This window comes from Panthera onca, chromosome E1 (genome assembly GCF_046562875.1).
Source record: "Panthera onca isolate mPanOnc1 chromosome E1, mPanOnc1 haplotype 2, whole genome shotgun sequence".
NCBI lineage: Eukaryota > Metazoa > Chordata > Mammalia > Carnivora > Felidae > Panthera > Panthera onca.
The window spans coordinates 45,692,478-45,751,046 of NC_138352.1; the positions used below are offsets into that span (position 1 = coordinate 45,692,478).

General features: G+C 41.6%; 2 protein-coding genes and 1 long non-coding RNA gene across 4 annotated transcripts; 2 read left to right on the forward strand and 1 right to left on the reverse strand.

Moving 5' to 3' along the window:
• Positions 1 to 14,616: 14,616 nt before the first annotated feature.
• LOC132687906 (uncharacterized) lies at positions 14,617 to 18,196 on the reverse strand. Its single transcript, XR_009614334.3, has 2 exons — positions 18,131 to 18,196; positions 14,617 to 17,567 (listed from the first exon to the last, which is right to left on the reverse strand). It is a non-coding gene; the product is annotated as an uncharacterized LOC132687906 (long non-coding RNA).
• Positions 18,197 to 18,330: 134 nt separating this feature from the next.
• SRSF1 (serine and arginine rich splicing factor 1) lies at positions 18,331 to 20,093 on the forward strand. Its single transcript, XM_078437354.1, is given in 4 exon segments — positions 18,331 to 18,649; positions 19,059 to 19,243; positions 19,617 to 19,795; positions 19,798 to 20,093. Coding segments are annotated over 4 exon segments (606 nt in total). The 5' UTR covers positions 18,331 to 18,455; the 3' UTR covers positions 19,846 to 20,093.
• A 17,694-nt stretch (positions 20,094 to 37,787) lies between these two features.
• VEZF1 (vascular endothelial zinc finger 1) lies at positions 37,788 to 50,948 on the forward strand. 2 transcript variants are annotated; one of them, XM_060646513.3, is made up of 6 exons: positions 37,788 to 37,940; positions 42,662 to 43,356; positions 44,133 to 44,196; positions 45,276 to 45,477; positions 46,747 to 46,890; positions 49,758 to 50,948. In XM_060646513.3, the coding sequence occupies exons 1-6, from the start codon at positions 37,908 to 37,910 to the stop codon at positions 50,183 to 50,185; spliced, it is 1,566 nt and encodes a 521-aa protein (XP_060502496.1). In that variant the 5' UTR covers positions 37,788 to 37,907; the 3' UTR covers positions 50,186 to 50,948. The 2 variants fall into 2 exon arrangements, with proteins under 2 accessions (XP_060502496.1, XP_060502497.1); XM_060646514.3 differs by having other exon boundaries at positions 37,790 to 37,940; positions 45,294 to 45,477.
• The last annotated feature ends 7,621 nt before the right edge of the window (positions 50,949 to 58,569 follow it).

The following is a 58,569-nucleotide window of genomic DNA, read 5'->3' on the forward strand; positions in this document are numbered from 1 at the left end:
ACAGACAGACAGACAGACACATGGGGCTCGATGTGTGGCTCGATCCCACAGCCCTGTGATCATTACTCGAGTCAAAATCAAGAGTCTGGCCGCTTAACCAATTGAGCCATCCAGGCGCCCCAATGTAAACTATGTTTTTAAACGTAGTTTAAAAAGTGAAACAGCGACTTGAGACAACAAAAAACAATTGCTCCTGGTCGATTCCAGCAGTAAACATTTTCCATTCTTTTAGCTCTTCTTGTAATTGCCTCCATGTTTCTGTGATATACTGTTCTTTTGACTCATCAGTTGCAGATGATATTCAGTGACTTCTTATGATGTATGAGAGTGTTTACTTTCTTACATCCCCTATCCAACTTCCAAATATAGTAAAATCACAATTTTTGCTCGGATCCACATTTCACATTTTAGTTACCATGACTATGTAAATATTGTTCAAGGCTGATCCAATAGTATACAATGATTTTACTTCATCTCTTGTAAGTCTGTTTAGTTTTCCTGGAATTAATAATTAACTCAGTTTTAAAATAAACATTTCTATGTTAGAACAGTTTTAGATTTACAGAACTATTGCAAAAATATAACAGAGAGATCCCATAAAGCCCTCACCTCGTTTCCTTTATTATTAACAACTTACATTACTTACACTAGGGTGTAGTTGTCACAATTAATGAATCAGTAATGATGCATTAAACTTAATATTCTATTCAGTGTTCCTCAGTTTTTCCCTAATTTTCTTTTTCTGTTCCAGAATCCTGTATCCTTGGACTTCTCCTGGTCCTAAGAGCTTCACAGACCCTCCTTTTTATGAGTTCGACAATTTTGAGGAACGCTAGCCAGGTATTTTGTAGAAAACCATCAGTTAAGATTTGTCTTATGTTTTTATGATTAGGCCAGGGTAATTTATTTTGGGGAAGAAGACCATTCTCATCACATCATGCCAAGAGTATGTTATCATCAAGCATATCATGTTATTGATATGTTGGCATTAACCTTGATCCCCTGGCTTAAGGGAATATTTACCAGCTTTACCGCTATAACATTAACTCTTCCCCCCGCCCCATTTCTATACTGTACTCTTTGGAAGGAAGTCACTATGTTCAGCCCACACTTAATGAATGAGGAGTTAGCTTTACATAAATTATTTGGAATTCTTCTATATGGGAGATGTATCTATTCTCCCCATTTATTCAATCATTTATTTGTACAGTATGGACTCACAAATATATATTTTAAGTTTATTTATTTGTTTTGAAAGAGCCAAGCAGGCTCCCTGCTGTCAGCACAGGGCCACAAACTGTGGGATCATGACCCGAGCCAATATCAAGTGTCAGATGTGTAACTGACTAAACCACCCAGGGCCCCGTGGATATATATTTTTTATACTTTGGGTTATAATCCATTACAAGTTTTTTTTTTTCATTATTGTTTAAATTGCCCCAGCTTGGCCATTGGGAGTTCTGTTGGGTACCACCTGCATTCCTTTGACATATCTCCATCGTAGCAGGATTTTTTTTTTTTTTTTAAAGCATTCTCTTACTTTCTGGCACTAGAAAATGCTACAGGCTCATATTGTGTTTTTCCTGCTCCAGTTCTGGAATCAGTCGTTTCCCTAATGAGTCCCGGCTCCTTCTACTGGAGAATAGTATTAGAAGCCGAGATCTGGATGCTTGGTGTGCTCACTGCCACTGGGGTGTCTTGCTTCTAGGCCCTCTCAGCTGACAGAGATAGGAGATACACATGGTGTACTAAACCATGTATACATACATATCTATAAATATTTTTATATGTAGCTATATAAACATGAGTTCATACCATCTCCAACTCTACCCTGTTACCACAGGGATCATTCTAGTTCTTCCCTTTGCTTATCTGTAAGCTCCTATTCTGACAAGGACAACATAGCTCTCACTATCAGCCATCCACTTACCTGCTGGTTCAATTCCAACACACACACAGTTTTTTTCAGAATGATTAACCTGGGAAGCAATTAGTTTATGTACAGTTCCTCTTGTCTTTAGTTTTACAGACTGCACTCATTTCCAAAGGTACTTAGGTCAGATCTTCATTCTCCCACCACCTTCAGAGAAGTTGCTTCATATATTTGCAATATATTTAGAATCGTTTGTTAGATTCTGCATTTTGTACTGGGTTCCCTCAATCTCCTAAGTGATATTTAAAATTTGCATGCATTAAACTTTATACTCTTTATGCTATAAAGTTCTATGGGCTTTTGAGAAAGTTCTACAGGTTTTAATGTCTTATATTCACCATTAGAGTATCATACAGAACAGTTTCATCACCCTAATAGCTTCATTCCCCTCCTCCTGAGCCCCTGACAGCCACCAATCTGGTTATCATTTCTGTAGTTCTGTCTTTTCCAGAATGTCATATAAATGGAATCGTACAGTATTTAGTGTTTCCAGACTGGTTTCTTTCCCTTCTCAGTATGCATTAAGACTCACCCATGTCTTTTCATAGCTCATTTCTTTTAATTGTAATTAAATTATCCCACTGTATAGGTACACCCATTGTATAGGTACACAAATCTCATTTTTCATGCACTTAAATTTCTCTGAACTTACCATTAAATCTTGTAATACTCCTCAGTATTGAAATGTTTCTTTTTCTTTTTTTTAAGTTTGTTTATTTATTTTTGAGAGAGAGAGACAGAGAGAGTGAGTGGGGGAGGGGCAGAGAGAGGGAGAGAGAGAATCCCAAGCAGGCTCTGCACTGTCAGCACGGAGCTCGATGTGGGGCTCGAACTCATAACCCTCGAGATCATGACCTGAGCTGAAACCAAGAGTCGGATGCTTAACTGACTGAGCCACCAAGGCACACCTGAAATGTTTCAGTAGAAGTTTAACATGGTCAAGTTTTTTAGATGATCTGTCTGTTACTTTTTTCCTGTTAGAGATGCCACACCAGCAGTTTTCCAGTCCTGCTCCAATCTAAACTAGCTGTCCTCAAAAGAGCTGCAGAATTGTCCTCCTGGGTTTGTCCTCTGACATCATGCTGGAAATTCCTTTGTCTCTTTCTACATAAACTTCTTGTTTTCTGCAACCAATGTCTTCTTTTTTCTTGGTTTACTCCTTTTAGTGAAACATATCCTCCGGCACCTTGCTGAGAAATAATGAATGGAAGGTATATCACTGAAAATTCTGGCTTCACTCATGATCAAGAGTCTGGATGTGTAAAGAATTGAACGTTGAAAACAAATGTTTACTCAGAAACGTCAAGGAATTGTTCCATTGTTGTTGTTTTAGCTTCCAGTGTTGTTAATGAGAAATCTAATAATGTTCCGATTCAGGGCTTGGAGTGGGGGTAGGTGACCTGTTTTTTTGTTAAAAGCTTTTAGAATGTTTTATCTATAGGATTCTAAAATTTCACAATGATATAATTTGGTAAGAGTTTCCTTTTTGTTCATGGTGCTAGGCATTTGGTGGTCTCTATCCATTTGAAGACTCATACCTTTTAGTCTGGAAAATATTTTTGTACTATCTCAATAACATTCTCCCTACCATTTTGCCTTTTTGGGTGGGGGGAGGACACTCAGTAGTACTTTTTAACCTGCTTGAATTCTCTGATTTTCTTACCTTTTCTCTCCTTATTGTCATCTATTTGTTTTTCTAGTTTCTGAGAGGTCTCCTTGATTTTATCTCTCAATTCTTCTGTTTTGTTTCTTTTTCTTCTTCTTTTTTTTAATGTTTGAGAGAGGGAGGGAGAAATTCAGAGTGTAAGTAGGGGAGGGGAAGAGAGAGGGAAACACAGAATCTGAAGCAGGCTCCAGGCTCCGAGCTGTCAGCACAGAGCCTGACGCAGGGCTTGAACTTGTGAACCATGAGATCATGACCTGAGCAGAAGTCAGATACTTAACCGACTGAGCCACCCAGGTGCCCCATGTTTTGTTTCTTTAATTCTTACTATCATACTTTGAAGTTTCAAGAGTGTTCCTTTCTTAGGCGCCTGGGTAGCTCAGTCAGTTAGCTGCCACACTCTTGATCTCAGCTCATGTCTTGATCTCAGGGTCATGAGTTCAAGCCCCATGTTGGGCTCTGTGCTGGGCATGAAGCCTACTTAAAAAAAAAAAAAAAAAGTGTTCCTTTCCATGATTGTTTCATATATACACCATATATACATGCATGATCTCCTTCTTTCCTATTTATTTTCTTTAGTCTCCCTCTTTCTTGTTGGACATTTTCTTTAAACATCTGGCAGTTCTTGAAAGAATATCCAATGGAAAAAAGACAGTCTCTTTAACAAATGGTGCTAGGAGAACTGGACAGCAACATGCAGAAAAATGAAATTAGACTACTTTATTACACCACTCACAAAAATAAATTCAAAATGGATGAAGGACCTGAATGTGAGACAGGAAACCATCAAAACCCTAGAGGAGAAAGCAGGAATAAACCTCTCTGACCTCAGCCGCAGCAATTTCTTACTTGACACATTCCCAAAGGCAAGGGAATTAAAAGCAAAAATGAACTGTTGGGACCTCATCAAGATAAAAAGCTTCTGCACTGCAAAGGAAACAATCAACAAAACTAAAAGGCAACTGACGGAATGGGAAAAGATATTTGCAAATGACACATCGGACAAAGGGCTAGTAACCAAAATCTATAAAGAACTCACCAGCTCCACACCCGAAAAACAAATAATCCAGTGAAGAAATGGGCAGAAGACATGGACAGACACTTTTCTAAAGAAGACATCCAGATGGCCAACAGGCACATGAAAACATGCTCAATGTCGCTCCTCATCAGGGAAATACAAATCAAAACCACACTCAGATACCACCTCACACCAGTCAGAGTGGCTAAAATGAACAAATCAGGAGACTATAGATGCTGGAGAGGATGTGGAGAAAGGGAACCCTCTTGCACTGCTGGTGGGAATGCAAACGGGTGCAGCCGCTCTGGAAAACAGTGTGGAGGTTCCTCAAAAAATTAAAAATAGATCTACCCTATGACCCAGCAATAGCACTGGTAGGAATTTACCCAAGGGACACAGGAATGCTGATGCATAGGGGCACTTGTACCCCAATGTTTATAGCAGCACTTTCAACAATAGCCAAATTAGGGTAAGAGCCTAAATGTCCATCAACTGACGAATGGATAAAGATGATGTGGTTTACATATACAATGGAATACTACTTGGCAATGAGAAAGAATGAAATCTGGCCATTTGTAGCAACATGGATGGAACTGGAGAGTGTTATGCTAAGTGAAATAAGTCAAGCAGAGAAAGACAGATACCATATGTTTTCACTCTTATGTGGATCCTGAGAAACTCAACAGAAGACCAGGGGGGAGGAGAAGGGGGGAAAAAAGTTACAGAGAGGGAAGGAGGCAAACCATAAGAGACTCTTAAATACTGAGAATAAACTGAGGGTTGATGGGGGGGGGGGGTGGAGAGGAGGGGAAAGTGAGTGATGGGCATTGATGAAGGCACCTGTTGGGATGAGCACTGGGTGTTGTATGGAAACCAATTTGACAATAAATTTCATATTAAAAGATAAATAAAAATAAATAAATAAACAAATAAACAAACAAACATCTGGGAGTTCTTGACTGGCCATTCATATTTATAAGTAGGCACCACATAGTTGACTGAAAGCAGCATATATATGGGTAGGACTTGACCGTAGGAAGAACTGGCTACAATTCTTCTGCTTTTGGTCAAATTGAAATTTTCCAGAGATTCTATCATGGTGTCAGCCTCTACCACCTACGAACATGGTACCCTGTTTCTCTTTCATGGGTTGTGTGAGGGAGTTTGGCTTGTGGTTCAGGTGCTTAGGTTTGCCCTTCTGGGACTCTACCAGTCTGCTGAGTCATCTACTGCCCCCTTCCATTTTCTATTTTCTACTTTTCCCACTTTCTACTTCCCTGGATGGCTTAAGGCCTCAGATGTCTTGTACGTTTTATCCAAGACTGATCTTGTATTTGGTCTTTATCCTCATGTTTTTTGAGATGAGAATGGGACCGAAATGTCCATACTGTACCGTCTGAAAATCTGGAGTCTTCTGGAATCCTGCTTGTTTAGAAAGGTTTAATATTTATGATTTTAATCTGAAAAGTTGAAGAGAATTTGGTTAATTTTCTACATGGAATTGTATAATTATTGGGTTGGTAAGGAGTGTTACGTTAGGAAATTTTGTTTTGTATTAGATTTTCATGATGGCCATAAGTGGCATAGATGGGTACCATTCCCATCACACTTCTGCACCCAGGGTTCTGGGTTCAATGAATTATATCAATTAGATGTCCTGAAGCCCTAATACAACAAACCGTAAAACTTTCTGCTACAGACAACCATCTATTATCTAAACATCTATTATCAGCAGCAAAATAGCTACATAGTAATGTCCACACTGAAGGTCTCTGACCAGTTGCCAATGGAAATGATCCAGCTCTTCTCTCCCACTTCAATAATACTTACTGCACATGCTCAGTTGCTTATGGTTGGCATACCAGAAATTAAGCTGAAGGAGATGGAAGATTGGGATAATCAGTCAAAGCCAAGACATCAAAATGACGGTATCAAATGTCAATATACTGAATACCCAAGCATCAGTGTGTATTTACTGGGCAACCTCTTTGTGCCTGTGCTGCAGGCTGAAAAGAAGAAGGCATGACACCTTTCCTTTTGAGGGTTTCAATTTACTAGAAGGATCACGACCGACCCCTGAGTGACAACGACCAAGTAAGACAGAAGATAGAAGTGTGGCAAGGTCCATCTTCCTAATAGACACTTTGCAGTGTGTAGTGCTGGTAAAATCTGAGGTTGCCAGTGTCCAGTCTCTAGCTTCTCGAGTGTTGAGAAGCAGTTGCATCAGTGTCAGTCAGATAGCACAATTCAGTGACAAGGCAATGTGGTGGTGGCTACTATGACTTCCGAATGGCATCCTAGGCAGCATGCTGGATTTTTTGTGTCTCAGTAGTTCAGGTTCTGGCCTCCTCGTCTCCGCTTTCCTCATTGTGGCGGGGGAAGCAACATTCTTGATGGGTTCTGCAATGCTCGGGGAATCACACCAAGAGGTATGCCTTGAACCCACTCCTCCATTGCTCCCAACAATTTTGCAAGTACCTAATTTCCTGTATCTAACCCCTTTCTGCTTAAAACACCCAGAGTGTTTCAGTTTTCTCCACTGAATCCTAACTGATGTAGGAGTAACATTAGGAGTTAGGGTTACTCCTAATGAAGGGTTGGAGAGAATCAGTTAGATTAAATATGTAATTACTTTAATTTCTTTAATGTTTTCTTTATTCTTGAGAGAGAATGTGTGAGCAGGGGAGGGGAAGAGAGAGAGGAAACAGAGAATCCCAAGCAGGGTCCACACTGTCAGCACAGAGCCCGACGTGGGGCTTGAACTCACAAACCATGAGATCATGACCTGAGCCAAAGCTGGACGCTCAACTGACTGAGCCACCCAGGCACCTCGATATATAATTACTTTAAAAGTTGATGAACTACTTATTTAGCATGCAAAATGTTGAGGATTTTATCTTTTAAATATAAATATTAATTGAACGTTAGTCATAGAATAAGTAAAAATAATGGATGTTATCAACCTAAGGTTGATCTTAAAGACTTAAGAAAAGCTAAACTTTGAAACTTAAGAATTTTGGGGGGCGCCTGCATGGCTCAGTCGGGTAAGCGTCCGACTTCGGCTCAGGTCATGATCTTACACTTCATGGGTTTGAGTCCTGCATTGGGCTGTGTGCTGACAGCTCGGAGCCTGGAGCCTGCTTGGGATTCCGTCTCCCTCTGTCTCTACCCCTCCCCTGCTCACGCTCTGTCTCTCTCTCCCTCAAATAAACATTAAAAACATTTAAAAATAAAAAAATAAGGGGCGCCTGGGTGGCTCAGTCGGTCAAGCGTCCGACTTCAGCTCAGGTCATGATCTCATGGTCCGTGAGTTGGAGCCCCACGTCGGGCTCTGTGCTCTCAGTTCAGAGCCTGGAGCTTGCTTCAGAGTCTGTCTCCCTCTCTCTCTGCCCCTCCCCCAGTCACTCTCAGTCTCTATCAAAAAATGAATAAACGGTAAAAAATATATATATATTAAAAATTAAAAAAACTTAAGAATTTTAATATGTTGAATATCAACTGAAACGTAAGTGAGTAACCCCTTCCAACAGAAATCTCCCCTCAGATGTTAAAAACAACATTTAGCACTACCTCTCCGGTCCCTCAGAATCTAATATTGGAGAGTGTTCAATGAAATCTGTTGAGAGAATAAACGAGCAACAATAACATGAGACAGATTTCATCGCCACGATTTTCATGATGAAGAAAGTGAAGTTCAACTATGTCTCTTCCTCTGTGGGCTCAAACCTAGTTTGTGGGGACAGGGCTAAGCGCACCAAGAAGGTCGGAATCACTGGTTAATACGGGCCCTGTTACGGTGTCTCCCTCGCAAGGGAAAATGGTGAAGAAGAATGAAATAGCATAGCTATTGCTATAGCAATAGCTATAGCACAGCATAGCAGAGCATAGCTCCTTCTGCGCCAAAACCAAGGTGAAAAGTTGAGCTGCAGGGACCTGGCATTGTGGTTCCTGTATTAAAATGGTAGCCAGTGGGGCCTGGACCTACCCCGCTACTACTGCCGTCACAGTCAAGTCCCCCATCAGAGGACTGAAGGCACTGACAGGCCAGTAGAAGCTGCACCACTTGAAGCACTTCTAGCCTACAGTAAATGGGTTCGTTTATGTAACAACAACAACAACAAAAAGTGAGGTTCAGAAAAGTTTATCACTAGACCAGTAGCCTTTATATTTGGGTGTATGCACCCAGACAGTATGTGATAAAATACTGTATTTAAAAAAATTTTTTTTTAATGTTTATTCATTTTCGAGAGAGAGAGACAGAGCACGAGTGGGGGAAGGTCAGAGAGAGGGAGGGAGACATGGAATCTGAAGCAGGCTCCAGGCTCCGAGCTGTCAGCACAGAGCCCCACGCGGGGCTCGAACTCACAAACCGTGATATCATGACCTGAGCCGAAATCGGACACTTGACCAACTGAGCCACCCAGGCGGCCCAGTACTGTATGTTTTTTAATCAAATGTCTTATTATGTACACAATAGTGTAAAAGTCGTGCATATAATATATAAAAACATACATACGTGAGAGATTTGTGCTCAAAAATGTTTTAATGATGGTGTGAGTGGTCAGGAAACTTTGTAGCCGTGGTAGACCAAAGGCACACTGTCAGGATAAGTGTCATGTACCCCTGAAGTCCAGCCTCGGGCCTGACAGAGTAAGGGTGTTCCATAAATGTTCAGAATGAGAATGAATCCACGAACAGATGAATAAGTGAACAAAAGGACATTTATTTATTAGTCCAGATAATACAACTAGTAAGTGAAGGTGTCAGGATTCAAATTCAAATCTGCTCACCTCCAAAGTCCGTACTGTTTTAAGAACATGTCACTGCTCAGAAACAGATCAGCAAGGACAAACCGAAGATGTTTTTCCAACTAGTTAGTTTTAAAACACACAGGCATAAACACACACACACACACACACATACAGCCCCGAGCAACAGAGAAAAGCATTACGTTAATCAGGAGGTTTTTATCATCCTGTCAGCTTTTCCACAAGGGAGACATTCTTCAGAAACATAGAAAGGCAAAAGAGCTACATCACATTCCCTCCAGTTATATATTTGGTTAGCACTAGAGGCTACATCCTGCATCTGACTAGAGGCCAGGGACACTTTTGTTTCTCTATGTGATATGTGGAGGGAATTTCAGAACTTTTTTTTTTTTTTTCCCCCACAGCATAGGCCATATCTCCCCCCTGAAAACAAACAGAGAAATTTAATTAAGACAAGAACTTCAACCTACTTTCCACTAAGCTATATACCCACAATATCAAGTTAGTCGCAAAACAGAGTTGAGTTTCACTTATTCCTTCCCCAAAGAATAGTACAGGGGACCACCAACTGAACCACAAATGGTGATAATCCAAGGGCATAGGTCTTCAGAGCCTGAATAAGAACCCCTGTAAAATTAGTGGGAACTTCTGTGTGAAGGGCATTCTACTGCTAGTTGACTTCTACATGCTATCACATTTAATCTCTACATCGACGCTGGGAAGTACTATTATTATCCCCATTTTATAGATGAAGAAACAGAGGCTTACGTTAAGGGACTTGTGCAAAATCACACAGCTAGTAAATAGTACAGGGGATTTCAACAGAAGCCCATCTTTCCACCACACCAGAGTCCTGGATTCCAGAATAGGACACAGAGAGTAATGCCACTGCCTGCCCATGGTTGCCATTACGTAACAAGTGAGACCTTGGTTATTTTGTTAAGCCACTGAAATTTCTGGGACCGTTGTATTACTGCAGCCTTACCAAACAGAAGTTGGTTGAAGCATGTTTATTCACTGTTTGTTTATAGTGGTGTAAACTTTGGAAACTGATTTAATAACTTGGTACTGTGCAAATCATGCTTAGTGAGAGCCTCTGTTACTTTATACTATCCCCAAGTACCTCCTTTGATTTAGGAGAAAGGCTCAAAAATGATCGGCACTCCACAGGGAAGACTGAATCTGTGGCAGTATAGCTTTGGCATTCAAATAGTTGAATATAAATTGCTGCATCAACATCTAGATAAATAAATTGTTTGAAGGGCAATTAGAGTATTTGAAGAATACATTGTCACATGGAATTGTAACTAGAGCCCCAAATATTCCTATGTGTACTTGCAAACTAAGAGTTTATAAGAAACTTTCTGGAACTGTGACTTGAGAAAACAGTATTAGAAGAAATGCCTAGGGGCACCTGGGTGGCTCAGTCAGTAGAGCATAAGACTCTTGATCTCAGGGTTAAAGTTCAAGCTCCATGCTGGGTGTAGAAATTCCTTAGAAATAAACTTTTTTAAAGAAATTTCTACAATTTTTTTAAAACCTGGATTTAGTTGAGGCTTAAAAAACCACGTTAGAGTGATAAGCAGTTATTGTATCCAAAAAGGTGAAAGATCTGAGTAATCTTTTAGACTGTTTCTTTTGTGTTAAGAAGCCTACCTAATGGGGCTTTCTAGTTGCACCAATTTAAAGCAACACCCACTTGCTCATTTTGAGAAAAACTATAAAGAAAGCTTTTTTCTAAATGCAGATATTTTAGACTGAGAAGCTGAAAATACTGCTTGAGCATATAAATTGTTTTCGGTGAATTCGTGCCATGCCTCTATAAAATTATTATACAGGCTTAGGAACGTATGGATAGAAATACTTCTTACCTCATTACTAATGTAGATATGTTTTTGTGGGGATGGCTTGTTTAAGCTGTTGCTTGCACTGTCCAAACTGAGATCCAAAAGGTTACATAAAGGCTATTGAGACCTGTTTTTCAGCTCTTATTAGAGGAACCGGAAAAGGAAAAATGTACTGGACTATGTTGGGCTGGCAAGGTTCGTCCTTGCCTATGTACTGAGAGTGTCCTACATGTGGTTTAAATTGTGAACAATCCAGACTTCAGAAAATACATCAATGTCAGCCCATTATGACCTGATCAAATTTTCTGGTGGAGTTGGAGGGAGAGGTTATATTTCTGCAGAAAAGAGAGGAAGTTCCTCTAAAGGCAAACATTCTCATTCTCAATCATCTTATATAAAGACAGATTCCAAGACAGGAAATGCAGACTCTGAGCCAAGGGAAAGAATTTTTCTCTCCTGGAGTCTGGATTCTATGGAGAGTAGACAGTAACTTGGAAGAAATCGCAGCTGGTGAGGCAGAGTGGCTCCTGGACACATGCAAGCAGGTGTGAGCCAGACAAGGAAGAACCTCATGGGCATGGGTCTAGATTATAGACTACCCAGAAGTCCAGCATGATGGTACCAACACCAGCCTAAAAGCCGGTGGGATCCTAGAACTGCAGAAGACGATCTGCAACTTTTAGAAATTTCATCTGCAAACCCCACAGTGAGTGGACATTAACAGATACTTCCTTAGACCAAAGCCTGTTATGAACTCTTTGCAGGTCACATTACTTCCATGCAAGAATGGTTCCAAAGACCTGCACTCTTGCACTGGCAATCCTGAGTCCACTAGGCTACAAAAGAATGTAGCCCAAAGAAGCAGAGCAACAGCTCCTCTTCAAAGCTGGTCCAAATGGCAGGGCAGTTGGTTGCCAGCAGGTCTTGGTACCCTATCCCTAAACTGCAGTAATGGCTGATGAAGCGTGAGTAAACAATGAGTCACTTGCAAAGCGTACTACTTATGTTTACAAATATTAGCAATGTAAGTAAGATATTACCCATGACAAAAACACTATAGAGAGAGGGAGAGAGAGAGAGAGAGAGAGACCATGACAAAACTGAATTTTTGAATTAGGTTTAAGTATTAAAAAAAATAACAAAAGCAGGTTATTTTTCCTCTCAGTCAGAGGTTGGCAAACTTTTTCTGTAAAGAACCACATGGTAAATATTTTGGGCTTGTGGGCCACGGAGTCTATGTTGCAACTACTCCACTCTGCAAGTCTAGAAAAGTAATTCTAAGAGTTTTCAGCTAACCTGGAATATCTTTTAAAACAATAAAGAAAAAATAGTCATACTCTCAAAACTTCAAATAAAAAATTTTATTGAAATTATTTCAGGGCGCCTCGGTGGCTCCATCTGGTAAGCGTCCAACTTCAGCCCAGGTCATGATCTCATGTTTCATGGGTTTGAGCCCCACGTCAGGTTCTATGCTGACATCTCAGAGCCTGGAGCCCACCTTCAGATTCTATGTCTCCCTCTCTCTCTCTCTCTCTCTCAAAAATAAATAAATACACATTTTTTAAAAAGATACATTTTGGGGCACCTGGGTGGCTCAGTTAAACGTCCAACTTTGGCTCAGGTCATGATCTCAGGGTTTGTGAGTTTGAGCCCCACACTGGGTCTTGTTGACAGCTCAGACCCTGGAGCCTGCTTCGGATTCTGTGTCTCCCTCTCTCTCTGCCCCTCCCCAGCTCCCACTCTGTCTGTCTCTCTCTCTCTCAAAAATAAATATTAAAAAGAAATTTTAAAAAGAAATTATTTCCAATGCTTGGCAGCATTAACATATACTACTACTATTACTACTAATAATCATAGCTAATATTTACATAGGACTCACACTATTTGTCAAAAAAGGGTAGCATTTCTAGCAAATAAAGCATATCTGCTATTTTTTAAAAGATTTTTTTACGTTTATTTATTTTGAGAGTGAGTGAGCAGGGGGAGGGGTAGAGAGAGAGGGAGAGAGAATCCTAATCAGGCTCAACCCCATCCGCACAGATGTGGGGCTTGAACCCATGAACCATGAGATCGTGACCTGAGCTGAAATCAAGAGCTGGACGCTTAACCGATTGAGCCACCCAGGTGCCCCTGAAGATTTTATTTTTAAGTAATCTCTATATCCAACACGGGGCTCAAACTCACAACCCCCAAATCAAGAATTGTGTGCTCTACCAACTGAGCAAGCCAGGTGCCCGTCGCCATATTTTTTTAACAAAATTCCTTAAAGAGCCAATTATCCCAATTAGGGAATGTACAACATGAATAGAGTTTTAATTTTTAAGAGAAAGAACTAAGCAGGAAAAGGGAGTAATAATAGTAACAGGAAGAAGAAGACGTGGTGAAAATATATCTTTGTAACAGACAATTTTAAGAGCTGTTTTCTGGCAAAATCATATTCTATTGTTATTAGTAATGGGACCTTAAAGATGGGAAGAATTAGCCAAAAACAAAACAAGAAGAATCAAAGAATAAGGGAAGCCAGTCCTAAAATAAGATTACCAAGGGGCACCTGGGTGGCTCAATCAGTTAAGCACCAGACTTCGGCTCAGGTCAAGATCTCACGGCTCATGAGTTGAAGCCCCGTGTTGGGCTCTATGCTGACAGCTCAGAGCCTGGAGCCTCCTTCAGATTCTGTTCTCCCTCTCTCTTTGCTCCTCCCCAGCTTGCATTCTGTCTCTCTCTGTCTCTCAAGAATAATAAAAAATAAACAATTTTTTTAAAAAAATAAGATTACCAAGACTGTATTATTAGATGACTTATTTGGGCCTGTAAAGTGGCCATCATTATTATGCTGTGAAATGAAAAATAATGCTTGTACCCATTGGGTCTACCCACTGGTAGCAACATGATGAGGTTTCCATAGAAACCTTCTCATCTAATTCTGCTCATCTAATGCCCCACCTCTTTCAAAAAGCAGTCAGCAAATGGTCAGTAATATTCATTTTAACAGAGATTTTACTGGTAGGAAGTTATAGTAGAAATCTGTCCTCAATATAGTTTATTAAAGAGGAGACAAATATAAATGAAATAAAAAGATATATACTATTTCTTCCTTTTTCAGAGAATATTTTTAATCACTGAAACAAGCGGAACAAGGGAAAAGAGCCATGCAAATGAACTGTTCCTGGAGGGAACTCCTATACACAGCAGAATCAAGTGCTCCTAATCTTTGGGTCTCTTCGCCCAGAAAAATAACAGTTATCCCCAAGGAAGACAGTAGGGATTGACACGTGTGTATGGAAAACAGGATTTCCAGATTTGGAAAGACGTATTTCAGTGCAAATTACTCTAGAACACTCCTAATCCCCAATGCCCTTAGAGAAATGGTACTAAAAAACTAAAAATGGTATTAAAAAAACACAATTTTATTGAGTTATAATTTACATACTATACAATTCATTTGCTTTGTGTACAATTCAATTATTTCTAGTATGTTTACAGAGTTTCATAACTATCACCATAGGTACAGAGATTTAAGTGTTTGGCAAATCACTGAAAACCTGCGTCTTGTAATTTCAACTTTCATGGTAATTAACTCTTTGAATTTTTCTTTTTTTTTTTCAAGTAATTATTTCCAGAATAAAATATAGTGCTGACACTAGTATATACTTACTAAATTGAATCAAAAGGCTTGAAAATTTTTTGAGGAAGTTTTCATAAATAGCAACAGTGCTGAAAATAAGGCAGTTTCTGAGAATTAAGCTAGTAAAATCTATACTTAGTAGATTAGTTGGTTGTGGGAGCAATCCATAAAACTGCCAGTGAATGTGTAAGTGAGGAGTTTACAAACACTCTGAATCCTTAATTAAAATGAAGATGGGGGTGCCTGGGTGGCCCAACTCTTGATCTCAGCTCAGTCCATGATCTCAGGGTCCTGAGTTCAAGCCCCACACTGAGCTCTGCGCTGGGCATGAAGCCTACTTGAAAACAAACAAACAAACAAAAAAGATGAGGATATAATCTCAGGAGGCAAGGTGGAAGTGGCTGTAATTTGGTCCACAGAAATCTAATCAATTGTCTAGTATACTGTTTAGACAAAGTTTATGTGCAGATTAGCCTACAGAAAGAGAATTGCCAATCTTTACCCAGCATTGTCCAGGAAACAGACCCACAAAACCCATGGGGGTATGAGTTTTCCTGTCTTTGAAGAGGCATACTCTGAGATGGGGCAGGGATTTTTTCAGGCCTCGCCATTGTCTGAATGAAATCTCTCAAAACAATTCGTCTCATTTTGCTTTGATTCCTCATTTACTAAGCAACTGTCTGATATGCTTTCCAGACCCGCCAAAACAGTTATCTTTGGTTTGTATAATTTGAGCATCCTGGCTACCAAAAATTAATCTGTCCCCAACAAATGAACAAATGACTTGGTTTATTTTCTTATTTTTTGCTCTTGTGGACTAAAATATGTTAATCAACTCTGGGACATTGATATTACTATCACACCCTGAACTGTAATAATCACCAAACTAATGTCATCCTGGGAAATCTCGATAAACAGCCAGACTTTTCCTGCTACATCCTGAACTCATCATGGACCCCAGAACCTATAATTTGGTTACGTTCAAATACAATAAAAGGAGCCAACAGAGGAACAAGAATGTCTCATTCACTCTATATTAAATTCTACTTGGGGCGCCTGGGTTGGCTCAGTCGGTTAAGCGTCAGGGTCATGTTCGGCTGGGGTCATGTCTCACCGTTTGCGGGTTCGGCCCCGCGTTGGGCTCTGTGCTGACAACTCGGAGCTTGGAGCCTGCTTTGGATTCTGTGTCTCCCTCTCTGTCTGCCCCTCCCCCACTCACACTCCGTGTCTCTCAAAAATAAATAAAATTTTTTAAAATTAAAAAAAAAAATTCTACTTGTATTCCTCTGAACTGAACAAAATCAGAAATAACTGCATTAAATTGGAAAAGAATAAATCAAAGCCAATTCACAATTTTCTTATTTTTCTGGAACAAAAATGTCTTGAAATTAAAAGCAACTATGTTTAAATCACTTCAGTTATCATTAACATTATTCAACAGATGAACTTGAATAACTCTTAAGTGGAGGTATAAAATAACAAAGTGTGCTAACTAAATAACTATTGAACGAACCAATCAATACATGATATGCCTGCAACTTTTTAAAAAACTCTCATCTCTTCTGCTACTAACTGAATAGGACAGGGCTAGAAACTGAATCAATTTGTTGAAATAGTGTCTTTTTTGGTCAGCTTCTCATTTTAAAAACGATCAGGTTCTTTTGTTTTTATTAAAAGCTCACTGTCAAAAAATATCATTGAAGGATACTCAGTGAAGGATGGTCTGAAAGATAATCTGTCCTTCCCTCTAAAATTTTCAGAGGTTTCTTTTTCCCCTGTGAGAATCTAGACACCCCTTTAAGAATCTGATTACAATTTCAAATCCTCTTTGAAGAAAAAGTACATGCACATATACACAGAATTTTGGAAACCATCACAGAGAGTTCAAACACAACCAGAGATCCTCTATGGGTCCGTTGAGGATCAAATTGAATTTGTATTTTGGGATCACTCAGACGTTTGTAAAATGCACTGTCAACTTTTAGAACTAAGAAAACATGCCATTCTCCTAAACAACCTATTTATTTTCTAATTTCAAAGGCATTTAGACTTTTGAATATACTTGTGTTCCCTTCTTTATCATGACTTCCGGAATGAGCGGAGTGAGACTTGCAGTGCATCTTTAGGAACCGATCAGGATATTACTGCTGGCATTTTGTGTAGTAACCTCACCCTGATTTCACCTTAATCCCTCCCTGCTTATTTTCCCATTCGCCCTGAGTTCTTGGTCCAGTTCTAATAATGTGTTATGGTATCTCTGTAAATTGCCTCACACACATCCTTGGGGACTGTTGCAAACAAATACAGAATATGAAGAAAATCATCCTTAAACACAGGGTGCAGATGTTTTAGCATATTTATGACTGCAGAGTTTTCTTAAAAATTGAACTCATTACTAATATTTTAAAATCCCAACACTTCACATAAAAATCCAGACTTCAGAGGTCTCTCTAAAAAAGTTCCTAACTCCCTGGGCCAGCAGGCAAGAGGGCTCAGTCCTGAGCAGCAACAGTGGTCTCCAGTGGTCACAGTTCTCACACATCCATTTTGCTCGTTTATATTACCTGAGAGGCCCGGAAGGAGTTCATAAAAGGGAACAAACTTCAAGATTTTGCATACACACACACGCTTTTCTCGTTCTTTCAAAGGGCTGGATACATAACAGGCACGTCACTCTTCAAGCCTTCACTGGACCTCTCCTCTGCGGTAGGGCTAGGCAATTAAAGAGAAGCTGAGGTCTGAGTCCTGGCTGACTGAATACAGCTCAAACCACCGCCACTACATCAAGGTGTGTTGAATTGAGCCATACAAAGTTAAGTTTTAAACCGACGGTGGAACGGTACTTGGTGCAAAGTATTTACCAAGGAGTCTAAGCTGGGTTGCCCTAAATTAGACGCTTATCTACGCAGCTCACCGCCTGAGCGCAGGAGAAGGGGCGGGAATACAAAGTCAAGCCTCGGCTCCTGATTGAATCACAAGCCTGAATCACAAGCGGCGGAACTCCTGGACTGGCCGCACTCTCCGAGAATGTCCGCGTTTCCGGAGCAACGGCCAGGTCCCTTCCCCTTTAACTCCGCCCCCGGCAGTCTTTCCCGCCAAAGGCCGTTAACGCCGCAGAGCATTGTGGGACACAGCTCAAGGCTAGGTTTCACCAAAGGCTTTCAAGGCGCGGACTTGTTTTTAAAAGGGACTCATTCCTGGGAAGGTTGACTATCCTTTAAGACTCGTCAGGGATTAGTAGCCCGTTTACCGATGGATCTGTGTTTAATTCTTACCAAACGACTGGTCACTTCACTGGCAAGCCACTCCGCAAATCGGGAACGCGGGGAACTTTTTTCTCCCTTCGCGCGGAGGGTGACGTCGCACGTGCGTGAGCGTACCTATCGCAGTACCCGTTACGCTCTTGCGCGTGCGTACTGAGATCGAATAGCTGCTTCCACCCGCTTCTCTTCCTCCCTCCCCCCATATCCGTGCGCCGAGCTGATAAAGGCGCCATTTTGGAGGGGCCGCGGGAGACGTGGTGTCGCTGCGGGCTCGCTCTGCCGTGCGCTAGGCTTGGTGGGAAGGCCTGTTCTCGAGTCCGCGCTTTTCGTCGCCGCCATGTCGGGAGGTGGTGTGATTCGTGGCCCGGCAGGGAACAACGATTGCCGCATCTACGTGGGTAACTTACCTCCAGACATCCGAACCAAGGACATTGAGGACGTGTTCTACAAATACGGTGCTATCCGTGACATCGATCTCAAGAATCGCCGCGGAGGACCGCCCTTCGCCTTCGTTGAGTTCGAGGACCCTCGGTGAGGCGGCCCGGGGCTTGCGGCCTTGAGGCAATAAGTTGGGAGTAGTTGGGAAAGGCCTTGATACAAAGAATGGGGAGGTGGGCTCTTAGGTTGCGGGTAAGACGATGTCGCCCATGCAGGAGTCGAGTAAGGAGCCGAGTCGCTGTGGCTTCTCTGGTGACTGGGCCCATGGACGTCCCCAGAGCGGACTTTCGGTCTCGGAGCGGGAAACTGAGGCGCTGAGGGCTGGTGTAGTGGTCGGGAACCTGGCGTGCTTCTGGGTGGGGGAGGGGCCATTCCTATTATGCAGCGCATGTGGGCTCTTCCATGCTGGGTGCGCATGTGCGGGGGGCCGCTAGTTCCCGACTGAGTTAGCTGCCCCTCCCGGTCCTTTTTCTTACGCCTTTTGCTTTCTATGATCACGCAGAGACGCGGAAGACGCGGTATATGGTCGCGACGGCTATGATTACGATGGATACCGTCTGCGGGTGGAGTTTCCTCGAAGCGGCCGTGGCACCGGCCGAGGCGGCGGCGGGGGTGGAGGTGGCGGGGCTCCCCGAGGCCGCTATGGCCCCCCATCCAGGCGTTCTGAAAACAGAGTGGTTGTCTCTGGTGAGTTTACTGTTCGTGTGGGTTGTTGAGAAGGGACAGAAACCACTTTTAAGTTTTTCCTTGCGTGAGCAGTGTTGACAAATGCAAGTTTTTGTGATAGGTCTTAAATTAGTTGCTCGGGTAAATTTAGTAACAAGGAACACTGTAGTGGAGATATACCTGTTACCACGTAGTTATTTACTATTAGGTTGAGTACCTAGAATATGAAGATCTTTGCTTTGCAAGTAAGTTTGGACTCTGGATTCCAGGATCTTAGCAGCTCTTAACCTAGGATCTTGAGTCTAATTAATTTTAAAGTAGTTTTTGTTCTAGTGTAAATTTCAAGTTTAATGTGAAATATAGAGTGAGTGGTGTTGAAAAAATACCTTTTTAGGACTGCCTCCAAGTGGAAGCTGGCAGGATCTGAAGGATCACATGCGTGAAGCAGGTGATGTATGTTATGCTGATGTTTACCGAGATGGCACTGGTGTCGTGGAGTTTGTACGGAAAGAAGATATGACCTATGCAGTTCGAAAACTGGATAACACTAAGTTTAGATCCCATGAGGTAGGTTTTTTACACTTACTCTTTTCTTTGGCCAGAATTGGAAACAGTGGTCTTAACAGTGGAATTTGAAGGTAAGATTCAGGCAAGGGTGTCCAAGTAAAGTACCAGATTTCTGGTTTTAGTTACATTGTATTCGTTCAGCATGCCTGAAGACAGGTGAAAGCTTAGATCTTTCAATCGAAAGTTCTGTCTATTCAATAGGGAGAAACTGCCTACATCCGGGTTAAAGTTGATGGGCCCAGAAGTCCAAGTTATGGAAGATCACGATCTCGAAGCCGTAGTCGTAGCAGAAGCCGTAGCAGAAGCAACAGCAGGAGTCGCAGTTATTCCCCAAGGAGAAGCAGAGGATCACCACGCTATTCTCCCCGTCATAGCAGATCTCGCTCTCGTACATAAGATGATTGGTGACACTTTTTGTAGAACCCATGTTGTATACAGTTTTCCTTTACTCAGTACAATCTTTTCATTTTTTAATTCAAACTGTTTTGTTCAGAATGGGCTAAAGTGTTGAATTGCATTCTTGTGTAATATCCCCTTGCTCCTAACATCTACATTCCCCTCATGTCTGATAAAATGTATTTTAAGTGATGTCATAGACAGGATTGTTTAAATTTAGTTAACTCTCCATGCTCTTCAGACTGTGATATTGTGTAAATGTCTATTCTGCTCTGGTTTGTGTGAACTGGGGATGTTGGGGGGTGTTTGTGGTTATCTTACCTGGGGAAGTTCTTATGTTTATCTTGCTTTTCATGTGTCTTTCTGTAGACATATCTGAAGAGATGGATTAAGAATGCTTTGGATTAAGGATTGTGGAGCACATTTCAATCATTTTAGGATTGTCAAAAGGAGGATTGAGGAGGATCAGATCAATAATGGAGGCAATGGTATGACTCCAAGTGCTATTGTCACAGATGAAATTGGCAGTATTGACCTTATACTAAAAGGCAAGGGTTTAAAGTGATTATATACATCTACCTTAAAACACTTGCAAACATCTTATGCAGTTATCTTTAGCTACAATTGCTTTGCTCTTTAAACCTTGGCAATTGTGGCAAATGTTACATTGCCCATTTTGTAACAATTTATTTTGCTCCCTTCCCCCTTTTTTTGTTTTAATAGGGACTAATGTGGGAAGAACTGGCTAATTTGTCACAGTGCTTAGTTACAACTGTTAATGTGTGACCTGCTGTTGGTGTACATGTGGGTACAGGGTGTCTTTAATTCCAACCAGATAGAGTATAATATCAATACTGCTAAATCTGCATGTCCTCTGTGTGACTGATATAGCATTGCTATTTCATTTTTTTAAGACAAAATGAAAGCAAAATAGAGAATTCCAATGTATTGGTGTAGATAATCTAGTTGGGAATACTTTTTAAGTCTCACCTTCCCCTTTTAACTAATATTCATAATTGACTCGTTTAAAACACTTTAATTTACAAATTAAATTGCAGATGGGAGCATTAGGTTTAGTTTAGACTTAGGGTGGGTAGCAATACCAGTAAACTTTTCAACTACATAACTTTTTGCAACCACAAAACCTGTAATACGCTGTACAGTAACAAGTGTTGGCATTATCAGTTGAATTGTAAATATAAAATGCTTCTTCCAATTAGTCTCTATGATGATTAAGTTTCTAAAATTTATCTGAACACCATTCAGAAACTTGTTTTGGGGAATTTGATAGTTATTGATGTACATCTGTTAAACTGATGACAGACATAACTCATCATTCCCCAGAAACCTTTTTTGATTACAGTATCTAACATTTTGCCTCCTCTTTTTTGGTTTTGCTGGTTATAAAGGTTTGGATTGGAGAGGGCTCACTGGATCCCAATCCTTGGAGCTGGATCATTGGATTCAAATCATAATGTGGATAGGATAGGGAGGATGAATTACAAGGATTCATGGAGCGGGATCAGATTACCAGGAACATAGGAGTGGATTCCTGCCCCAACCAAACCGCATTCGTGTGGATTTTTTTTTTTTTTTTTTTTTATTCAACTTAATTGGCTATTCCAAAGATTTTTTTTTTTCCTATTTTTGACGATTGGAGCCCTTAAGATGCACGATGGAATTGTGTTTTGCATTTTTTGGTAAAAGGAGCAAAGCGAGGACCTGGAGATAATACGCTGGAGCAATCTCCTTGGAAGGATTCAGCACGAGTAGATGGTAAACATTTAAAGGGGAAAGGGGGGGTTTGTTTAAAATAGTAAATCAGTAAGTCACTTCTAAATTTAAAGAACAAAATTGGAGTTGAAGAATAAGTAGGTTTCCAATTGGCTATTGCCGTTTTTCTTTGAAAAAAAAATAAACATTTTTTAAAAAACTATGCATGGTTGTCCTTTTTCCTCTTCATGTAAAATTTTAAGTGGGTGACTATCCGTTAATACTTTGATAAGATACTGATTCTCGTGTTATGTATTAGTAAATTAAAGCTTCTTGAAAGGTAATTTCTAATAAATGATATTAGCCATCTCTTAATGTTAATTGTGAAAGTCTTCAGGGAGATAAGAAGGAATTTGGTGTATATAATATGGTAAATGGGATGATCTAGTTTCTGAAAGATAAGTTTCCCGTACTTTGACAAAAATGATTAGAAATTTATAGATGTTTATTTTTTGGTGATAATCTAGACAGCATAGGTTTTTGTGCAAAATTTGGGTAGTGACTAGTTAATGTTAACTTGGGGATAGTGTTGGAGATTGTCAAGCTCTTCTCAAAAATTGGTAAGTATTAAATGTTCAATTCACAGATTAAAAACAAATTACTTTGTTTTGAAATGTGAATACTACACTAGAATATTAACTGCTTATATTTGAGTGAATTATTGTTAATAAAAAGCTGGGCTTTAAAATTTTGCCTGTGAACCCTTGTCAACCATAAGATTATTCTGTATCCAAAACCTACCAAAGCAGTGATTTATAGCTTAGTCTGCTATTTCTTGTATCTTTTTACTTGACAGCCCCTTGGTGCTAAATTTTCAGTGAATTGGGGAAGTAGATTTTTAGTTAAAATCCCTAATCTTTTTCTTTTGATTTCCTCATAGCTAGTCAAAAACCATCAAAACACATTTTTTGCACCCAAAAGAAATAACTAAATCTTGACATTTGCCTTGGATGCTAATCAGAGTTGGAAGCTGAATTTAAGACCACTATGCAGGTGACATAATTTCAGACCTAGAAAAAACTAGACCTGATCTTGGTGGTAGAGGAAATGGGCCCCGAGAGAGATTTGCATAAGGGCACCTAACCAAAACAAGTAGATGAGCCTTGTGGAATGTAGGGAGGAAGGGAAGGGATCTTAAGTTCAAAACAGATTCTTTATTTAAGTAAAGAACTTGGTATAGACTAAGAAAATTACTAGTTCTTATGCAAGAATTTAAAATCCAATGTTCAAGAAGTGGAAAGATTTTTACTATTAAAACTGACAAGTTCTGTTTTATGTGTAGAACATAAGTATTTTAAACAACTAATTTTGGGAAGGTTAATGTGAGCTAGGCTTAAGCCTGTGTTCATTGAATGTGTTGGAAATCAGACCAAGATGAAAATGCCTTCACTCAAGATTGAGTGCATTAAACCTGAGTTGAAAGATGTACTCTACTAAAAATCGTAGTAGTTCCAACCTCAGAATTGAAGTGAGATGAGAAATGTGTCATAAATAGGCTGTCTGAAGATGAGAGAACTTGACTGCATATTTATGAAAGATAGAGGGGTGCGGGTCCAGACCGCTGGAAGCTGTGAGGGGAGATGTAGGCTTTGTTGTTTTTGTTTTGTTTTGTTTTTTCCAGTCTTAGGAAATGAGTCCTAAACCTCTCCTGTTTTGGCAGCTACTAGAAGAAAGTCATATTGTGTTAGAACTAAAAAAGCTGCCCTGTAACTAAAAAAGCTGCCCTGTATTGTTCCCCTTTTCTCTCCCTATTTGTGTCTCCTTAGAATAGTGTAGGGAACCTATAATTAGTTTGTTATTTTCTAACCAAGGAAAAACTCCTCTAAGTCTTTCTAAGAAGCAATTATTTTTCATAACGTCAGATTGAATAACCCACCTTGCTGTTCAGCCCACATCCTTCTGGAAACAAAAGGTAAGAAACCCATTTTCTGATTCGTAATTGTTTGGGATCTGAATTTTATTTTAAAATTTTGTTCAATAATTTTTTTCAATTTTGTATAACAGATTTTCCTCATTTAAAATGTTTTTTTCTCCTAAGTTTTATACTTTTATAAATTTTGAGTGTTCCCATGGACACTCATTGTAGTGTTTAAGTTGAATAAGATTGATTTAGAATTTCAGCTTTCTCAGTTTTATCTTTGAAACATCTTGCTCATTAGGGCTGACGTGGGGTTTTTTGTTTTTTTTCAAGTTTTCTGTGTAGATGAACTGCGTCTTTTCACTTTGTACATGAAGCGCTGAAATTACAAATTAAGTTATATGTATGTATTTTTCATAAGTAGTAGTAAAAGCTATTAGGCTGAAGTTCTGTTGTTACATAACCATCCTTTGGTTTCACTTAGTTTTATCCCGGTATAGAGTGCAAAGGCAGAAAACAGGTTCACAATCTCTTATCCAAAAAACTCTGAAAACAAAATTTGTTGTTGAATGTAAAACCTGACCAGAATTGATGGCTTCATTTTGCACTTTCTGGGGCTACGCTGTCTTCTGCAGAAATATTGGTGTTTTGTTACACAGTTGCCATAGGCTTTGCTGAGGGTGTTACATGATACAGGGGCTATATACCATATATTTTAATATTATAAAGTGAAAATGACTCTAAATTTCAAATACATTTGCCTCCACAAGTTTGGGTAAGAGATTGTAGAGCTAATAGAATGAAGAGCTAAACCTGTATAACTTTGGGCTTGTGAGTGAAAAACCTGTTAAGTGTGGATCCTTTATTGAGATGTAAGTTCCCCATCTTTTTAGGCTGAAGCAGCCACGAGAAAAAAGGTATGACCCACATTTCTTTATATTCTGTCGCTGTTGTGGACTCAACAATTGTACTCCACTGAAGGAAATTCTGCCATCCTAGTGTATGTAGTGGTACATTTTATTCTTGGGGGGTAATTTTTTTCAGTACTTTACAGGACTTTATATTGATCAGTCTGATCCTATAGGAGAAGCTGGGATTGGCATGAAGTAATGAGATTATAAAGAAGCATCTGTTCATTGTGTTCATTTTGATTGCATATTGAACAAATAGCAATCCTGGCAAAAACTTTAAAAAGAGGCCCAGGAAGTTAGACTTATTCCCGTGATTGAGGACTTTGGGGATGCTTCTTGATTAACTTCAAAAGCTATACCTGACAGGCTTACATTAAAGGTGGTTGTGATTTTGTAGGAATCGAATTTTTGTTACAAAAAGCACTTGATGCTTCTGAAAAAATAAATTGAATAAATTAGTCTTTGTCATGTAGAAGTTAATTTAGGCAGAAATAACCTTATAATAAACATTCTAATAAGTTCTGCAGCTGGGTTATTGGGGAGAGAAAATTTACACTTAACGCATACCTTTGCATAAGGTGGTTGCAGTTGTAGGTAGGTGTGCAAAACAGATAGATGAAACAATACTTAAGATCTTGAGTTCTGCAGATCCTGGGTGTTTGTCTTTATCTCTTAAGCACAAAGGAGTTAACGGTCAACAAAGTTAAATGTCTTAACTCCTATAATTTAGGACTGTAATCTGTCAACTATTGATAGAACTATCGGTGTGAAGATAGTGGAAATTGAGAGCCTCTATAGAATGCTATATTCATCTTCACCAAATAGGAACAAAACCACTTGTAGGGATGCCAGATGTCTAATTTTCTTTCTTTCTTTTTTTTTTTAAATATTCCACTCCTGTTTGAATAAATGCTAGGGAAAACCGTATGGCCACTAGAGGGGGCTATTACACAAAATCAACCAGGAAATTATCCCTACTGTAAAACATCCCAAAGCAAGGTGGAAAGCAACTGCCTTAATCCTATTAGCTTCAAAGTTAAGTGGGGTTTTTTGAGTAAGTTTCCTTACTATAACTTTACCTTTTGCCTTCCCATCTGTTGAGTAGGAATCCATTTAGGTCTTGAATAGAGATTTACTAGTACTGAACGAACCTATAAAGAAAAATATGTCTAGGTTTGGGGACTTAGGAGAAAACGCTGTAGATGTGAATTTGCTTGTTTTCCCTTGTACACCTACAGGTATAGATCAGTAAGGCCAGAAGTATAAGAATTGGATACAGGAGTAGATGTGCTACACAAAGCAATCTAGGCATAAAATTGGTCCTATACTAGGAAAAACAAATATGTATTCTGGGACCTTTATTGCTTGTTTATATGGCGTGAAACAGGTTTCTGGAATCTTCTTTCTTAGCATTACTGAAAGACTTAATGAGTATTAGTGTGTCTTAAAATCCTGCTTATTCATCAGGTTAACTGTTTACATTTGTCTGTTCTCTAGGCTTTGCTTAACTAGACACAGTATCTTGTGACCATAAAGTCTGTACACATAGTTCTCTTGTCATGTTTACTTAATGCCATTTTATATTAAGAAAGCTTAAATTTCAGCATTTGTCATTCCCATCATTCCCCTCTCTATAACCTTATATTGCAAAAAAACTCAAAGGACACAAACTTAACTCTTGTTTAAATTCACTATAAAAATACTGTTAAAAATTTTTAGGTCCAGTCGATGATACAGTTTACTCAAGAAAATGGGTATGGGAGCACACACCTTAAAACATTGATGTTAGAAACTTGTATGCTTTGAAGAATAAGATTCTAAAAGAGCAAATAAAAGTATTTTTCAAGAGAGAGCAGAATCAAGTTTACACAGAGGTTGCCTGCTTAACTAACATTTTATGTGGCAAGTGTAGCCACAGAAGGTGGTTGCTGACTAGCAGGCTTGGTGCAGGTTGGGTTGAGAGGACTCTAGGTTGATTATGCCTGTGTCTTTAATCTTAGCAGTGTTAGCTATGGGGTCTCCTTAGCCGAACTTGTGAAGAAGCACTCTGAAACCAAAATTGTACAATTGGAACTCCAGAATTGACTTTGTAAAAGAAAAAAGCTGAACTTGGAGATTGTAAATTGCCAGAGGCATGGTAGAATTATGTCCTGAGGTGCTATTAGGGAAGCCTTAACACATAAAGTTTGGGATAAGTTTTCAAGTTGTGGCAACGATTAAGGTGTAAAACTTAGGAATGGACTGCTGTATGGGTCAAAAGACAACCGACAGCCTTTAAATAGGACTTGGAAGTACTGGGCTGAATCTCTCCTGCCCTTAGTGGCTTACTTGGAAATTTGAGTTAACAACATCTACTGTATGGTCAGTGAATTGTAAGTGTGGTTAGAATTTCATTAGTATCCTCACTGCAAGCCCCAACTGTCCACCAGCCACTGTTGGTAGGGTGATTTTTTTTTTTTTTTTTTTTTTTTTTTTTTTTAATGAGAAATTTATCCTGTCACTCCCTACTAGAGTATTTTGAAACCTCATTGCTTGGAGGTTAGTCTTAGAAATAAGGCACCTGAGGCCCTTGGTAACCTAGCCCCCAGCCTACCTTTATAGCTTCATCTCTAGCCCTCCCCTGATAACGCTCCATATCCCAGGACGTGGCGTTCCCTAGCATTTCTTGCATTTGGTCCTAGTGGTTTTTTTCTCCTGCAGTGCCTTCCATCTCTTCATTTAGAGAGATTTAACATTGGATAGTATGTCAAAAATCACCTCCTGGAAACTTAATGCCCGTCATACGGACAGAATCATTCCTTTGTGTGTGGACACAGACTTGTGTGTGTGTGTACCTTGAGTATAGCTAGGTCACCTAGCTTGCTTGCACTATCCAGCCATCTACTTCAACTTCCTTGTTTCATGAATTTTAATTTCCTGAGGAACCAAGGTGGTGTCTGGCACGATAGTCACTAAATAAACTTATTTGAATGAGCACTATTGGTCCTTCCCCTGTTCCCACAGAGTATTTCTACTGTATCTTAACTTTTGCCATTCTGTCTTGATTATCAGTGAGTTGTTTATGTATCTATCTTTTCTAACAGGTCATAACCTTTCTTCCTCCCCCTTCCAGGTATAGCACAAAATAGCTATGCACTGAATAGACACTCAAGATAATCATTCAATTGCTTTGGAAGAGAAACCTAGAAATTTGAATGATTTCCCATTCTGAGTATCTTGAATAAGTAATCAGTAAATATAGGTCTATATTTTTTCTGTGTCTAAGTTGGGAATAAATCTTTGTTATTGATTGTGTAGTAGTAGAAGCTAAATATTTGTATGTAACATTAAAATATCATTTTCCATTCTGTGACCTCCTGGAGTGTTTCTAATTATTTTTGGAGACTTTTTTTTTTTTTTTTTTGAGTTATAAAATAAACCAAAAGTGACATCCACGTTTTAAGGCGTGAAATGTTGGCTGGCACTAAAAGACAACTGAAAATGGTTCCTTTGTCCTCTAAAACTAGGTAGTAGAATTGCATACCACTTTCTGTGTAACCAGTTTTTAGCCCAGTACCATTGTATCTACAACTTGAACTAGAGCTTATTTGCCAGATAAGTTCAAAATGCTGTTCAGTTTTGTGTTCCATCTCCATTTGCCATACCAGCATCCTTATCTATACACCCAAATTCATTACTGAAGTGTTTTAGATGATTTCATGTCAACTCCCTTAATACGAATCAACAATAGGTCTACCTTTCCAATTTATCACTATTCTCAGTCACATCTTCCCTTGCTCTGGTTGATTTGGTAAATAACGGACCATGCTTGTTTTTACTTTTGTGTGTTTGTAGACCTTTCTCCTTCCCTCCCCATTAGTCACCCTGAAGCTTCCAAGTCCTGATCATCCTCTGTTAAACTTCATTCCTGAAACTATAAACTTCACATTTCTTCTCTGTGATGCATTTAATCTCACAAATTTATTTTATTACTATTGGAAGTTTTGTGGTTTTTTAGTACCCAGTGAGGTTTCTGTAGAAGTATTTGTATCTCCCATTCAGCCAAATGCAGTGCTGAAAGAACTTTTATTCCTTAGAAGCAACACACTATAGAAGTCTATTTCACAAGCTTGGGTTAACTGGTTGGATTGAGAAAACTATTGTGTTCTTAACACTGCATCAAATAATGGCTCCTCAGATGTGAAACTAGGAAATTCAAATTTAACTTCTAACCTAATCCAAGTAACTTTTCCCATTATAATGTTGCCCCAAGATCAGTCTTATAAAGTCCAGAAGAAAGTTGTTTTTGTTTTTGTTTTTTTGGTAAGCTGTGCACACTCTGAGAATAGACCATCAAGAATTGATGCTGTTGTCTCCCTAAGGGTAGAATGGTTCCCTCCTGGTGCTTCTTCCTGTGTCTCCTTTTTACATCATTCTTAGTCATGATTCTTAACAGAAGAAGCTTTAAATTACTTCCAGACTTTGTGGTCATACCTCAATGAGAATTCCTGCAGATTTCCCTTTGGGGTTGGATTCTTTTGGTGGTTATTTATCCAAAAAGGCATTCATATGTGAAGATTTATATAGAATTTAGGAAATGGGTAATATATTTCCTTGGTTTGGGAGAATCTTAACATGACTTCGGGACCCTGCCCTGGTTAATTGTCTCAAAGCCAAGAGACTCAACAAACCTCTCCTTCACTACCAGCATCCCCGTTCCTTTTGCCTCTAATTGAACCACCCCTTCGTGATCAGCTAAAGACTTAAGCATTCTTGGACTAATTGCACTATAATTCTGCTTTGCTTTTCTTCACATTTATATATTGTTGCATATGATGTATGCGCTTGCATGTTGCTTTTAATCTGTTGTATAATTGTTTTGTGTACATATATTTCCCCTGGCTACATAGTAAACTGAGCAAGCACTGTTAGCTTTTTGACACTTCCAAGATGCTCATATTGCTAATGCCTTAATGTTTATGAATAAATCTGTTCATAAAATCCTATACAGGTGCACTGCATGGCTTAAGTGGTATGGTCCTCTAATCAGATTGGGCTTATTTCCAAAGTAGTGACTTCAAGGGTTCATGCCCTTGCTACCTTTTTTAAAGGAAAAATGCAAAGGCATTAAATACCTTATTCTCAATGAAAGTAGTAGTTAACTATTCCATTAAATACTTTGATTCATTTTAATCTTGGAGTGGTATTAGCCTCATTTTGCAGTTGAGATAATAGGCTGAAAGATACTAAAAGTGACAGGCCCAGAACTTGAATCTTGTGAAAATTTGTTCATTTTACTACCACATTGCTTTTTTTTTTTTTTTTTTTTTTTAAAAGCTAGCCTGCCTTTTTCTGTGGTGGTTTCTAGGGGCTTAAGTGAAAATCACCTGTAATATCCACCTGACGCCACCAGGGTGTCCCATGGTGCTGTCTTTGATCCATGTTTTAGTCTTCCGTGGCTGTGGCCCAGAGCTCAGCAGCAGGAAGGTCAGGTGATCCCTGACTTTCTAGTATGCAGTGCAAAGCCAGCATCAGAAATGCCCTTGCCCTCTTTTAACTCCTACTAGTCAGGCTGGCCTCAGGGCACAACCAGGGCTTGGCTAGCCACTCCTAACTGGGGGCAGGCCACAAAGGACAGTAAGATAGAAAAGACCCTGTGAATGGGTAAATGTCCACAAACATGCATTTGTTCTAGTAGCTGAATATACACTTAACACAAATTTGTATTAGTGAAAAAGATCCACTATAGAAAGATTGAATTGCTTTACTACTCGGGGTAGATGAATTTTAAAAGCCAATGTATGGCGACTTCAGTAATAGTCTGCATTACACTTAGCCCTGAGTATGTATACAACTTCTTAGGCATCCGTGTTGATATTTAACAATCCTTTATGATGATCTTTGGTGTTAAAGCTATAATTTATGTGAGAACTAATGAGGTGAAGTCTAGTAGTAAAGAAATCAAATGCTTAAAAATTTTTTTTTCCTTCCAATCCTTTTTAAGCACTTCATACAAATGTCTGTGATTCTTTTCAAGTTTTAATTTTCTCTACTGGGAGGAGCTCCATAAAAGTATGTGCCCAGTGACTAGTACAGTTCCAGACATTTAATAGGTGCTCAATTAATACTTATATATTGAAATAGCAAAACTTCCATAATAGCTATGGGATGGTTATACATGAGCCATTTCTGTAAGGAGAGAGTTAGTGAGCACTTTGATTTGTCTTTAAGCTGATTACAACCCTTTATGAAGTGGGAAAGTAGTCCCTGAGAGGTCCTGGACTGCCTTGCAAAATATGAATGAAATAAGTCATTCTGGGTAGAAATTAGCACAGCCTGAATTTGACCTTAACCATGCAATATCTCTAAGATTAGGTGTTCACAAGGGCTCTTAGAGCTACCGGGATAGGCTTACTAAGTTAAACATTACTGATGGCAGATGTTGGGTTGGTAGTGCCCTTTTCCCTTACTGCTGCCTGTCTTCCCAGTGTGTCCCCATCCCCAAATTCTTGTGGTTTTAAGGAAATCACTGGAATAAATCCTAAACCTATCTGTAGTAGTCCAGCACCCTTTTCAGTTTTCTCATGTCTTTGGTGAGAGGCTAATCACAGATTACTGTACCAATTTGGACCCTTCTGTCTGCTTTGCCTAAGTGATCAGAATAACTGAGCTAAATTAACATATCAAACATATGGGGGCTTCCTCAAGCTTCATGAGTTTTTCTGAGTGTACTGTGTAGGGGACTGGATGAATAATTGGGAATAAAAGTTACTAGTTCCAGTGTTCCTGAGAAGCATCACTAAAGGATTTTTTTCATCCCTTAATTATAATTCTATAAATGCATTAATAGATTGTTCTGAAGATGCACTTCCATATATGAAGAGTAAGTATATTGCCTTTCCTATCTAAAGTGCAAACTACTAAAAGGCAGAAATGTGTATCCTAACCCCCAGAATGCCTGTTTCTGGGATTACTTTATACCTACCTGATGCTCCCAGAAACTTTTTCACCGGCTTAGATTGACTATTTGTGATTAAGTGTTGAATGAAAGGTGAGAGAAAGTGAAAGGAGAGGTGGGGCAGGCAGAGTAAGCTGGAAAAACGAGGAAATAGCTGGGAGCTGAAGGGGGGTGGGGGGTACTTATGTAAGGTCAGTAAAACAAAAAGAAGAGGACAGGGTCAGGCCTTGGGGCTAGAGAGCTAATTCTGTCAACTAGTAGAGATTTGTATGCTTTGTTGAAAAGATAACTTCAGGAGAAAAATCTAGATTCTCCCATCTTCCCTGTTTACCAGAGTAAATTGTTCATCAAGTCAACCTACACTGTCTTCTAGGGATTCTGGTCCTCTTCAATTCTAGCAAAGAGCTTGTTGTCTCTGCTCAGGCAATCAAGGATACAATGTTTCGAGTAGTATTTGTGGATAGCTGTAAGCTTGATGTTTTATTCACAGCTTAAGGAGCAACTGTGGAGTACAGCTGTTGTCCCTATGTTGAGCTTTAACAGCTTGCCAGGTTCCTGCACCTGCTTGTAGGCCTGGACCCAATGACTGAGCTTTAGGCAGTGTCTAGTTCAGGGACTGCTCAGGGTCAAGAAACATCTTTAAAGGAGTGAATTCCCTCCTTAGCCAGATGTTACGCTGTCGTGGCCTTGTGTTGCCATCTCTTGGCTTACTTTCTAGAGTGGAGCAGCCTTCCTAAAGCTTAGTCTAGCTAGTCTTGTGATGCCGCTTCAGTGTCTCAGGTCACCACTGCTCACTTCCCTCATGCAGGGAACATAATACATCAGTTCCTCAACACCTGTTTCATTATTCCCTGTTCCCTTTTTTACCAGGAATGGAGGGATCTACAGCAGAACATCAGATTGACCCGATGAGGCTTTTTCTTAATTCTAGGTCCATGAAAGGGAGAGGAAGGACTACGGACTCAGAAAGAGGGAACCATAAGATCCGCCTGTATTAATTAATATGCTAACTCTTTGGAGATTTCTGAGAAACAATCCTTCCTGAATTCTGGACTACTAAATCTGGTGTGAAGAAATTATCAATGAGGTGTGTCTATCAGGGTTCGGGTTAAAGAATATTCATTTGATTTATCTGTTTTTGCTCCGCCCCTACTCTTCACGACATTTGGACAGGCATTAATAAGTAGTGATCTCTTGTTGCAAATGAATAGTGTTTTTCTGGTAATGCAGATGAAACATCACAATGCTGTTCAGTTTCATTACATCCATCTTTTAACTAGTGGAATGTGTGTGGGGTGGAGGCTAAAGCCACTGAAAAGAGTTTTACCTCTGTACCAGAATAGCTTCATGTAAGGATTTAATTTATGTTTTTGACTATTAGCATGATGATGTAACTGAGCTAAGCTTTTAGTTGGGTTTAGGCCCACCAAGTTTGTGTGACTTGTTAGGTATCAACTTTTTTCCAAGCTGAGCCATTACCCGGGGCTTGGGGCATCTGAGGGCAGGGAGGAACAGGTGGCCAAAGGAGAAATGTTTGGTGCCTGAGAGTATGTTTTCCAGTTGTATTGAATTTCTTACTTGGTGTATTTTTGACCTGTCTTACTTTCTTTCCTTCTTATGTGCTATGCTATTTTGCTGGCTATTTGTTAGATGTTCTCTGTCATTTAGGAGTTGTGAAACGGAAGTTAGCTTTTCTACTTAAATGCTTTGTGGATGGAACTGATAGGTTTAACATTGATTTCTGGTAGCTTCTTTCTAGAAGAGTTAAACTGATAAATGTGTTTCTATGGCTTTGGACTTGTTTTTGGCATCTTGGGGATGAATGAGACCCTTCTTAGAAACAAGTGTTTTAGAACCCTCAACTACTAGCTGAACTAAATGTCTACCAGGAAAATGAGTGGATTTATTTCCTTTACCTTTGTTCTCTGTGATTGTCTAGCTGTCAAGGAACTTAAATAGGTATTCAGAGAAAAAAATTCTCCCTTGTTTCCCCTTCCTCACCTTACCAGTTAAAGCAGAAATAACTAGTGATGACACTTTAGGTGGTAGAATTGAAACACAAACCCAGCTTCTGACCACACGGGCCACAGGCAATTGGCTTAAGCCCTTAGTGTGGTTATGAAGTTGGGGTGGACTGGAAGGGGGTGGGGAGATTACTTCTGCTTTCCTCCTGAGAAGCTTGGCTGGGTGTTGTTGTTTTGGTTTGGTTTGGAGGAGGGGGGCGGGGTGCTTCCTTTGGTAAAATGTTCTTCCTTTCCTCCTTGATTGCATTGAGGCTGGTAATGAAAGGTAAACACTTCTCTCTGGCCAATGTTTTTTTGGTATTTGCAAATATTCCATTCTTGGCTTTTCCTAGATTTGTTGTCAGTTCTAGCTTTTTTGCATGAAGAATAAGTCCATTAACTTGACAGATTTGAAGCCTCTTCTAACTTCTTTGGAGTAGATATTCCCTACTGAAAGTTTTGGATTTGATTTGTTTTCAATTTGCTGAGAAGTCTTACTTGGGGACAGGTAATTGACAACAGCAGAGATGTTTCCTATTCCTGGGATTCTAAATCTAATTATAACCCCAATGTACTCACAGGATTTTAAAATTCTCTCCGAAATAGGAAGGAAATATCCTGTTACTTTCTAATGTTTGCTAAAAGTTGTCTTTAGAAAAGCTGATCTAAGTTTTCAAGTAATCTCTACCCCCAATGTGGGGCTCAAACCTATGGCCCCCACATCAAGAGTCACATGCTCCTCCAACTGAACCAGCCAGGCACCCCCTAGAAAAGCTGATCTTAATAGGTATATTCCTTTGTCATGTGTCATTAGCCTTTTGTCAACTTACATTAGAGCTCTTAAAAAGAGAGAGGGATGAGGCATGGTGAAAAACCTGTTACTTTGAAAGAAAGTGAGAGGAATAATTAACTGTTTTTGCGGAGTTCACAGCCCCAAAATTAATCTAGAACCAACTAATAGCACCAATAAAAATATTTACTTAGGACTTCTTATATTATATACAGGAAATGTTCTAAGCATTTTACATACATTTCTCATTTAATTCATGAGTCATCACTGTGAGATAACGCATTTATTTTGTCCTCATTTTCCAGATGAGGAAATAAATCCCTGGAAGGTTAAATGACGGGTTATATAAGCTGGGGCAGAGGAAGTGGGAAAGAAGAACCTGAATAAGATGAGGAGGAGGGGATCTTGAGTTTTATTTGGGTGGATGTAGGCACACTTTTTTTTCTTTTTTTGCTTAGACACCAAACATTTCAGTTATCATATTCGAAGGTAACACCACTGATTCACCCACTGAAAGTTGTTCACAGTGATCAGGATGAATTTACTGTCTTTAGACATCCTTAGTCTTTTCACTTTCTCCAGTACTGTCTGTGGAAGCTGGTTTGAGGAGAGGCTCATTTGTTTGTGGTTAAGGATATTGTCTGTCCTAAGGGTAGAAATGCCCCTTCTAGGGATGGAGTCTTTAATCTTATTGGTTAACCTCCTTATATTCCTCAAAACATTTGGACCTGATTGTTTTTGAGTAATTGTTCCAAACTTTTGGATATTTTCCCTCTGGAAAATATCCTAAGGTTTAAAATTTCATCTGAATTTAAAAAGTTGTTAAATTTTCTTTTTAAGGGAGGGTTTGGGGAGCAATCAGGAATTTGGGTTTCCTCTCATGGATAGAGATAAAATTAGCCATTTTCCTCAAGAAAAGTGATACATCTGAATCCCAGCTCTTCATTAATGAGAACTGGACTGTTTTCACTTGACCTCTACTTCCTGTTGGTGGGAAACAGAGGTGCTGTGAGAAAGATTGCTGGAGAAGGGTTTCTAGATCTCAGAATAAGTTCAAGAGTCTGGCAATATTGTCATTAGAATAATGGTCTTCAGGGGCGCCTGGGTGGCGCAGTCGGTTAAGCGTCCGACTTCAGCCAGGTCACGATCTCGCGGTCCGTGAGTTCGAGCCCCGCGTCAGGCTCTGGGCCGATGGCTCGGAGCCTGGAGCCTGTTTCCGATTCTGTGTCTCCCTCTCTCTCTGCCCCTCCCCCGTTCATGCTCTGTCTCTCTCTGTCCCAAAAATAAATAAAAAACGTTGAAAAAAAAATTTAAAAAAAAAAAAAAAAAAAAAAAAGAATAATGGTCTTCATAAGCACTAGTTTTCATGATCCTAAAGCTTCATTTTTAACACCCTTTGAAAGGCTGTAAAGTAGGAAAGGCTAAACTGGGGAGGAGGAAAACTTAGTAGATAAATTACATAGACCTTGAGGTGAATCTGTGCTCAAGAAGCAGAGACGTGGAGTCACTGAATGAAAATGAAAGAACAGGCAGTGTCTACGGTCAGAACTGAAAGGTTTTAGTTTACCTAGTTAATTCCTTAGATTTACATCTTAGTTTCCTCCTTATCTTGCATGTGCATATAAACTTAGGCTTACTGAGCCGTTTTCTTTTTCTCCCCAAATAAGACTAATTTTATAGGAGACATAGGGGCCACTGCAGCAGCTTAGCTGAGGAACGTATGAGAAACTGTTCATTTTCTGTCCCCTCCTGTCTTAGGCTGATCTGTCCCTTGATGTGCTACCTGCTTCTGCTACCGACCCATACTGCAGACTTCTCATTCATCCCCAAGGCCTCCAAGCAATGTCCAATAGGGAATCGACTCTAAAAGGAACCAGACCAGACCAGACCAAAAAGGTGTGCAGCCCTTTCATTGTGGTGACTGAGGGAAGGAAAGAATGGGAGGGGGTATACGTGTGTAGTGGATGGAAGGGAAACACAGACTGTGAAATTACTATCTCTCTTCAGTTTCTTTTAGAATAGAATTCTGCAACCATACTATCACTATTGTGTCAATATAGGGGAAGTTCAAGATGGTGACCTTGATTAGAATATGTCTGGAGAGGAATAAATGGAGTGTGTGAGATAAGAGACCGTTGGTTATGAAGGATGTTGAAGTCCTGAAATAATGTGACCATCTGAGGAATTTTTTTAAGCCAGAGTTTATAAAAATATCACCAATACAGCCTGCCCCCTCACTGCCCGCCACAGGAGACTTCTCGGACTGGAGACATTTGTTTAATAATAGCTTGTCTCTGATATTCCCAGAGCTACCTCTCTGAGGAGGGGATAGCAAACGTTCAGGACACCATCCTACAAAGTTCCAGCAGCAGTGACGCCTACACGGAAGACTTGGAACTGCAAACAGAGGCTGGGGTCACCTCAGTGACATCTGACGCCGTCCAACCACAAGTTCGGTTTTTGTTCTGTGGGGCGAGAAAGACTGTACTAAAAGACAAAAATAATTTCTTATCTATACTTCCTCACTTGTTTTTGTTTATTTTTTTGGCGGGAGAGGGGGATGTTCGGGCAAAATTTCCTATCCTCTCTGGCGTTAAGGGGAGGATGGGAAAGCTCAGCCCTTCGCCCAAGAATAAGCCAGTAATGACATCTCTACGCGTGGGAAGTGTTTCCCTCAGCTGGGAGGATCTGAGGCTGCACCCCAGTGGGATTCCTTGCTAGAGCTGGAGGGCCGCTCCGAGGTAGATGCACATCGTAAGCAGGAGTGCGGAGGGGTTAGCGCGCTGGGGATGAAATACCAGACGGGAGAGACACTCCAAGTCCTGGGGGCTTCCCCCAATTTGGAGGCACGGTAGTGCGGCGCATACGGGACTGAAGAGCCAGGTGACCGCCGTGGCCTGCGCCTGCCGCCGAGGGTCTGACAGGGACGCGACGCTGCTGGGCACCGCGTTGGAGTCCCGGGAGACGGCTCCGCAGTGCCCAGCGAGTCCGCGCCAGACCCTGGCGTCCTCCATCTTCTCTCCTGCGCTCCCCCTGCTCCGGCTGCCTGAGCCGCGGACCGCAGCACCACACACCCCCGCGGGGGGGGACGCCGCGCCCCATCCCCGCCCCCGGCCCCACCCCAGCCCCCCCGCGGAGGCCCTGACCCCACCGCCGGCGGGCGCTGGCTGAGCTCCGAGGCGGCGAGTCTGCGGCGGGGACGCCCAGAAGGGGTCCGGGCGGCTGGGGGCGGCGGCGGCCGGGTCGGGGCTCCCCCCCCGCCCGCGCTCGCCGCGGCGGTGGTGCGTCCCGGAGGTTACCGGAAGTGGCCGCGCTCGGCGCTGCCATGTTGAGGAGCCGCCGCTGCCGCTGCCGCCGCCGCCGCCGCCGCCGCTTTGTTGTCGCCTCCTCCGGCTGAGGAGGCTCCCCGAGCGGGGGGAGTGGGGAGGAGGGGGGTCGGCCGCCGCAGCCATGGAGGCCAACTGGACCGCGTTCCTGTTCCAGGTACTGGGGGCCCCCCCGGGGGGGGCACGGGGGGGACAGGGGGGCCGGGCCCCGGGCTGGCGGGCGGGCGGGCGGGCGCTCCTCCTCCCCTCCCTCCCGGCTCCGCTCTCCGGCCCGGCCTTAATCCCCCTTTGTTTTTCCGCCCGCCCGCCCCGGCGGAGCGGGGCTGCTGAGGTGAAAGGAGGCGGCCTCACGGGGTGCGGGGGAGAGAGCAGGCCTCGGGGTGAACCCCGGGCCCCCCCTAACACACTCACGCACACGCACACACCCTTCCCTCCCGCCCTGAAGGGGAAGGGAGGAGGCCGGTCGCTGTCACCACCCGCGGCCCAGAGAAAGGAGGGCGCCGGGCCGCTGGATAGCGCGGGCCGCTTGGCCACCGCGCGCTCGGCCCGGGCCCGCACCGTGGGGTGAGGGGGGGGTCCCCAGGTCCTACTCTGAGACACCCCCCCCACACACACACACTTCATCCATCTTTCGCTGTCCTGCCGTTTAACCTCCCTCTCCTCTTTTTGTGTGTGTGTTGACTTTCTGACCCCCCCCCCCCATCCCCGCGAATAGCGGGTATCCCTGGGTTCCCCGCCACTCCCCCTTCCCGCCCCCCCCCCCCGTGTTTACCCTGTTGGGGGGTGTTCTGAGTGAGTCTCCCCTCCCCAAACTTTTTCACTGGATTACATTTTTTCTCTCGCAAGCCTTTGCCGAACCTTGGCAGCTGACACCCTCTCCCTCTGTCCAGCTCTCCCGCCGTCCCATTCAGCCCGGGGAATCCCCCAGCCGGGCCGGGGCGGGGGGAGCGGTGGGGGCCGGGACTCCAGGAGGCCCGACCTTCTCTCCCGGAGCGCTTTTCCCTCTCGTCCCACCTCGAACGTTTCCTCCTACCGAGTGGGGGAGACGGAAAGTGGAGACAGCAAACAAAGTCCGCTTACAAAGCCCCCAGATGAGTCATTCGTTGGGGTGTTGGTCTACACTTTCTGCAAGAAACTTAAAAGTGACTGTAGCCGATACGTTGGCACTCCTCTTGCCCGCCTGTTTTAGGTGGGGGACCCCTGTTGGGAAGACCTAGGCTGGAACTTATTTTTTCCCTGCCTCATTTCTATTTGCAAACGAATCACTTAGTGGGCAGTAGTGATGAGCTCACGGGAAAACTTCGGAACCGGAGGAGGTTAAGAAGCTTGTCACTTTAAATGCGTTCTTCCCGCCTCTCTGGGTTATTTTCCTTCTTTGAATAACTTTGTGAAATCCCAAACGCCTTGCTTGGGCGCTGGAGACCTTTGAAACTAACCAGGAATGGATGCAGAATTCTCAAAAAATCATCCCAGCCACTGGACCCATCCCAGTGGAGATGATATAGGGAATTGGATAATTCAGACATTACCTATTGTGTAGAGCTGGTATATTGTTTTCAAACATATTTTCTTTCAAATGTGAGTAAATTTGATTTTTAAGTAGTTATTGAAATATATTCGGGCTTCTTAAAATTGAAGATACACAAAATTTGTCAAACTTCTTTTCTCATCCTGATCTAGTATTGTTTTATCATGCTTTAAGTCTACCTAAAAAATGCATTGGGGAAGATATGATGTATAACTACCTGGCATCCAGATTGGTGTAAAGGTGGCAAATGCCCTCTCTAGAAAACGCTTTCAAATGGTCTTTTTAAAACATGGGATTAATGGGCCACCTAAGTGATTTTCATTTGAAGAATGCTTTTGATTTACCATATTAAATCTGCTGTATGTAAACTTAATGGTGATTGAAAAAAAGGAGAGTTCTTTATGTAAAGGAAAAACCTATAACTAATTTTTGGAAAGCTAGTTGAACATTTTTTTGGAATACTTTTATTCTTTTCCTGGATAAGACAAATGCCAATCATTTATTGATCAACTTGTTAATTAGACTTTATATTATTGAATTTTTTTTTTCAGCAATTAAAATCTTTTTCTCCACCTGATGGAGAAGTGTGAAAGCTAATATTTGATCCTGGGCTTGGCAATGTGTGCAGTGAAAATTGTTGGAAAAATAATTTAGAGCCAAAGACAGTGGAATGGGTTAAGAGAATATTTCAGTCTTTTCTATAGAAAGGTATGAATAGACTTATTCAGTTTCAGTTTTAAGTAATTTTCCCTGGGGAAATGGGAGAGTTAAACTCTCTCGTTTGTTTCCTAGAGCATACTGTGGAATTTATATTTTAAAACAGTTTAATACCTGCTTGCTTTCCAGATAACCTGGTGGAAAGTGAAAGCCATAGCTGTTAAGATGTTTGATGGATGATTCTCCTAACAGGGCATTCAAGATATGACTCACTGATGCTAATTTGTTTCAGTACAAAATTTTTTGCCCTCTGGCACTGGAGATTTCATGGTGCTATATCCTACCACCCTGGGTGATGAAATAACATTTCTGTTTTGTTTTTTGCCAACCCCAGAAAAAGGAAAGCTTGGGCAGGGTTAAAAAAGCCTTCAAGTTGAAAGAGATGGGAGATAAAATGAAAGCTTTGGTTTGATGATACTAGTCAAATAAAAGTCTACCCAGAATTTTTTTTTTTGTTTTTTTTTGTTTAATCACTTAACTGAAGGCAGGCCATGGTGGTTATTTTACTCTGTCTCTCCCTCAGTGAACAAGTTGGGGGAATCCAGTTCCCCTCTTAGAAGGCTTCATGTAGAAGTGTGGGGACCCTAGGAATCCTCAGAGAGTGATTCCCATAGTGGTCGAGGCATTCTACAGCATTTCACCCAAGAAGCAGGGACCTGGTGTGACCTCGTGTGAGAGTGAGCTTCAGCAATGCTGTAAAAATACTTTATGTTGCCACAGACATCTGAATTGGTAAAATGGCAGTAAGTGCTTTTAGTACTCCATCGAACTAATGGTTGTTCAGAATTGAAAAATGCCTCTAAACACTATAAGTCTGAACTTTGGCCAGAAGATTTGCATTCTCTATTATCTGATCTGTTAGCCTTTGAAATTGTATATCGTGAGCTATCTTCAGCTATTAACTGTTTGTATACTGTATGGAAACTTGGGTATACAGGTTGGAAAGGGGGTAAGATTTGCATCCAAATTCTGTAAAGTTTCTACTAATGTCTCCTGGGCAGACCCTGACATTTACAGTAGCTCCATAAATTAAATTAAAAGTGGACTGTAATTCAGTATGATCCCTGAGTCCAGAAAGATACTCATAAGTAAGCACACAATTTCTGTATTTCCAGGACTGAAAGGGTGATTCAACCAAAATTATTAAATTGAAACTGGTAGCTGTGGATACCACACTTCCTAATGATTTGGGGAGACTGGTTCCAGGCTTAGCTGCTGTGCTGCCATCACATAAATATTACAGCTATGTGCGATAGACACTCTTATCCATCAGGGGAGAAGCGCTGAGCATGTGTGTCTGTCTCCTTGTTATTTTCTTCTTAATCAAGTTAACTGTAGGATTTGTGATTATAGAGTGAGAAGGGTAAATAAGTGGCTAGGGTGTCTAAGATGATGGGATGGGCCCTCCTAGGATGTTGTATGCTTAAGATATTTGGAACTCCTGCCTTCGAATGCATGTATCCTTTTAGGATTACAAAACTCAAGCATAGGGGCTTGAGCCCACTATCAAAAGTTGCAAAAATAATGGTGGTAAAAAGTACAACGTATCAGGAAGAACTATTTCAGGAATTTTCCCCATCATTTCCTAATTGTTTATCAGTATGGAGAATTTTAAAAGAAGCAAAACCAAGAGAGTAACTACTCATAAATACCAAGAACATGATCCACGACGAAATTTTGGTTTCAGTGCAGCTAAAGAAAATTTCTAGACAGCGTCCAGTTCTGGAGTGGAGAAGCACATTATAACAGCAAATGTCTAATACTTTAACGAAACATCCAAGTGCTGGAAGAAGATGAAAATGAAAGGAATTTTAATTATTTACGGTTTGTGTTCTCTTGCTAGTCTGTCTTTGAGAGTTTCAGGTTTGAACAACTAGTGTTGTTAAAGGATGCAGATTTCTAGCGTAAGAGTAAATGAACTGGGAAACAACTGACAGGTGTTTTGCTGTGGGCTACCTTCACACATGCCTTCCAGGCTGATTAATAGCAGGTTTAATTTCAGTCAATCTTTTAGTAATAAAGTAAAGTAAAAACTTTAAAAGGAAACTTACCAAACCGCGTATGTATTCAGAGAGCTAGATTCCTGTTATCACTTAGCAACAGCCTCCTTCCTCCAGCACTAAGTTTTCTGATGGAAAGGGAGAGACAGTGCCTTTCTTTTCCTAGGTAAAATAGACAAATAGATGATTATGTGTATACATGTGTATGTATATGAATGTGTTGTGTGTGTGTTACTGCAGTAAGGTACTCGTAGATACTTAGTCTGGAGTGTGACTTTTTTTTTTTTTTTTTGGACAAGTTATTTAAACTTGGTTTCAGCACTGACAGACTAATGCAAACTGATTCCATCCGCTGGTATGTCCCTTATGAACCAGGGTGGTGTGTAGTCAGCTGTTTGAAAGCAAGATCACTGTCAGCAACTTAGTCGTACAAGTTTTGTGTCTGCACAGTGATTTTAATGCTTTGTACTGGAAGCTCTAAAGGTCACTAGGTGGTTGCTGGCTCACTGCTGCAGGGAGTAGCTTACAGGCTCTTTGATTGTTTCTTCTGGTCTCTGTTGTCTGTGGGACATGTTGAATTTTGAAGGCCATTGTGAGAGGCTGAGTTTCTGAAGTGTAAATGTTTGGTTTTAGGCCCATGAAGCCTCCCATCACCAACAGCAGGCAGCACAGAACAGCTTGCTGCCCCTCCTGAGCTCTGCTGTGGAACCCCCTGATCAGAAACCATTGCTTCCAATACCAATAACTCAGAAACCTCAAGCGGCACCAGAAACATTAAAGGATGCCATTGGGATTAAAAAAGAAAAACCCAAAACTTCATTTGTGTGCACTTACTGCAGTAAAGCTTTCAGGGACAGCTATCACCTGAGGCGCCACGAGTCCTGCCACACAGGGATCAAGTTGGTGTCCCGGTCAAAGAAAACTCCCACTACGGTGGTTCCCCTCATCTCCACCATCGCTGGGGACAGCAGCAGAACTTCGTTGGTCTCAACCATTGCTGGCATCTTATCAACAGTCACTACATCTTCCTCGGGCACCAACCCCAGCAGCAGTGCCAGCACCACAGCTATGCCCGTGACCCAGTCTGTCAAGAAACCCAGTAAGCCTGTCAAGAAGAACCATGCCTGCGAGATGTGTGGGAAGGCCTTCCGAGACGTGTACCACCTCAACCGGCACAAGCTCTCCCATTCGGACGAAAAGCCCTTCGAGTGTCCTGTTTGTAATCAGCGCTTCAAGAGGAAGGACCGGATGACTTACCATGTGAGGTCTCACGAAGGAGGCATCACCAAACCCTATACTTGCAGTGTTTGTGGGAAAGGCTTCTCGAGGTACTGCATTTTGCTTTGCTTTGCTTTGCTTTCATTATGGTATCAGTGAACTTCAGTTTTGTCTCTTTGCCATCTAGAAGGTTTATGTGAGAATAGCTGTGGGCAGGCCTGTGTTATTAGAGGAGATTGGTGATAGATAAAGTATTACACCTCCAGGTCTCATTTCAGTGTGGTGTGGTTGGCAAGCGATGACACAGTGATTAGCTTAATATTTCAGCTGAGAAGTGCCTTGGTGGACTGGGGTCTTCATTTGGCACATCAGTAATTCTTGTCACTGCAAAACCACCAGTTTCCAATTCAGTCGGGTGACTAGATATGAGGTTCACTGTGCAAATCAAAGAAACTTATTTCCTGGAAGTTGGGATGACCTTGGATACTCTTAGTAAAAGTTGTAGGAGGACGTTTTTCCGTGTATCTGTGGTTACTAACATTTCACTAATTTTCATTTTCAAGGCTTTTAAAGTTAATAGAGTAGTAGCTGTCTCTGGCAAGTGTTAGGACTAAAACTTTGGGTATTTTATAATTTAAAGAACCAAGACCTAACATGATTTGATGTTGACTAGGAGAGAAAAATTAACAGGTAAAGGACTAAGACTTTTGTTTGTGGTAAGAGAGGTAAGGAGGCTTGCACTGGGGGGGAGGGGGAGTTGGTAATTCGGCTAGCTTTCTTTAAAATGCCCCCCACCCAAAGCTGCCAAGCATGTAAACATCACAGTGAGTAGCATTTCTCAATGTGTGTTCCATTACATCTTCTGTTGAAACTCTCTCTTTCACAGGCCTGACCACTTAAGCTGTCACGTAAAACATGTCCATTCAACAGAAAGACCCTTCAAATGCCAAGTAAGAGTTAAAATGACTTATCCTTAGTGTAGCACTTAATGCACATTATCCAAAAGGTCTGAGCCAATCAAATCTCACCGTTCTTGAATAGTCTTAAAATCACTGACTTGAGTAAATGTGGTCCATTTGAATTCTGGTTTTATACGAGATAAATGACAGCTTCTATTTCTGTGAGGCAAGAGCATTTAAAAATGTAAATGTGTTGTTTTTGTTAAGCTACATTTCCCTTTCCTTAGGCAACAGTATTTATTGTTATAAGAAAAAAATTTATAGTCTGGCAAAGGTCATTATGTGTTTGGAATGAATGAAATAAATGAATGAAATGCTTTAAATTATTTGCCGGGTTGATGATTGAGGTTGTTTTAACTGTAATAGAAGAAAACTAGGAATTTTCTCCCAAATGTTATCACTTACCGGATGTTTGTCTGCCAAATTGGGGTATTTTCTAGTTGTTTGAAAATCTGTTGATTTTATTTCACATAAGTTGTGATAATGAAAAGGTTAGGAATCTTGCTAAATCAAATGACTTTTTTAGACCTCAGTAATTTTAGTTTGTTGTTGGAAGTCTTTTTGTGCTCCTTTCAGTTAAATGTGTTAATGACTGACTTTATTAAGTAAATGATTTGAACTGTAAGAAAAATCCAATTCGAGGAAGGAAGCTAGTGTCATTTGAATGAGTGCCTGCTATGTGCGAGGCCTCGGGCCAGTCTCTTAATCCCACCAATAAATTTGTGAGGTAGGTATTATTTACCTTCATTTTACAGATGAAGAAACACATTCAGATAGGTTAACTAATTTGCTCAGTGTTACCTTGTCGTGAATCAAGGAGCTGGATTTAAATCCAGGTTTAACTGACTCTACGGCTCACATCTTTTCAGTACTTACTCTGTGTTGATATTTTTTCTTCCCTCAAAATGTAAGGGTCTAAAATTCATCGAGTGTTTTGTCATGATGGCGATTCTAGGTAACACATGCAGTTCAGATTCAACTCAGTCTGCTTGCGGACATGGATAGGGTAATGCCTAGAATATAACGTACTTTAAAATGAGTAGAACAGGATAGTCTATATTTAAAAAAAGTTTTCCTCCCTCATGCAGACGTGCACTGCTGCCTTTGCCACCAAAGACAGACTGCGGACACACATGGTGCGCCACGAAGGCAAGGTATCGTGTAACATCTGTGGGAAGCTTCTGAGTGCAGCGTACATCACCAGCCACTTAAAGACACACGGGCAGAGCCAAAGTATCAACTGTAATACATGTAAACAAGGCATCAGTAAAAGTAGGTGACACTTCAAATTATATTTCTGTCGCATTTGAGATTGGTGAAATCTGAGTGTTTTGATAATGTATTGAAGGTATTTTCACTGTGCTGTCAGTACATTCACGTTCATCTTACATGTTCCCTCCCATCACCAAAGCGCGTAAACACACGTCAATGGAGAGTAGATACTGATGTTAGAAACAGACCTCACCTGCATATATACAATACAGACAGCACTGACAAGCCCTCCGCTAATTTTGCTTTCAGTCCTGTGCTTGTCTACTAACGACACCCAAGTTAGAAAAGCATAATTTTCCCGTAGCTGTTTTTCAATGCGTCCCTTCTTCTATGGAGTTTGACTAAAAGGCTCTAGTGTTTTAGAATTGCGGCAGCAGAAGCCACACTAGGAAGTTGCATCTTATGCTGGGCAATTTTGATTGTTTTTATTCAGTGTTAGGAAGATTCTCAAGCATCAATGTCTCCTAACTACTGATTGAGTTAATAACATGCCCTTAATAACCTTAAAGATGAAAGGAGTGTTATTAAGTTTGCTTTTCAGACCCAGATCTGTAGAGATAGGACATCCTACCCATTTGAAGGTGTAAGTGCTTTGCCCACCTTAAATTCAGAATTGAAAAGAGACTCTTTCAGGGACTTGTGGATAAAACTTGGTACTTGTATCTACCCAGGCTTTTTCTTTGAGATTGCCCTAACCACCAGGAGAAAGTATATTTCTCATTCCGTATCCCATTATATATGTACTTTGTGCGGCAGAAACATTAAGTTCTCAAAATAGGTGGCCAAAAGTGAGTGGGAAAGAACGTTTATTGTGTTTTAATCTCATCCATTTTCCTTCTTTGTAAGTAAGTTGGGTTTATTATCTAGCATGTCACACTTTGTTAACTTTACAAAAACTTACTTCTAGTGCATGTTGTTGTGGTCAAGTAACCAACTATATTAGATATTTTGGTGAGTGTGAATTTGTCCATTCTAATGTTAACGAAGTTCCCTTCCAAAAGACACTTGCTTTTCAATATAGCAAAGAATTCTTTTTTTCTTTTATATTGATTTTCCCTAGTTTTCTAGATTCCTTTCTTAATTTATCTACTTTGACCAATATAGACAGAAGCAGCAAAAGAAGATGCTCTGTAGTAAAAACTATCAAGTCCAATGATAAAGGTCAGAGAAGCATGAGGAGTCTCTAAGTATCCAAGTTTGGGGTTTTGAAAAAAAATGGCTGCACTTTTTCAAGGTAAATGTAGCGTTTCTGGTTTGTCTTTGGAGTAGCATGCATGAGTGAAGAGACCAGCAACCAGAAGCAGCAGCAGCAGCAGCAACAGCAGCAGCAGCAGCAACATGTGACGAGCTGGCCAGGGAAGCAGGTGGAGACACTGAGACTGTGGGAAGAAGCTGTCAAAGCAAGAAAGAAAGGTAAGATGAGGCAGTCAGTGCTCCAAGTGTGGCTAAAGAAGTGTTTTCGTTCTGTAGTTTATTTTCTTAAAGCTTTGCTATTTTCTGCTTTGTAGTGTTCTTTCTGTATTGTATTATTCATTACATGTTTCCGACTTTATAGTGCTGATAATCTTTTCTCTTGGTCTTATCCTTAATCTCATTCAGTCTGTCACTGGGGCTGGCATTAGCTTAACATATATGTACCAAGTTGTCAGGAACTTTAGTTGTTACTAAAATTGAGAATGGTTCCCTTTCCTTTCATGTATCTTCTAAAGAATCAGAGCATCACTTTTCAACATAGCTTTTTAACTTCATACCTATAGCTTTTGGCTTCTAGACTGTTGTGCAGCCATTTCAAATCAATCTTTTTGTCTATGTACCATCAGCCACGGGAGAGATTCCCGAAATTCCTTCTTTCCTTCCTGACCCCTACCATGTCTTATTCCTGTTTTATTTTAAATTCATAAGGAATCCCCTGGATGTAGGCTTCTTGTAATCCTTTGCTGTGTGGTTTTTTCCCTCTTTCGCTTTCATGTAGTACGGCTGTTGCCTTGCACAGATCCCTTCTAAACACCCTGTACTTGGATAAAGATAAAAGGAATAGCCTCCTTTCTCATACATGTACTGGCATCGCAGCCAGATAGGCTTTCCACCCTTCCTCAGCTGCCACTTGCTCCTCTCTTGAAAATGAAAATTTGTCATTGTTCTAATAAAATGCTATATGGTTAGGAGAAGGGGTTGGGGGGTGGGGGGAATGTATACGTGCCATGACAATTGCCCAGTGAGTGAAAGAAAGCATGTTACGGAGGATGTTTTACTTAAAGGAGTTGAGAGTAAAATTGTTGAAGTCCTGGAAAAGGATGATGTCAGACTGAAAGGAAAATGTGCAGGGTTGGGAAAGTGGCGCATGTCAGGGTGAAAGCTCCCTCTTTGGTATAAACAAGAATATCCTTAGCAGTGCTACCATCACCTCAACAGTGAGTTGGTTTTCTCTTTCTTTCTGTACTCTTCCATTTGGTGTTGTATTTCAGTTTGCTTGCACAATAAGACTTGATTGTTTAGCTCATCTTCTGACCTCCATGAAACAAAATGCTATTGTAGTCCCATTTGTAGCATGAATATCTCTGGAAACCACCACTGATGTTAGAAACTTCTATATTCATGTTAGTAAAATGCCACATTTGGGGGCAGAGGAGACTCCTGCCCTGAAAATGTAAACTTGAATCAACGTGTCTCTTTTTTAAATAAGATAATGTTAAGTTCCCAAACCTGAGTGACAATCAGATCACCATCTTGGGAACTTTTTAAAAATACAGATTTCCGGGTCGCCTGGGTGGCTCAGTGGGTTAAGCGTCCGGACTCTTGATTTCGGCTCAGGTCACGATCTTGAGGTTAGTGGAACTGAGCCCCATGTCGGGCTCTGTGCTGACATTGCAGAGCCTGCTTGGGATACTCTCTCTCCATCTCTCTCTGCCCCTCCCCTGCACACACACTTGTGTGTGTGTGTGCGCTCTCCCTCAAATAAACATTAAAAAAAAAAAAAAAAAAAACCCAGATTTCCAAGATTCATGTAAATCTCACTATTGAATTTCCTGGGAGGCCTTTTTTTTCTTTGTTTCCTTCAAGCTCCCTAGATAAATGATTTTGATCATCAGCCAGGTTTGGGAATTCCTGACAGAGAGTATGGAGTTCCATCATACTGATCAAGGAAGGGCTGCATATTGACCCCAGGTTCCGTGTGAGGTGCTTTGACCCATATGTGTGGGAGTATGCAGACCTCCATCTTTAGTCTCAAATGTATTTCTCCATTTTGACAGCCAGGTTACACACAGCTAGCCCACCCACCTGTCTTCTTACTGCTGTTTTCTGACACACCAGCAGGTGGTGCTGAATTTTGTTGAGGGGTGGGGTGGGGGGGTCACCTCTGAGGCAAATTTTAAGAAATGACCAGGCATTGCTGGATAACAAGGACCAGGGTCCCCCAAATCACTGCAAGGGCTCCTTGCTTAATTATTCCTCCTTGATATGGTTGATTTATATATATGTGTGTGTGTGTGTGTGTATAGGCAATTAAATGACACTAGGCATAAAATTGTGTCAGCATCAGAAACACAAGAAATGGGAGTTTGGGAAGGAGAATATAAACCCATTGAGAGATATTTTGTCTTAACATAGTTAGGAAACCTAACCGGAAACAGGATTATTTAACTAAACAATTTTTCTAAGACTGAAATAAACATGATATTTAAATAGCCTTTTTACCAGTCCTACTTACAGATTTTTAAAACCTTAACAGAATGTAGCTTCACCTCTGAATCTTTAGAGTTCATAGCAGTGAGGACGCACAACTCTCTCCGCTAGTTACAGTGTGCCTTACCAGAAGATTTTTCTGATTACCTGTTCTTGTGTGACCATTGGCCCAGCGCTGTGTAAAACAGGCTCTTTCTCCTGGCCTGCCGATGGTTGGCTCTGCCTGCATGAAGCTGTAGTGAGAATACTAAGCCCTGCTTGCTATCTCTGCCCCCCAGAGTGCCTTGCAGAAATTAACTGATCTTCCCAGCATCACTGTGAGGTAGGTACATAAATCTAAACTTGAAACCAAAAGCACCAGGCTGAACAGGTTGCCCAAGTCCTTGTGGGAGGTACAGAATCAGAAAAGAGATTCAGGCACCCCGCCCCCCCAGTTTTGTGTTCAGAGAGCCTCCCTTCCTGATGACCACTTGGTAGAAAACTGTATTTTCATTCATAAAATGTGTGTCCTTTTAATTAAAAAAAGTTGATTCAGAAACTGTGAATTTTGTTCATTGCTTTGGGAGTCTAAAGGCCATTTTGTCTTCTTATTTTAGAAGCTGCTAACCTGTGCCAAACCTCCACGGCTGCTACGACACCTGTGACTCTCACTACTCCATTCAATATAACGTCCTCTGTGTCGTCTGGGACGATGTCAAACCCAGTCACAGTGGCAGCTGCAATGAGCATGAGAAGTCCAGTAAATGTTTCAAGTGCAGTTAACATAACCAGCCCAATGAACATAGGGCACCCTGTAACTATAACCAGTCCGTTATCCATGACCTCTCCTTTAACACTCACTACCCCAGTCAACCTTCCCACCCCTGTCACTGCTCCAGTGAATATAGCACACCCTGTCACGATCACATCTCCAATGAACCTGCCCACACCTATGACGTTAGCTGCCCCTCTCAATATAGCAATGAGGCCTGTAGAGAGCATGCCTTTCTTACCCCAAGCTTTGCCTACATCACCACCTTGGTAAACAGTATTATAAAATCAAAATATGGGTTAAAGTAAATATTTACCAGCAACTTACTTTTAGTTTATTAAAGCAAAAAGTAAACCATGAAATCGGGAGATTTTATTACATTAGTTAATAATAGTGTAGTAGCATTTTTCTCCAATTTGGCTGGGATTATTCAAAGTAGGGTGTGTATGTAACTTATCACTGGACCACTTTAGTCTAATCAGAAATTCCTTTTAGCTGACAGCATTGCTTAAACAGGATAGTAGTTGGCAAGATAAAATGCCAGAATTAAAACCAATCATAAAAAAGCAAAACCCATTTCAAAATAAAAAAACAGCATTATTGTTTCTAATCCCAAGAAATCATTTTATTCTAAACACTAGCAAAACTCTTCTCCCCATATAAAGTGGATGGGTGGATGGCTGATTTTAACCTGAAGTCCTAAATCCACAGATAGAGAGCTAGTGTAGAATTGTCTGTGTTTATTGTTTTTATGAGTAAATACATGCATTGTCATAATAAAATGCATTTCAGAGAATATGCATTTTACCTTTGGGAATATGTTAATTTCAGGCAGCATTCCCTATGGGAAAGGTGATACCAGCTCTGATATGCAAAGCATATGATAATTTATCATTCTAACTTCAACATATAATAGGGATTGTGACCTGATATTTGGAGATGTAAATATTGCTCAGCATATTAATCCTGATGGAATATAGCATTGTAGTTGACTTTTTAAAAAAAAAAAAAATTAAAAAAACAACAACAACAACAACCAAAATATACAAATTGTGTTTTGGTAAGAAAAGGCCTCAACTGACAGCGGAGAAGTCAAGTGTGTGGACAGGCAGACTCCTAACAAACAGAGGCCAGTGGGACTCCTTTCAGGAGCCAAGGAGTACTTTGGAACAGTTAAAATATATTGCTTTAAATTGGAAGATGCTGGAGGCACTGGGATGTGATATGCCCCTCTCTCTCCCAATCAGAGCCTGTTGATGTTACAACAGGGAAAGATGTGTTAGTTGCTCACTAGAGTTTATGTCTTATATTAAATTGTATACAGTTTTTATTCTAACCACTAACTAGGTAGTATGCCCCTTCAGAACAGCAGAGTGTATCTTTTTTTTTTTTTTTAATTTCTCCTTCCGTTTCTTAATCAAGTATTGTGCAGATTTGTTCAACTTTGTAAATATGGACATCACTTTTTTTTTTTTCTTTGAAAAAACACTTGTATCAGCTTTGTGGTGTTTTCAGGGAGACAGCTATCTGTACTCCCTGTAGAAACCCAGCAATGATTGTGCACGTTAAGACATGTGCTTTTTATTTCTTAGCAGGATGTTTTATCTCTGTACATAAAGTAGAAACCAAAAGTTAGGGAAACAGATACTCTTTACACCATCATGCCACACATGTTTTGAAAGCATTGTGTTTAAAAAAAAAAAAAGTTACTAAAACCAAGACGCTGTGATTTTTTTTAAGTTGCAATATGTTTTGGGTTGTTTTTTTTTTTCTTTTTTAATCTTGCAGTTAAGAGAAGTGGAATTTAGTTGTATTAATCTTGCAGAATGTTTGCAGGACTGACTATCAAACTGGATGACTTCCGTTTATACCCCACTGTGTCAGTTCAAGCATCAAACACCTTACATCTGAGGCAGACTTCCTACATCAGGGACAGGTATCTGTGTGTCATTATACAAAACAGTTCGAGGGGGTTGAACTACGTAGTAAAAAATAAAATAGTACTTAGTGTAAAATAATTTTATAAATGATCTTTTGTACTTTAGGACATTAAATTGTACAACTTTTGTATATATAAAAGCTTAGGAACTTTCTGTTTAGCAGGAAGGCAACACATTCCTACACTTTTAATGTATATGTTTGTTATAATGTCCATGTAAACATGCCCTATGTTTGTGCCTTTTAATTAGTTTGTCTCAATAAACAAAATGTAGAGAAAAATATGTAGCTATGACTTTGTTACAACTGTTCTATCCACAGTACAAAGATGGTTTGTTTTTAATCTGTAGAGCATTATGTGTGGACTACTGGAAGGACTTGTGTAGGGAAGGCCCATACGTGGCCCTGCTGAGGCCTGGATTGGGCAGGTAGTGGCCATACTTGGAGGAAGCCCAATTTCCTGGCATGCAGCCCCAGGACTGGGTTCTGGCTCTGCCTGCTGGGACCTGTCATCTCTTTGGCTGGGCTGGCAATCACCGTCCACCGTGATTCAGACAGCCCAGGCTTTCTCCACAGTGGCCCAAGGAGCAGTCCTCAGTGGGGGCAGGTGTGGACCCTACCCCCAGGCTAGAGTGTGGTCGTCAGAACCCTGAAAGTATTAGTTCTTAAAAAAAAAAAAAAAAAAAAAAAAAAAAAATATATATATATACTAGAAATGATTGTTTTATCAATTCATTGTATAATAAACAGGAGTGAGACTTCATTGTATGAGTTCAGTTAAAATGCTATTTTGTATGCATTCTTTATTCACTTAAGAAGCTTGTCTGCAATAATAAAGCCACGTCGTGTCTTCTTTTGGGAGGGAGAGAGTTGGCAGGAAGGGGGTGGCGGCGGGCCACTGAAGGGGGGGTGGCGATAGGTTGTGTGGTAAGATTCTCCTGTGTCTTGGAACTGGAATTGAGTTTTGATGCTGATGAACTGATTCAACCAAGTGTTGAAGGCACGACGGCCACCGCGCTACGAGAAAAACAGAGTTTATTTTTCCCTTCTGGTTGTAACCTGGTTGAGAGCTTCCCTTTATCAGATTGGCAGCTAAACAGTTGTATTAGATAATCCTCAAATCTGACATCAGCCTGTTATGCTCTAGGGCTCGCTGCTTGGCCTGCATTTGCCTTTTATTGTATACCCATTTCCCTCCTAAGGTGTGCTCCTAAACGAAGGTTTCTATGTAAGCAGATGATGATTTTTCCTGTCAATACCAGCACTGTATTACTAACATGCAAAATACTGCAGATTTATTTTGACAAATTAAAGTTAACCGGTCACAAATGTTATGGATTGCTTAATATCTCAGAAGCTTCACCGGTTCACCGTGATGGTAGAGCAATGTTGAAAGCACTTGCTTCTCCAGGTAGTACGCATCAGCACGGGGCTGGAGGAACGGGGAGGGACTGATGTCCAGCTGGTTGGTACCGAGCTCCTGCAGAGAAGGGAGGGTGGAAATGCACCAGACTGACCCCACAAGTACTGCCATTCCGCCTGAGGAGAGTCTAGGCAGCCAGGCCTTGGGGCAGTGGCCCAGGCTTAGGCCCCTGTTCTACCCAAAAGAGAAAATGGATTTAGAACATTTCTCATGCTCTAGAAGCCAATTTCTTTACTTGTAAAGGGTCTTAGGCCCGTTTGTGTTCAACCAGATCCATCAGATGTCCGTTAGGTGCCAACAATGTGCCAGACACCATCCGGCACTAAAGGACAGTAAAGGTGGTTCCCATGTGGTTGCCACCTCGAAGGAGGCTGTTAAGAGACATGACAAGTACTCCAGTGACAGTATCACCAGATAGCAAATCAAGATGAACCTGACACTTCATTTAATGAAAAAGTTTTGGGTACCTACACCCAAATTCTGTTTTATATAGAATTGAGGCTTTTCAAACTTTTTCTGACGATTGCTTTAGTCTCTGTGGACTCCGTGAAAACAGCTGGAGGAAAAGTGTTCCTGGTGTTTTTGTCCGGAAACAAGAAGTGTTATTTCACTGAGTTGCTAGTTAATCTTTACAGTCCTGGGTGTACAAGTCTCTCTGCTCTTCTTGAGGGACTCTGCAGTTTAGTCCTCTCCAAAGAGACCTGGGTGCAGGATGGAGAGGGGATAGTGAAGATTTTCCCTGAAGTGTCCTCGAGGATCACTGGACTAAAAGTCCAGTGTGCTCATGGGATGTAATCACTTTCCCCTCCCTGCTCTAATAAATCTCGCCCTCAGTCCTGCAGTCTTTGCATTTCCTCCTTAAGGAGTCTCGTAGCCTGAACAAATGCCATTTGTCCCCATTTGGGCCTATAAATCTCCCCCACAGCTGGTCTGACCTTGACAGATTACTGGATAATCTCCCCCTGGTCTTGTAAAAATGGCGGGGGGCGGGGGGGGTGGGGGGCGGCAGGTCAGTGTAATGGTTCAGGGCTCAGTACTGACTGACTGGCTGACTGTGCATTGATCTGGACACCAGCTTCTCTTGGTTGCCCACTTTTGGGCAATCAGACCCATGTGGTTCCCAAGGAAGGAATGGAGAGAGGGTCAAGGGCTTTGCTTTGTTGGATTTTTCTGTAATCTAGCCCTCTCCTTGAGGCAACCCATCAGGGGTTGGCTCGTTAGATTTTCCCTTCCCAAAACAGGCACTTGACCCAGATCTTGGCCCTGGACCATGAGGGTCAAGTATACTTCACTTTACAAAAACTGCCATGTCATGGGAAGAGAAGGGATTTTCACACTTAAGAGTCTGTATCACCCCTGACTTGCATCATAATTTCAGAAATTTTCTTCATCCTTGATTATCTTAAATTGCCATCCCATCTCCTTCCCAATCCTAAATATCTCTTTGAAGAGGACGTAAAATAAGAATTTAAAATCACTCTTCTTATGGGAATGAATCCTTTCTGAGTGTGTACCTGCCAACCATGCAGGAGGAATTCTCTGGAGTATTTTGTAAATTTATATTCTTTATGGGTTTTTCTCAGAAGTGAGGTTCATATGCATTTGGCTGCATCAGCCTTGTTACCTGTATGTCACTTTTCCCTAAACACATCTAGAAAGGGCCTGGAGCAAGAACTACCAGGCTAAAGAGGGACATTTGAGGACAACATTGTGTTCTGCCAGTGAACTATTCCTTTGGCACGGGGGTGGGGGTGGGGGGGCGGTGCAGAAGCAAATGGAGAGGACAAGGAGACCAAGGGGGAATGGAAGGGACGTGCTGCCCATCATGCCCATCAGCTCTGTCTGAAAGTCAGTGCCAGGTCCAAGACTGGGAGCAGATGTACCAATTCTAGAGGCTGCTCATGGAGAGAGGAGCCAGCCTCAGAGACTGGGATGCAAATTTAAATCTCTGTCAATCTTAGGGGCAGTCAGGGGCCACCAAAGGCACAGTCTTTACAGAGTCCGCTTAATCCACTCAGAGATCTGACTTGGAGCCTGGATCCCCAAGGCCCTTGCTCAGGAGCCAAGGAATCCTCGCTTTGTTAGCGGGGAAAAGAGCCAGAGAGACATCAACTTTGCTTAGTGGGGGGAAGGGGAGAGGGAGGAAGGAAATGGGAGACTTGGAGGTTAGGAAGAGGACCAGGGCGGGGAGAGAGATTTTGGAGAAAATGTCCTTGTGCTTCCTGTGGTGTAACCCTCACCCCGGTCCCCTCCCCTTTCCACTCATCTGCCCTGGGTTGGACATGATGACTCCGAGGCCTCAGAGACAAGCTGCTAGTCCAAGCCAGCTGTGATCATTTCAGCTTCAGTCAAGGGGCAGGAAAGATGTGTCTTCAGCCATAAAAAGGATGAAATCAGTAGCTGAAGAAACAGGCAAGATTCAAGTGATTAGTATGGAATCCCCCTACGGTGGGGGTCCATGAGCCACTTCTAGCTGAAGAGGTGGGCATCCTTCCCGGAATGCCACAGCGTCATCCCAGGAGAGCAGGCCCTGACTCACGGTGGCCTGTCCAACACAAGAGAAGTTCTGCCACTTTGTCAACACCAGGAGCTCCGTGGCCATCAAGGATCGCTGAGGGAGAATGGGGCAAGGGTGGAGGTGGGGAAAGAGAGTCAAAGGAGGTGGAACCTTTCTATGTGCTGTTCCCTAGGCCTAGAATGGCCTCCCCACAAGCAACTTTCCCATTTCCTCCATTATGAACCCCTAGAGGTCTTGCAAAACCAATGTAAATGTGGCTCCCTCTGAAACCTCCCCTGTAACTTTAGGTGGTTGGCTCATTCCTCCTCAGTGTGACAGGAGAAGTTGGCAGATACCCAAATAAAGTAGAGGTAGGCGAGCACCCTCTGGTTTCTAAGTCCGACTGTGGGTTCCACATCCCCTAAATCTCTGGTTCCAAATTAGTGGGGCTGTGACAGCCTGTGGTTTTACTGACTTTGCCCTGTATCGATGAGTCCCAGTGTCCGGGAAGCCTGAAACACAGCAAAGAACCAAGTGCCAAGACCAGAAACAACAGCAACAGGTAAGTGTGGCCCCCAGAGGATCCAGTGGAGGGTGAGACCTGGCAGACCGTCCCTGAAATACAGGGTTGCAATCAAAAGCAGAGTTGGAATCTGACAGGCCTGGGTGTAAATCCAGGCTGTGCCACCTGGAGCTGTGTGATCTTGAGCAAGATACATAACCTCTCTGGCCTCCCTTTCCTCAGCTGTAGAATGACAGTAAGAATGGACCCCCCCCCCCCCCCCTCCACCTGGTCCTCCTATTTTCCTATCCCAGGAACAGCAACATCACTTTGCTCAGAGACACTAACTGCATTCTCCCTAAGACCTACAAAGGAGCCGGGTGCTTTCCTGCATGGCTTCCCCACCTCAGACTCTCAGATTCTGAGGACTGGCATCCAGCATAGGAACCAGAGCCTCATGCAAGAATGAGACAGTTAGATGGAAGACGCATCTTCGGAAAAGCAGCTAACTGATGGCTGGCCGGAGATGTGGCAGACAGGGCTCAGGTTAGACCCAGGGAAGAACCTCCGGGCTGGGAGACCTGGAAAAGTGGTCATGACATGTGCCCAGCTGGGGACGGTGCATCCTGCTTCAGAGAAGTCTTTCCATCTCGCTTCCTGCCCCCACACGCACTACATCCACACAAGATCCGCGGTCCCACCTCCTGACCAGAGAGTGAGTTCTTCTTACAGTGGACTGCAAGTCTGGCTCGGGCCTGCCCTCCTGCCTTCTCAAGAAGAAAGGAAGCACCGCCTCCTGCCCAGGCAGGATGGGGGAGAGAAGCCTGACAGCTTCCTCACACCTGCTCGCTCCCGAGTCAGTCCCAGTCGGCTCCACCTGCTCTCTCGAAGGAAGGCGTCCCGGGGCTCACGCGCTCGGAGAGGGGGGCCCCCCCGCAGAGAGCGAGGCAAACGTGGGTTTTGCCAGGGCCGCATCGGTCAAGCTCCCGTGGTCCCCAAACTGCCATGCCTAGCGTCCGGTGCCCTCCACCGTTTGGCCCGATCTACTTTGCCGGCCTCCCCTCCGCGATCCCGCCCCCGGGCCGACCAGAGTTACCGCGGGGCTGCGGGGGAGCAGCTGCAAGCCACCAACCCGGGGCGTGACGGCCCGCCCCCACCGGAGCACCGCCGAGCCGGGATTGGTTGAAATCTCCTGCGTTCTGATTGGTCGAGTCAGGGTGTTCATTCACGCCGAGCCGTCCTCCTGCAGAAGTTTCTCCAGTGCTGCTTCACTTTCTTCTCCCCGCACGGTAGTTGTACAGTGCAGCTCTATGCTTCCGCAGGTGAAGTGCCGCCGAATAGCGTTGGCCCCTGAAGGATGGCCGGAGCTGTCACTTTATTGTAGCCAGCACCCAAATCACACAGGTGCGGCGAATCGGGAGAGGCTTGTGGGAAGCTGGGGGGACTGCGTTTTGCAGCCCTTGGGAAGGCCGCCGTTCATCCTGGGATGCCCTTTGCTGGGTGGCCTTTCAGAAGACTCGCTATTGCTAGAAACCAGTCCGTTCTTTCGCCTACGCTTACATTTCACATTTCATTGCCTTCTGTCATGCTGTTCCATATGCTAGGAATGCTTTTCTCACTCACTTTTTTTTTTTTTTTTTCCAAATGTGGTTAAATATTCCTGCTCACCAGCATCCTCCGGAGAAAACCCTGATTGCAGGGCTTGGACACAGAAAACGTAAAGTGAGCTTGAAATATTTTTCAAACACTTTTTATTTGGAAATAATTTCAAAATTACAAAAAGTTGCAAAAATGAAAATAGTACAAGAAACACCTGTATACCCTTTACCCAGATTCACCTATTGCTAACATTTTATTCTGTGTTTAATTACATATAGGCTCTCTCTCTCTAATTTTTTAAAAACTATTGCAGGGTTTCATACATCACGGCCCTTATCCCTAAATACTTCTGTATGCATTTCCTAAACATGGATAATGCTCTTACACTCTTATACTCTTATTAACTTTATACACTTACATCTATATAATACTTTCATTTAATCTACCATCCATATTACAATTTCGTCAGATGGTCTAATTATATCCTTGACGGCACCCAGTATAAGGTCTAGTCTAGGGTCAGGTATTGTGTTTAGTTGTTGTGTTTCTTTAGGCTCCTTAAAACTGGAACATTTATATGACTACCTTTATTCTTATTATTTTTTAAATTACAGACCCCTGCTTTTTTTTTTTTTTTTTTTTTTTTAATAGAACGTTCCTCTGGGTGCCTGGGTGACTCAGTCGTTTAAGCGTCCAAC

Coding starts and splice junctions, on each gene's coding strand:
- VEZF1 (XM_060646513.3), top strand. CDS start 37,908: ATGGAGGCCAACTGGACCGCGTTCCTGTTCCAG. Junction 43,357..44,132: donor TGTGGGAAAGGCTTCTCGAG/GTACTGCATTTT, acceptor TCTCTTTCACAG/GCCTGACCACTTAAGCTGTC. Junction 45,478..46,746: donor TAAACAAGGCATCAGTAAAA/GTAGGTGACACT, acceptor TCTTTGGAGTAG/CATGCATGAGTGAAGAGACC.